Source organism: Pseudopodoces humilis, chromosome 2, assembly GCF_049639895.1.
Source record: "Pseudopodoces humilis isolate 2021_Gansu_Grassland_sample_001 chromosome 2, ASM4963989v1, whole genome shotgun sequence".
NCBI classification, from domain to species: domain Eukaryota; kingdom Metazoa; phylum Chordata; class Aves; order Passeriformes; family Paridae; genus Pseudopodoces; species Pseudopodoces humilis.
The window spans coordinates 12,902,837-12,963,784 of record NC_142201.1 but is presented as its reverse complement, the minus strand read 5'-3'; the positions used below and the strand labels follow the sequence as shown (position 1 = coordinate 12,963,784).

At 42.7% G+C, this 60,948-nt stretch overlaps 3 protein-coding genes across 4 annotated transcripts in view; all 3 read left to right on the top strand.

Moving 5' to 3' along the window:
• The first annotated feature begins 674 nt into the window (after positions 1-674).
• On the top strand, positions 675-24,452 carry ZFX (zinc finger protein X-linked). 2 transcript variants are annotated; one of them, XM_005516699.3, is made up of 8 exons: positions 675-765; positions 6,406-6,494; positions 6,940-7,506; positions 16,148-16,297; positions 16,491-16,634; positions 16,729-16,863; positions 19,076-19,216; positions 20,639-24,452. In XM_005516699.3, the coding sequence occupies exons 2-8, from the start codon at positions 6,434-6,436 to the stop codon at positions 21,823-21,825; spliced, it is 2,385 nt and encodes a 794-aa protein (XP_005516756.1). In that variant the 5' UTR covers positions 675-765; positions 6,406-6,433; the 3' UTR covers positions 21,826-24,452. The 2 variants fall into 2 exon arrangements, with proteins under 2 accessions (XP_005516756.1, XP_087907320.1); XM_088051194.1 differs by lacking the exon at positions 675-765 and adding an exon at positions 1,274-1,430.
• Positions 24,453-44,894: 20,442 nt separating this feature from the next.
• On the top strand, positions 44,895-56,488 carry LOC102114093 (organic solute transporter subunit alpha-like). Its single transcript, XM_005516850.3, has 8 exons — positions 44,895-45,044; positions 46,486-46,637; positions 46,760-46,833; positions 48,193-48,351; positions 51,062-51,173; positions 52,062-52,208; positions 53,568-53,673; positions 54,150-56,488. The coding sequence occupies exons 1-8, from the start codon at positions 44,966-44,968 to the stop codon at positions 54,335-54,337; spliced, it is 1,017 nt and encodes a 338-aa protein (XP_005516907.1). The 5' UTR covers positions 44,895-44,965; the 3' UTR covers positions 54,338-56,488.
• Positions 56,489-60,736: 4,248 nt separating this feature from the next.
• Positions 60,737-60,948, top strand: part of LOC148184789 (uncharacterized) — a 7,875-nt gene continuing 7,663 nt past the window's right edge. Inside the window, exon 1 of the mRNA XM_088068546.1 lies at positions 60,737-60,813. Within this exon, the coding sequence (XP_087924672.1) occupies positions 60,737-60,813 (77 nt within the window). The remainder of the gene's footprint in view (positions 60,814-60,948) is intronic.

Sequence of the window (60,948 nt, the reverse complement as noted above, 5' to 3'; positions counted from 1 at the left end):
GGTCCGGTACTGCACCCCGCTGCTTTCCGCTGTCCTTGTTCTCAGCAATTCCCGCCGGCAGCCGCGCCCCACGCCGAGGTGACCCAAGGCCGCCCAAGCCGCGGCCCGCGTCCGCCCCAGAGCAGAGTTCCCGGACCCTAAATCCCCGCACCCTAAAAATCGCTCCCCGCCGCACAGACCCGAGTCCAAGCCCGCGGCGGGGGCGCGGAGCCTCCGGCCCGCACCCCGGGCCCGGGCAGGGCCGCGGGCCCCGCAGGGGGGGGGGGGGGGGGGGGGGTTCGCCCGGCATGGAGGGGTCGGGCGGGGACGGGGTCCCGGGGTACCGCTGTGCTCCGCGGGCGCACACCGAGCCCCGGGCGGCGCGGCGCGGCCGGGCGGCGGCGGAGGCGGCGGCAGGAGGAGCCGCGGGACCGAGCGCCGCCGCGCCGCCCCCGCCACGCCGCCCCGACCGCCGCCTCGCCCGCCCCGCACAGGCCCCCGGCCCGCCCGGCCGCCCCGGCCCCCGCGGGCGGGCGGCCCGAGGCAGCGGTGGCGGCGCGCTCCCTTCCGCCTGCTCCTGGGCTCTCTCGGGCAGTGACGTGACGTGCTGACGGCGGGCCCGGCCCGGGGAGCTTGGCCGCTTCCACTCAGCTCCGAGCTCGGCCCCTCCCTCCCCTCCCGCCCGCCCGCCCGCCCCGCCGCAGCCGCCGCCGCCGCCGCCGCGCTCGGCCCAGTCGCGCTGAGAGAGGCCGCGTCGAGCGAGCGCCGCCGCCCGCCACCCACACGGTAAGAGCCGCGGGCCGGGCCCTGCCGCCCGCCCGGCCCGGGCCTCCCCCTGCCCGCACAGGCCGCGGCGCAGGCCGCGAGGAGGCCGCAGCTAGGCCGCGACAGGGCTCCGCCACAGGAGCGGGCCGCGGGCTCTGCGCCGGCAGGTCCCGCACGCCCGGCGCGGCCCGGGGTGGCGGGGGAGGTAGCGTGAGGAACGCGGAGCGGAGGTGGGTGGCCGCGGGCCCGGGGGGAGGCGAGTGGGGCCGGTGAGGGGCTGCGGGCCCGGCCGGGGGGGGCTCGGAGGTGTCTGGAGGAGGAGACAAAATGGCGGCGCGCGGGGGGGGCGGAGGGCGCCGGCGCCATCTTGAATTAATCGCTCGCACAGCCGGGGCCCCGCGCGGGCCGGGCCGGGCTGGGCCGGGCGGGGCGGGGGAGCCTCGGGGCTCCGGCAGGGACCGCCCGCAGCCTCCACACCCTCCCCGCCTCCCGTTGCCACACTACGAGGCGCAGCGGAGCGAGGCGCGTTCCGGCCCGCGGTGGCTCCCTGCGCGACCGCGCCGGGACTGCCGGCCGGGTCCTCTCCTGCCCCGCCATCTCCTTCCTCTCCTCCGGCCGGGGATTCGGGCGGCGCGGGCTCGGCAGCGCCGGGAGCTCTCCCGCAGCCGCCTTCGCCCACTCGCCCTGTAAGCAGCCCCCTAATCCCCTTGGGGCCCCCTTGGTGTTGGTTCAAAGGTGCGCCTGGGATCGGTCATTTTCCCAATTTAGGTTTCGTTAAGAATTAGCTTATTTCCTTTGTAATTACTGTCGTCTGGCGCACAACATCCCAGTGAAATCTGGAGAAAACCCTTTTCTTTAACCGGTTTCTGCAAATACCCCACCAGTGAACTACAACAAAGAGGGGAATGATTTGAGGGGTTTTTTTTGTAGAATTGGAATGAAAGCGGCAGCACTGATTCTCCTGCCAAAAGTGACGAAGATGCGTCAAGAAATTAGCAGCTGAATGATCACGTTGTTACATTTGTAACATCGTTTTTATTCTTCTGTTTCTGCACCTAGTAATAACGGGGGTTATTTTCAAGGCCGGAATTAAATCCTATAGGAGTGTAATTTTATTTTAATTTTTTTTTGCCTTTCGTGTGCGTGCGACCGAAAGCAGCGTGTGTGTGTATGTGCCTTGCGTTCCCCACAAGTGGGTCACGTCAGGCGAGTTGTGACACTGCAGCAGTGGCGTGGACTGAGCCCAGAGCTGCCTCAGGAGCACCGCGAAGCCTCGGTGGCTCGGGGCTCTGACCCAATTGGGACACGCCAGGCGTGCTGCAATTTTTAATGGGATGTAGCAAGGCACGACGGGAACATGGTTGTGGCTGTGCACTAAGTCATCCCAGCGTGGGTAGGGGCCAGACTTGCACATGGGGAATTTTGCCGTTTTACGCCTTGATTTGTAAGAGTTTCAATGCCTGAATACTTGGTTTATGGTCTTACTGCAAATTCCGAGTAGGCAAATGACTATGCCTATATATTTCTTTTTCACAGGGATGGATTTTCTGAGGTTTCCCCTTTTCTCTCCCTTTCCTTTTTCCCCATTTTCCTTTTTTTTAATTTTTTTTTTAATTTATTTTTTGGTGAGAGCAGAGAAACAGTTTCTGTGGAATATTAAACCTCTTTTAAGGAACTCTATTTTTAAAGTGTTTCTTTTTATTTCATCTTGATTGCCTTGCTAGGTCTGTTGAGTCAAGGACCTGTAATGTGGCAGGACTAGTGTACTGTCTGCATTATTTCTCTTGACTGATTGTTCGCATGATCATTTTCATTTTGGAAGGTTATTGCTAATATAGTAATTCCATTTCTTCCATTAGTATGTAATTTTCCATCTGTCCTTCCACTTGAAAATGTTACCTTGAGTAAGCTGGCATGGACCCAAGCCAAGTAAAAGGTTTTAGTTGTTTAGTTCTATTCAGAGGTTATAAAACGTGATTCTGGGTGCCTCAGTTTTTTTTATCACAGTGGTAGGAGTGTTATTAGAATTCCTGAGATTTGAACAAAGAGCCAGAAGAGAAGGACTAAGTGTAGGGACATGGCTGGGCACCTGCTTTTCTTTCAGACTTTGGGTTCCCAAGCTGGAACTGAATAATTGATTCTGTTGGCTTTGATGCCAGGTCCTGTGGTAAGTGTCAGCTAGAATGTTTTGGAAGGATGAGAGGAGTTTCAGTCCTTCTTGAAATCTTGTAGGATAGTGAACAGCTGGAATTGCTTCCTAGCCTTTATGGTACCACAGAGCTTGGGGTGCTTGCCAAGGAATTTAAGATGTTCTCTGTGGTGCTTGCAAGAAACAGCTCTGGTATTTCTTGTGTCACGGAGCTGCCGCTACAGGTAGAGAGCCCTGTGGTGTTCCTTTCTTTGTGTGGCTGTGTCTTGTGCCCCTGTGCTCACCCTCTGCTCAGAAAAGCAAGCAGGAAGAAACAGTGTTTTTTCATCTCCTTGTTAGAATGCTCAAACCCTGAAGTGATTTTGGGAATATTTTTGTATTTTTTTACCTCAGCCATAGACAAATTACTTTATGCCTCTTTAGACTGCAGATTCTGATTTGGACACTTTTATTATTTCAGATAGTTTCATTAATTCCAGTTTAAAGTGCCTGCATCCTCTTTTGGCCTTTTTCTTGCTGCAGATTTCTGTGGATGTGGGGCCTGTGCCCTTGTGGAGCACTTTTAAACTCTTTATGATCCTGCACAGGGGTAAGAATTGACGTGCACTGATGTGTTGCCTGGGTCTGTATGCTAAAGCACATTATAAGAAACATTATTTAACAAGAGATTCACTGACTGAAAGCATTGAGGTTTCTTTCTACCCTGGAACAAGCACCAAAGCAAATGTTGGATGCCTTTTTAAGACACAGACTTGAAAGCCCATGTGTGCAGAAAGTGTCTTTGGTTTGTTGGAGCCTGCGCCTTTGTTTTGAGCACATTTTGACAGTGTAGGTGAGAAGATCTGACCAGTGAAGAGGCCAGAGTTATACAGTGTGCAGGTGGAAGGTGTGCTGGGCTGTCACTGCTGTGAAACTGCACCTCTTAAACACCACAGGGACATTTTGGGTTTAGCATCTGTTCCCTGGAATCCAGGTAACAGCAAGAATAACAGGGAAGAGATGGTGTCAGCAGGCACTTACAGGAAGCTGGAAAGTAGTGATGGAGACCTCTGCATCTCATGGGTGAAGAGGATAGACAAAAGGACAGTGAAAGAGTGCCTCACTTAGTGAAATGAGGAATTTAGGGAGTGGATAGGATAGAGAAAGTACAGGCATGAATCATAAGAAGTGGGAATTTGTGGTGGAGTGATGGTCAGGTGGGTGGTGAAAGCAGGAAGCAGGGAAAAGCGAATGCCAGTTCTTCCAGTAGCTGGTGGTGAACTGATACTTCAGGCTGGTCAGGTCACAGCAGATCGCAGGCTGATGTGTATGATAATACAGCCCTCAAAAGCACAGGCACAAAGGGCATCTGAACTTTTCCCAGAGAGCTGGACAGAGAGTTCCATCTTTTTATGGGTGTGTTGTCTGAGGAGAGAAGCAGTTTTATTTCTGCCAACCTTTAGTACCCCTTTGCCTACCAAAAACCCCACTCCTAATTGCTGATACAATCTTTGCTACAAATTGATGAGTAGCTGAGGTTTGTGTGAATGATGGGAGTGTACTGTAGTTTGAAGCTGGAGGGATGAAATGAGCAGGTGAGGTAATGAACATAATATTGGTGTAGGCACACAAAAAACTGGAAAAGAAGCAACAGAAGACAAGAAACGAAACAGTGAAGACAACACAGAAAATATGACAAGATGAATAGGAAGGACATTGGTAGTGGACTGGTTGAACATATGGAAGGAAAGCATTTTGGGTATGAATAATTCTTGCTAGAATTACTGTATGGTATTTTGTCACTCTGTTCTTGTTTCTGTGGCATGGCAGAAATCGATTGCTATCAGTCAAGCTATTTCTTGCATCTGAGGCTGAGAAACACTTCTATTCTTGGTTCTGAAAAAAAGCATTGGGTGAAGGACTGTTTCTCTTAATAGTGGGCTCTTCTGGTGCAAGTGCATAGTGCATATCAAGCAAGTGCTTGATAGTCAGAATAATTGGGAGGTGATTTATGTCGAGTTAGATACCACAATGGCTTGTTAGTACAGCTGTCTTTAAAATACAGATGCCTTCCAGCTGAGCATCACACAAATACAGAACGCCTTGGACAATTATTAGTGTTCCACTGTTTTTCTTCCAGTTCAATGTCCGGCTGTATTTCTTCCTCAATTTCTATAAAAGACAAGGCCTGAGTGACTGCTCTGGAGGCTGGACAACACCCCAAGGGAGAGTTCCAGAGGTGAAGAGTTGAGAAATTTTAGGCTAAAAAGTGAGGCAGGTTTAGAAAATGCTTGTTCTAGATTATGGGTTTAGATTTGTGTTTTGGACTAGTTAATTTTTACTTTTGTATAGCAGTTTCCCTGATAAAGACTTAATGAATGTAAATGTTAGTTGATGTAATTTGGAAAGGTTATGATTCTTATGGAAACCTTGGGTAGAATCTTGATGTTTTGTCTGTCTTTTGTGAAAGTATCATGGAAATGGGGAGCTTTCTTCCTGTGACTGTGAGAAATGTTTGGAGGAAGAAAAATAACATCTTCCACTTCTACAGTAATACAAGCAGAAACATGAAGCAGCATTCTGTTGCCTCTTGCTCATTCTGCATGTAGGAAAGTAGTTGGACTTAAGGGAGTAGTACAAGTTTATGTTAGACTGCATTTTACCTAACTAGGTTTGCCTGATCCTAACTGTAATGCACATATGTAAGCAGCAGAATTCAGATTGCAGTTTCACATTTTTGCAAGTATTTTAACTTGGTGGTCTTGTTTGGTTCTTTCATTAAGAAGATCAAAATCCTAAGACATTATGCATTGAAATGTTGACATGCTGTTCAAAAATTTTGGTAGAACATGACATTTGGTGATTTTTGAGAACTAACTTGTGATACTTACGGTACTTTGTCTTAGGGCAAGAGTTTTGAAAATATTTACATATCTAGGTTTGCAAACATTTGATGTTATGCTCTGGAAGCAGTTTATGTTGATGATTAGAGTTCCTGAAGTGACATAAGAGTGAACTCTTCCTGACTGTCCAAGAATGAACATGAGGACATCAGAACTGGTGTGCATTTGAGATAACGAGCTCTCTAGGTTTAACTTATCATATTGAGCCTTAATAATTTGACAGTTCTATATTCCTCCCCATCAAATATGGACTTGTGTTCCTTGAGTAGGAATATGCCTAGGCTTTGTCTTAATTTCTTTTTTTTTTTTTTTAAGATGATAAGGAGGTCTTATTTTCACATTCCTTTAGGAGCTGCTTCTGTGTTTGTGAAGCCTTAGGGTTTTGAGAAATGGACCCAGAGTGTTGGACCTTGCACTCTAGTACAGACAGTGGATGTTTGGTCATCCAGAGTAGTATTGCTGGAATCCCAGACTGAGGGAACCCTGATTGAAATCTGATTAATCTTATAGTCATGAGGTGCTGTGTGTTAACTTCCATGCACCCAAAATTTCAACTTTTCTGTGCATAGAGAGAGGCAACTTTCTTCACCTAATACAAGTGAAATAACCTTTCTTCTTTATCTTCTACAGACACTGTGACTGATGAGAGTTAAAGGCCATGGATGAAGATGGGCTTGAATTGCAGCCACATGAGCCAAATGCATTTTTTGATCCAACAGGTCTGTAAGGAGATAATATGTAGATAAGTGTTCACATTAGATGCAATTGACTATTGTTTATTCTGCCTTTGCTTAGAAGTGCTGTGCTGCATCAATGCTTTTGTCTAGAGTAGTTGCTTTTGAGTTTGGGTTGTTTTTATTACTCAGAGCAATATGAATGAGCTACTGTTCTTTCAGTCAAGTAGTAGTTGTTTGGGTATTGGGGGAGAGTCTAAAAATTGCAAATCTTTCCTGAGAGAGAAAATCTTGTTCATCTTAGTTATGTTAGCATCTACTGAGGGCTTGCTTTATCTACCTATCTTAATAGTTCACATGCTGTTATGTCAGTTCTACTAAAGTGCAGCATAGTATAAAAGTTGAAGTGAAACAGAAGTAATTTCAATTATTAACCACCTCATGTGAGACAGTTTTGCAATTTAAGTGCTATTTTAATTGTGTTTTTCAGGAGCTGATGCAACACATATGGATGGAGATCAGATTGTTGTGGAAGTACAGGAAACAGTATTTGTTTCAGATGTAGTCGACTCAGATATAACTGTGCATAATTTTGTTCCTGATGATCCAGACTCAGTAGTAATCCAAGATGTCATTGAGGATGTTGTTATCGAGGATGTTCAGTGCCCAGATATCATGGATGAGCCAGATGTGTCTGAAACAGTCATTATTCCTGAACAAGTGCTGGACACAGATGTAGCCGAAGAGGTTTCTTTGGCTCATTGCACTGTCCCGGATGATGTTTTAGCTTCTGACATAACAGCAGAGACAATGTCCATACCAGAACATGTACTGACAACTGAGTCAATGCATGTACCTGAAGTTGGACACGTAGAACATGTAGTTCACGATAACATTGAAGAAGCAGATATTGTCACTGATACTCTGGGAACAGATGTTGTTTCTGAGGAAGTCTTGGTGGCAGACTGTGCATCAGAGGCAGTGATCGATGCCAATGGAATCCCTGTGGAACATCAAGATGAGAAGGGCAACTGTGATGATTACCTTATGATTTCCTGTAAGTGTTTGGATAAAGCCATCAAACTTCTTATGATACAGGCTTGAAATATATGAGGGAGGGATTAAGACAATACCCAAAGCAGAGTTTCTGTATTTTTTATTGAAATGCAGATCTCACAAATGTACTCACAAAGAGGGATTTTTAGGAGCTTGTACCAGCTAAAAGTTGTGGTGAAGCTAATGGAGAGAAATACAGGCAAATGCACATCTGATTATAAGTTATTTCTGTAGCAATTTATGGTGTATGAACAAGAGTAAGAATTCCAGTAAACCAAATGCCGTATACTTAATAAGAACTGAAAGAAAATTAATGTGACAATGTTTAAAAATGCTTTTATGTGCAGGTTACTAAAATGACTACCAACACATTAAAGAAACAAAAATATTTCATGGAAAAGAAAGAGTAAAAAACCATGGTTTCTGAAAATCCAATCCTTGTCTTGTTTTTTTGCTAAGCCCCCACCTCTTGCACTCCATTTATTGTTGGATATAGACAGCAGTATGGTTTTCTTTGCTGTTAGGATGTGTTTTCTTCTCTTGATTAAGCAAAGGACAGAGGTATGCAGCTAACAAAAACAGTAGCGATTGCTGCTCATAACTGAGAAGTGAATGTCTTAATCTCCCATAGGAACAGTGGTACAATCCATTTGAATCATATTTCAAAAGGCTTAAATAGAGGGTGGAGAAAAATAGAGCATATCATCAATCCTTTTTCTACTGAGGATATCAATTTGTGTGAACTAGAGTTTACTCTAAGTATGTTACGTATTATAATGATTACTCAGTGCAGCACCTAGGAACATCACAGTGTCATGCTGAACATTTATTTATTGTAGAAATAGAAAAGCCTTGTTAGGCTGTTTTGTTTAATTGCTATTTCAGGCACTTCAGTTTTGTGTGGTGTTAAATAATTCCATTGATGAGGTGTACTTCGTGCTGTGCTTCAGTTATCTTTTTTCTCTTTTTTTTTTTTTTTTTTTTTTTTTTCATTTTTCCCCCTTCTTTACTTTTGGACACATTTTTGAAATGTATAATAACTTGTTTTAATTTTATATTCTGTACTTACAAATTTTAATGTTGCTTCTCCTTACCTAGGATCACTGCATTTCTTAATTTATCATCTCTTGAGTTCCTTGAGTAACCTTGTTGCAGCCATGTTTTGAGTTTATATGAGGTACAGTTAATTCTCTATTATCTGGGAAAACAATGAAATGGGATAATGCAAAATATGGATCACACAAAATATTGTAAATTAAACTGCAGGATTGTACTGAGGTGAAATAGGTCAGGGGAGCTGTTCTGAAATTGTATTGATCCAAACTGGTAAATGCACTCTTGTCTGTCTAGTTTGGTACAGATAAAACTTTCTGATCCTGGACCCAAGTTAGATTAGATGGAAGCAGCTCAAATGCTTCTGAACCTGCCTCATAGTTAGACGGCAAACTGGATAATCTGTCCATGGATAATTGAGGCCTGATTCTGATGGTGATCCTTCCCTCTTCCATATCCCTGACTGTAGCTCTTCAAGGCACTGTTGCTCCTGTCTCTGCTAACCCCTCCTGTGCAGGTTTTCCTCCTGCAGTAGAGCAGGGCCTCTGGGGCTGCTGCCATGGAGCACCTTGCAAACCATGCCTTTTTAAGTGCACAGAGAGGGGTGGGTGGATGTGTGTCCTGTTCATCACTGGCAGTGACTGAACAAAGACAGAATGTCTTGGTAGAGGCCATTTTGGATGATCCCTATCTAGCTGGGGAAGGCTTCTTAGATTTATCAGTCAGTTGTCAACAGGTGGTGACTGGCAGGAAGCACAGAAATTTCATTGTTCGCTTGTGCTGGGATAGTCTCCATTTTCAGTTACATATTTCTGCAGTTTCATACTTTATTTATTATTAAATTTCTCTTGCAGTGTACTTTGTTTAGGTTCAGACCCTTAAGTAATCCAGCATTTAAAATAATGGTTACGCTACAAAATATGCGTTCTGTTTGTGTTTAATGTTCTACAGTTCATTTTAAAGGGAAGTCCCTATTACCACCTACTGTGTTTAAAGCCTGCATAACAAGTTCTTCTGGTTGTGAAGGCAGAGCCTGGTGCTTTTCCATCAAATATAGATTGTCTTGCTAAACAGTCTCTGTTGTATGAAAAATATGATTTGAATTAATTTTTCATTATTTTTTTTGTTTGCATCAGCAGTGTATGCCTGTCTCAGTTTTTCAGTTGAACTTAGTTTTCAAAAGGTAGTAACATTAAGCCAATCCAGTTTTGGGTTTTTCATCCCAACTTGTAAATTTGTGTTTGATTCTGGCAAACCTCCCTGAACTGCAGGGGCAGATATTGGAATGTAATCTTGTCTGCCATTACCGTAGCCAAATGTTGCTGCTTCCCAGACCTGGGAGCTAGACTGTGTTCTTCAGAATGCCTTTGCCTGTCTTCTTTTAGATAGGCACTTGAAAAACAGGGAATGACGCTTCGTGCTCTTTCTGTTGTAGGTTTCTCCATCTGTTTTCTCCACTGAAAGCTATTGGCAAAAATCTTTTTGCTTTTTCCTATGGCTCTCTTTGAGCATTTCCATCTTTGTTCCTAATAAGCTGAGTATACATATATTTTTTAAAGATAATTTTCTTGGCTTTTTCATGAAAATATGTGATTTGAAATGACTAATCTGTGTGTACATTTTTTTTAATGTTGTGTTTCAACCTTCTTTCTTGGTCTCAGGCTGATTTGTCTTTTCAAAGAGTACAGTTCCTGTGGGTTTCATTCTGTGACTTTGCTTCAACGAACTCAGTATTTTTAATATTTCTTTTCCCAGTTAGATTTAATTTAGCTTTGGCATTAATATGCTTTTTCTATATTCATTTTCAAGGTAATGTTTCCTGGCACAGCTTCATATCACTAGTTACTTTTTGATGTACTTAATTTCTTTTCTTGGATACTTTGTCTTTGCCCTCAAGATTCATTTTTGTTCCATGGTAGATTTGAGGCACTTTCAGCAGAGCAGAATCACATACTAATTCAACTAAGAATGCAAACCTACCAGTTAGTGGCTTGAAAAAGATGAAAGGAGGTTTGATTTTTATTTTTTAATTTTTTTTCCTTTTTTTTTTCCCCTTTCCCTTTTGCATGTTCCATAACAAGCTAGTTCATGAGTTAGGTCTGAAAAGTACTAATTGTTCTGTGACCAACACTGGTACTAATTATTTGGTAGCTTGGAAAACCATTTCTTCATAAGTGAAACAGTGGAGGTGAGATTAGCTGGTGTTTGTCAAAACAAAAAAAAAAACTATCATGCTTTTACTAACCAAGGAAAGCAGTGCCCTGCGCCTGGCATAAGATGGAAATTGAATGGGTTTTTGCCTGATTTCATTCTGTTTGGCAAAGATAGGCACATCCTCTGATGTGAACTGATTTTATGAGATGAAAAGTTGTATCCTGATACACTCTTACTGCAGTAAAAATAGAGAGGCAAAAAAGTTTGACAAGAGTCTGGAAAGAGTGAAGGGCAGCCTCACGAGGCTTAAACTGCAGCTTTAAGAATTTAAATATTTGCAAATATGGGAGCTGTGTTACATCCATCCATTCCTCCATCACCTTGCTTTTCTCCAAGTTAGACATGTCTCTGGTTTTTTTTAATCTGAATTAACACTTTTCATTACAACAGTCTGACCGCAGGGTAACTCACACAGAGAGAAAGGTTTCACCTAACCTATGAAAATCAATCTTTTTTCATCCTTGTTGGATGTTTAAGTTGAAAGCAATGGATCTGATGAACCAAACCATAGGGTTCATGCTTTTCTTTAGGGCCTTCCAGTAGACTTCAAGTCAAGAAAGCAAAATGCTTTCAATTGCTTTTTTAGCATAAATACCTCTCTCTTTTTCCCTGGAGGTTGCTAAAGATGCAGGAAATCACATTTTTCTTTCTCAGAGGTAGAACTTACCGTCATGCCTCTGTCTGACCACTGGAGTGGCATCAACAGTTGTTGCAGCTCTGGCTGTTCAGGAGGTTGCCCTGAGAGGTGGTGGAAATAAGAGTTACCTTGGGCTGAGTGATGTCTCAGAGTTTAGTTTGGTTTGTGTGCTAGGGGGAGAGGACAAGAAGGACAAGTGTTAGATCCCAGTTGGGAGCTCAGGAATTGCACCTCTACTAGATTACTGCCCTGGAGGGACCTTTAGATGCATAGGATATACTCATGTGTAAAGGCAAAGGATTAAAATGCAAATAGAGCAGATTTCTCTTCTCTCACAGGTTAGGAAACCTGCTTTGCCATTCAAGAAATAATTATGGTAAAAATAGCTTCTTCTGTGGACTAGGTCTGCTGTTGAGTGAAGTAGATGTTTCTGTCACAACTGATCAAAGCCAGGGGAAAACAGAATGCTTTTAATCTATTTTAGAGAGAATAGTTAGTAATGGCCTTTTTCATTAAGATTTTGTAAATAGGGTTGTTTCTTTTGTAAGCAGACAAGTGTCCCATGATACACAAGAGAACCATTTGGGAACGTGATGGCTGACAAAAAAGATGATTCTTGTCTAATTGCTCCATTGGCACACTTTTAAGATCTGTTTAACTGGTGTAGATAGACTTGTCCTTACCGTTGTTTTGGTGTGTTTTTTTAGCAATAAGCAGTGGGTACTTGAAAAAATGGAAGGTGTCTCTGTGCTTAAGTGAATTTTATTTTTTACAGTCGTTTAATTTTCCTCATCCCACATAGAGGTGAAATGGTAGGAAAGAATAAGTTTAAAAAGTTACGGAATCCATTAAAAATAAAGGCAGTTATATTTGAATTTTTAAATTACAAATAAACGACTGTAAGGGTACAAAGTCTTTATCTGCCTATCCCTCAAATATTGATATAAAAAACTAAAAGCAGCTTCTTGGGGAAAGTGTATGTATCATGGTTGAACAAGAGATGTTCTATTGAAGCAAATCAGGATCTTGGCCTGACATTTATCCTTCTCTGTGGGGAAAATGGCCTCAACAAGGTTTTAAATGTGGAGTTTATTATCCATGCATAGGAGCTTGTTTCTGTCACAAAAATGCCATTGGACATGCTTTAATAGAAGGGTAGAAATACTGGAGATAATTGTTCTTTGTTTGTTACTAGTTCATTACATTTTTAAAATTAAGTTTAGTATTTTCTAGGAAACTAATGCTGTCATTGTGATAGATCACATAGAATCTTTTGTTGTCTGTATCTTTTATTTCTTTATTCTTTATTTCTTGTTGCTTTTTTTACCTGTTGGACTCTTTTCGTTGATTTCCTTTTAAGTGCTAACTAGACAGGTTTTAAATATGCTGCGGCTTTCATACTGTGTGACACCTTTCTCATCTGTTTGTGCTTTTAATAACAATTCTAGCATTATCTTTATGTGGAAGCAATTATTGCAACATTGGAGAAGCACATACTTACTTGTTTCTTGCAGCTCATTGTATGCAGAGCAGGCTGCTCTAATCAATGAAGTCTGTGAAAAATTTTGGCAAACTAACCATAGACCACATTCTTGCAATTCATGTAAAATACTGTGTCTAGTAATTTTTTGGGTTTCTGGTGGTTTTTTTTGTTTTTTTTTTTTAACTCTTGAAATTTAGTCTGTATCCACTTGTTTACTGAATGAAAGCTAGTATAGGGGGGAAAAAATCAGACATTTAAAGTTTTTACTTTACTTTGTCCAGTTCATATCTGGTAAAATGGAGGCACAAGGTATGACACCACTGGAGTAATGCTAGCCTGAACTTTATTTTTAAGTACTTTCTTTTGTTTGGTTGGGGTTTTTTTTTTGTTTTTTTTTTCTTTTGTTAATGTCCAAGAGGAACAATATGAAAGAATATCAGCCATGGATGGTTATTTGTGGGACCCCTCGATGAGCTATGGATTCAAATGAAAAATTAATATCATCAGAGTTCCAACTTGAAATTGATCAGTCATGTATTTCTGAATATTGTTTTCTCTGATTGTAAGACACATACATGGAGAATGCAGAAACTTTGGGCAAATGTTAAACAGAAAGAAAATTTCATAAAATGCTGCCAGTGAATCAGTATAAATAAATGCTTATGTAGTCATAGGACAAATTACCTTGGAAATGGTACTTTCTGTAATAGATACCCATTCTCTTTCACCTTGTTTGTCTCTTCCTTTGATTTTTATCTTTTTTCCTATCTTTTTCTTTCCATCCTATTTTTCATCTTTTATCCATTTGTTACTATACTGCAAATATTACTGCTTTTCAAGCCCATGAAGGACTTCAGTTTTTAAAGTACTACCAGCTGTTAAGAGTGAATGTTTTTCCTTTTGGATGAGAAAAGTTGACTTCATACCTCCTACTCATCAATTTCCTTTCCTTACAATTTAATGAATCTGTTAAAAAGTATTTGAACCAGTTGTTATATTTTTAAAACATTGCTGAATATAAAGGGAATTCAGGGATAAGCAAACTCTAAATTGTATAACTATTTTTTTATTATGTTGGATAAAGTAATACTTAGAATCTTGGAGAACTTATTTCAAAGCATGAGTAGAGCATGTTTTTAAGACCTAGAAGTCATCTGCTGTGTGAAAGTTATCAATGGATACTTCCATGTATAAATGGAAGTAAGAAACTCTTGTTTGGTTAAAAGAAATGGGCCCGTTTCACATCATGCACATAGGTTTGTTTTCTCTCTGATTGATTCAACCATGATTTTCCTTCCTTCTGGGTATGTTCCAGCCATCAGTTGATCTTGGTGGCAGACTTCCCTTTTGGCTTCAGAGGTGTAAAGTCAGTCTACACTGATTTGAAAGCCTTCCAAGTACATGTGCCTGACACTGGAAACAGCCAAGTTAAGGGAGAACTGCTACATAAATGCAGTGTAGGAACAAAAGCAAGTTTTCTTTTTTGTCAGAGTTTCAGTGACATTTGGTATGTCATGGTTATGACAAAGTCACAAAAGTCTGTTGGTAACTGAATATACACACTGTGGAGCTACATTGTTAATATGATTCAAAAGAACAGCTTAAGCTTTTTACTTTTAAATACGCTGGGGTTCAGCTACATGATGTTATGTTGTCCCATGACACAAAGTAATTTTTTAAACATCCTACTGCTTGAAACAGTGGCCACTGATCATGATCATGGCATTCAAGTATTTAATGTTTTTTTTGCTGTTCTTTTGGTAAGGAGAGAGACAGACAAATTTGTTAGTGCTTTATAATTTAATTTTATTCATATTTTTTGTGAGTAATGATGCTTGATTGAGAAATTGTACTTAAATACAGTTGTGTTTGATACGTGAGACAGAACATGTGATAGTTTATCTAATTCAAAGGCTAATTTATTGACTTAATAGCAGGAAGATAATAGTAATAACATGTTGAACTTTTTTTTAAAGTATGTATTAAAATAAATTTAAGAATGCAGTTACTGAGTAGTAAAGCTATGATTTATTTATGAGGGTAGTTCAATGAGTGCTAGTAAAGTAAGCATACTTGGTGAAGTATTTGGTATGTGCTAGGCATGGTAGTTAAAAATTCTTCAACATTTATAGGACAGTTCTTAGACTTCTTAGTATAAATCCCGTGTCTTTCTGTCATGAACTGAAGTCATGTGTGACTCTTAGGGAGTGACAGTAAAGTCACAAATTACAAAAGTATTCTGTCACGTTAAGAATTCTTAAATAATCTCAACACCGAAGAAACATCCAGGGCTTCTGAAAATTGGAAGATTCTTCAAAGGTCTTGAGACACTGGATTTGATTTTTGTGAATGCATTCTTACTATTTTTTTCTTGAAAACCTGTTCTTAGTAAAGTAAGATGTGGGGGAGGTGCCTGTGTACAGTATGCCTCAAAAATCCAAGTGTGTTCCTTGTAAAGCTGGCTGTCAGCCATGTGCATGTGGGATTCTGGGCAAGTTTTGGCAGTTCAGGCTGGAGTGTGGTGTGGGTGCCCTTCTGGAGGTGGTAGAAGAAAGTTTGGGAGTGCAGTTTGGGGCAGCAGAAGGAATGCAGTGCAGGGCTCTGTCAAGAAGGGCACCAGGGACAGGTTCCCAGCACTGCAGTGGCAGGGGAGCATTGGGGTGCTGTGCTCCATCCCCCAGCTGTGGATGGCAGGAGGAAAGTGGAAGAGTTTCTTCCTGGAGTTGCTGTTCAGGTTTCCTCTCCTGGCAGCTGGAAAAGCATGACTACCAGCACTTTGCAGGGAACCAAGTCTGACAGCCAGCAGTAGTACCACTTGCATCAGACAGGGTTGAGCAACAGATAATGCTTTTGAAAAGAACAATTACTAGCTTATTAGTTGTGAAGGAGAAAGCAATTAAAACTGAGAATAAGTGAAATTATGCCACAGAGTGAAGTACTGATGTGTACTTTCTTCCTACCATCATCTTGCTGCAGATCAGTTTCCTTATTAGGGTTGCCTGGTGAGGTGCTCATGCTTCTAGTTCTGTCACTGCAGCATTCTTGCACTTCCACCTTAACTAGAAGATAACAGCTTGAATTTATTTTTGTGTTGTCATTGTTTTCAAGGATATGAAAAAAAATATTAAAGGGTAGGTTCTTTATCAAACTTTTTTAATTTTAAACTGCTTCCAAATTTGAGTCATAAATTAATAAAGTCTTTCATATATGTCTGTCTGCATATGACTGGGTAATTGTAATAACTTGTTTTTGTAGTGGATGATGCTGGTAAGATAGAACACGAAGGTTCTGCTGAAATTACCATGGAAGCAGAGTCAGAAAGTGGCTCTTGTAAAGTGGATGGCATTTGTCCAGAAGTCATCAAGGTCTATATATTCAAAGCAGATCCTGGAGAAGACGATTTAGGTAAAATACACTTGTTTGAGACTGCTCCAACCTGTCACTTGAAATTTTGCATGAGGCTGTGGTTTCTCTCAAGTGGTCTGTAAAGACCTGTGAGTCTGATACTAAAGAATTGACAAACTTGCAGTTTTTTGTGGTTTAGTGTAGATTTTGGTCACGTGTATATAAAATATTTTGCTCTGGTCTTCCTAATTAGGGGGAACAGTAGACATTGTGGAGAGTGAGCCAGAGAATGACCACGCAGTTGGATTGCTTGATCAAAATAGCAGTATTCGTATTCCAAGGGAGAAAATGGTTTACATGACTGTAAATGATTCTCAGCATGAAGATGAAGACTTAAGTAAGTAGGTGGCTTTCCTTTGGGAACAGGGATTTTCGCTTTCAGCAGTGCAGCATTCCTATTTTTTTTTCTTTTAAACTTCTTTTTCTCTTAGATGTTGCAGAAATAGCTGATGAGGTTTATATGGAAGTGATTGTAGGAGAGGAGGATGCCGCAGCCGCCCATGAACAGCAAATTGATGACACCGAAATTAAAACTTTCATGCCCATAGCTTGGGCAGCAGCTTATGGTAAGCAATATTCAGAATAATTATTCTTGGTAACACTGCAGCAAAGTGCCAGGGATTGGTTTTTGGAGGGTTGTCTAGACTATTTGTGCTTTTGTTTGTTTATAGAGTTTTAGCTTAACAATGGTTTCTTAGCATAATGAGCCTTAAAAAGAAAGGAAGAGGGAAGTTGTAAGGCAGGCTTCTTCTTGCTCCTATTTAACAGGCATTTTCTTTCATACTTTCATGATGCGAAAGGGAAAATACATGAGCTTCCAGCTAAAAAATTGAATCTCAAGTATATCTCAGAGTTTTAGGATACAGTGAGAGCTGGCTTGGGAGTAGAACTGAATATTTTTATTAGGGAGAGGGGCAAAAAAAGAAGGCAAATGGGTATAGGTAAGATTCAGTGTAGCAGTGAAAAGCAGCACTGAGCTCTAGCTCGATTTAAGTGCTTTCTAGAAAGATCATATAAATACGTGATTTCATTATAAAAATTATTGATTAATCAGTAATTAATTGATTAATGAAAAGAAGTTGGAGGGAGATTTTAAATACGTAGCAGAACCTTGAGAGTATTTCCAGCATGAAGAACTATTTTTCTTGATCATTGGTATGTGGACACCAACTGGTGCACAAACTGATTTCCCAAACTTTTGTAAGCTTAAGACCAGAATTTCATCTGAAGAAAATGTTTCTTTGTTGCCCCTTTCTCCTTGTAAACAAATCAAAGGAAATAGTAGAGTAGAGGACAAAACATAGATGTTTGCATGATATGAATTCTGGTGATGATGCCAGCAGACAGTTGTGCTGGGAATACAGTGGGGGCTGGAATCTTGGACATAAGCCAGGAAGGGCAAGTTTTCACCAAGCAGTGTGTGTTTAAAAGTTACTTAAGGGATGGCTGGTAGTGCACCCAAAGCCTTATCTTAGGCCATATACTGGTAAGCCCAGTTTGAGTGAGAAGGAAATGACATGTGCCAGTCTGGGCGGGCATTGAAACTGAAATCGAGTGAACTTGAAACAAGTTGAATACTAAACATTCAGTGATTTTGATGGAGGGGGAGAAAATTGAGAAGAATGTATTAAAACCAGTGAGATGGAATTGAAAGGAGAATTTAAGAATGTGGAAAACTGTGGAGTGGTTTAATTGTCAGCAGTAAGCAACCTAGCATGCAGAGTGAGAGATGGTGGGGACAGGGAGAAATTAAGCATGAAGGCCTGAAAATGGCAGAGGAACACTTGAGGTAGCATATAGATGAGAATCTTCAGGCTCTGCACATGTGCCTGGCTCTGAATCTCCTTACATTAATCACAAATATTAATTCTCAGCGCTCAACAAAAGGAACAGCTACTGAGCATCTTGCACTTTCTTCCACTTGAGTCTTCCTGTCTTATTTGTGTGCTTTGTTTTCACTAGGAAATGTTGGCTTTTATTGATTCAAGTAAATACTTGACCACAAAATTTATTACTGAAAGTTCACTTATGCTCTTAAAGCACCAATGTTAAATTGATTGCCTATAAATACCTTCTTGAATGTATTTGTAATTTTCATGTTTGCTTTACATACAGTGATACCATTTGTGTATTAAACACAAAGCTCTGTGAGGCAAAGACTCTTTCCTTCTTTCTGTTACACAACACTGAACATGCTCTTTGTTCCCAGTATAAAGAATTTGTAAGTGCTAAAGCATCAGGTGTATAAATAGTAAGTAGTGTACTTTGTTTGCCACCTTATGGGCTGTTCAGAAGGATTCTTCGATTGCAGCTGCAGTTCAGAAACTCGGTGTGTGACAAACTTGAGTCAGATGAATTCAGACATACAGAAGTGAATGAGAGCTCACACACAAATGTATTTCAGGACTGAGACAAAAATCAGGCCCAGTAAATACTGTTACATGGTATTATTTACTAATGTTAAACATTTTGGGTATAATTAGCAGCCAAAGAGATTCAAAAAATGCTGCATTTGAAGGAGAATTCTCTGTGTAATGAAAAGCGATTAATTCCTGTACATTATGTACTCCTGTAAAATTAGGTTAACAAAGCTAATGCTCATAATACCAAACATAATTCCTAAGTTAATGGTGAGACATTTTGCAGCTTATGCTGTACATGATTACATTTTGATTAAATGTCCAGATAATAGTTTATCATTTCTGTTGCTACCATTGTAGAATTTGTGCTCAAATTACCTGCAGTGTTGGTAGGTAACTTTTTAACTTACCTTGGTAGGTAATAATAACGATGGCATCGAAAGTCGGAATGGGACTGCAAGTGCTCTTTTGCACATAGATGAGTCATCTGGACTTGGGAGACTGGCCAAGCAAAAACCAAAGAAGAAGAGGAGACCTGAGTCCAGACAGTATCAGACAGGTGAGTATGTGGTGCCAGGCTCTCATTCATATAGGCATTTGCCCATAAACAGATGCATTTGGAGTGTCTTGTAAAAAGAGGGATTTGGGAAATTATTTGTTTGACAACACTTCTTCTTTATAAATGAGTGCATATTTTATTTTAAAAATTTTAAATACATGGGTGATTTGGATTGTGGCAGATGTTTTAAAGGAAGCCATCTCTGACATAGGTAAAAGTATCATAGCAAAAGGTTAAAAAGTTATATACTTAACTTGCCACACCTGTTCTAATGTTTAACTTTTTAAAAGGTGATGTTAGATAGATGGTGTTCTGTAATATTACCTTTAAAAAACCCTTTTTGTCTTTATTGGAAATATATAAAACAAAGCATTTCATTATATCAGCTCAGTAGCTACTGGAAAATCTGAACATTCTATATTAATGTTCAGTATTGTAATTTCTATACCCTTTCCTGTTTTAATGGTGAAATAAAATTGGCTTGACGTTTGTGCCTATCTTTTTCCTTTCACCTGTAAGAACAGAAGTGTTCTGTGGCATAATTTTGTTTCTGCTGTTACTGTGTTACAGTCAGAATATTTATTTGGTTTGATAAAGTTGAAAAAAAACTTTTTTCTTCAGTAGCCTTGCCTTAAATAATACTAAAAGTTCCTTTCCAAATTGTGACTTAATTGTAGGAGTTCTGTTCTGTTTTGTTTAGCTTGAGTTAGTAAACTGTGCAAATTGAAGTTGGCCTTTTCTATTTCCAGCTAGTCAGTTCTCCTTATAAAATGTTTTTGGACTAGACAGCTTTTTTAACATGCATAGGCAAATATAGGGTAAACAAATCAGGGTGATAGATGACTGCAAATTATTGCCAAAGCTTTGAGGTTTCTGTATGTGAAACATGTTCTTATTTATTCCTGCTTGGTAGCTCTTCAGATTGTAGCTGTGACAGATGGCGTAAGAAGGAGGTGTTAGTTTGGGGACATCTGAATTGTAGTCAGTGGTAGGTGATTAAATTGCCAGATAAAACTTTATCTACAGATTTGTAGAGTCAAGAGAAGGTTGTGTGCTTTGCTTACTAGATGATACTCAGTTTAACAAGTTGGCTGCTGTTCTTTGTACCAGCCATTGGTTTCTGCATGTATTTAATGTGTCAACTCAGTCAGAATTCTTCAAAATAAAATTATTTGAGGTGAAGAACATCTTTGGTTGTCTCCATCAAAAAACAGTGTTTCCTTTCTCTTAGTAATAAAAATGAGTGAAAGTAGTAATTCCCTCAGTTTCTTCTGCCTAACTAACTAACAAGCTTGTTTATTGTATGGTAAAATGTGTGTATCCCATCTTTCTCAGCAGTCCTCTTCTTGTTAACATCTGACATTTATTGAACTGTAGTATTGTTGTATAATATTGATAAAGGGTTTTTTGGTTGTTTTTCAGCAATAATCATTGGCCCTGATGGTCATCCATTGACAGTCTACCCCTGCATGATTTGTGGAAAGAAATTTAAGTCCAGAGGTTTCTTGAAAAGGCACATGAAAAACCACCCAGAGCACCTTCTTACTAAGAAGAAATACAGATGCACAGACTGTGATTACACTACGAATAAAAAAATAAGTTTACATAACCACTTGGAGAGTCATAAGCTGACCAACAAAACAGAAAAGCTTATTGAATGCGATGAGTGTGGGAAAACCTTCTCTCACGCAGGAACTTTATTTACTCACAAGATGGTGCACAGGGACAAAGGAGTTAATAAAATGCACAAGTGCAAATTCTGCGATTATGAGACAGCGGAACAAGGGTTACTGAGTCACCACCTTTTGGCTGTCCACAGCAAGAACTTCCCTCACATTTGCGTGGAGTGTGGCAAAGGGTTTCGCCATCCGTCGGAGCTCAAGAAGCACATGCGGATCCACACTGGTGAGAAGCCCTACCAGTGCCAATATTGTGAATACCGATCTGCCGACTCTTCCAACTTGAAAACCCACGTAAAGACTAAACACAGTAAGGAAACGCCGTTGAAGTGTGATATTTGTTTCCAGACTTTTTCAGATACCAAAGAGCTACAGCAGCATACACTTATGCATCAAGAAAGTAAAACACATCAGTGTTTGCATTGTGACCATAAGAGCTCAAACTCGAGTGATCTGAAACGACACATTATTTCAGTCCACACAAAAGACTATCCTCATAAGTGTGATATGTGTGATAAAGGCTTTCACAGACCTTCGGAACTGAAAAAACACGTGGCGGCTCACAAAGGTAAAAAATTGCACCAATGCAGACATTGTGACTTTAAAATTGCAGATCCGTTCATTCTGAGCCGCCACATACTCTCAGTTCACACAAAGGATCTTCCATTCAGGTGCAAGAGATGTAGAAAGGGCTTTAGGCAACAAAACGAGCTGAAAAAACACATGAAAACACACAGTGGCAGGAAAGTTTATCAGTGCGAGTACTGTGAGTATAGCACTACAGACGCCTCAGGCTTCAAACGGCACGTGATTTCCATTCACACAAAAGACTACCCTCACCGGTGTGAGTATTGCAAGAAAGGTTTCCGAAGGCCTTCAGAGAAGAACCAGCACATTATGCGACATCATAAAGATGTTGGGCTGCCTTAAAGTCTCTTTCACAGACTTATGGCTGGAATTATAAAGGAAATTTGCCTTTCAGGCAGTTAGCTTATTTTAAAGCCAATCACCTGCGATCACACACACACAAAAAAAAAAAATACAAAAAAAATACTGTGCATTTGATTTGTTGCTGTATAAAAATAGGATTATTGCTTGTAGTTGACTTTTATACCTTTTGTTCAATAGCGTGTTCGGAATTCTATTCAGTTTGTTTAATAAATGAAGAAAAGATGGCAACAATAAAGTTGCATTTAATAAAGTAAACCCTGTCTCTTACTGAATTTTTCAACCGTAATAGTTCATTTAAGTATATTTATCTTACTGACCTCGTTGATACTCACAGTGTCCATGTTAATGCAGTTTTGTCGTGAATTTTAAAAATAAGAAATTTCTCTTGATGAAATTGTCAGAGGTGTGTATAAAATGGGGAATTGTCATGTTGACATTAAAGTCACTAGGGCCCACCTGATTGTCCTGTTTTACCTATACAGTCTTCGTGGCAGGTTAACTGTTTTCTGGTTGAGGAGTTACAAGTCTCACTTCGTGTTTTCATTCTGGTTTCAGAGATAAAAATACTTTAAAAAATGGTTTGGAGCGGTTTTTATCTTTCCTGGGCAAATTTAAAAGTATGCGCAAATATTACATTTATTGTTCTGTGCTTCTTTGTCTTTGAAGGGTTTTGTGTGTTACAAAAGAGTTGGGTTTTTTCCGCTTTACTCCTGTCTTAAATGTTGGAAACGTAAAATACTCTTGTTCCATTTGCAGAGTTAACAATAGATCACAACTGTCTGTATGTGCTGGTAAACGTACCTCAAACTTTATGCTTTTATGTATGTTGGTATTTCTTTGAAAGAGTGGTTTGTGGTTCAAGTCACATTTTTATTGTTAGTTGTTTTAGAATAAAATTTAAGACCAAGAGGTGCCTCAAATTTGGAAACCAGATATTTACAGTGAGAGCTTAAGAAGGGAATGGAGCAGAGCAGATGAGTTCATAAGGAGTAGAGACATTGTAACGTAGATATCCTTAATAAGAGAAGTAACTTATGATAGATGCAATTCTGTTACTAAATGTTTTTCCTGAGCCATTAGTAGCAGTGTTCAGCTGCTGTTTATTAATTAGTACAGTATCCAGAATTAACCCAGTTCTTTTAATCTGTTTATAAGCAGCTGGGAGAATATTACAATTATTAGATGCAATTTTACCACCTGAAGACTATTATAAAGTAGCTCCATATCATTTGCTAATTGCAGTGTAAATGTACCAAGCACAAAGTCACGTACTTTAACAACAACCTTGGAGCAAAAAACCCAAACCACTTTAATTACAAGCCAGATTTTAGGACCTTTCCCTGCTTCCTTCGCTCAAATTCCCACCCCAGCCACTGTTTGATGGTGGATTGCAGAATTCAGTCCCTTCTGCCTGCCAGATTAGGATAGATTTATAACCAACAATTCACTAATGGAAAGGCTTCAGAGACTGGGCCAGTGTTAATTCCTGTTTCTAGGCAGGTGAACTTCCAATTGAAATCAAACAGGAATTTTAGTGTTGGTTTCAAGTCTGGGGTGATGGAAGGACAAAGGTTTCCTTTGTGGATGTGCATCTTCTAGGCCTTTTGTATTTTGTCTTGTTACCGAGCCCTGCCCCTGCTGCTTATCCCTCCTGTCTCACTGTAAGCTGGAATTCTTGTCTGTAGTGTGCGGTTCAGGAGAGTCCAATGCCATTGCCTGTGTTGTACGATGGTTTTTTCTTTCTTTGCCTGCTTGCAGTGCCCCCAGACTTGCGGGGTGTGCTCTTGTGTAATATTGCTACTAGCGGGCCATGACCCTTTAGTGCGTAATTCCTGGCTGTGCTGCATTGTGCCTTCCTTGAAATCCCCGCTGAAGCCAGTGGATTTCCTACATGGCCGTAGTGTCCGTTGCCTGCTGATGCCAAACCAGATGCAGTAAAACCCAGCAGAGATTCCCACTTGCTTCTTGCAAAATACCTGCCTGTGACTACTTTTGTTTCCTCTCTTATGTTCAAGCATTTTCTAACTGGAAACCTGGAAAGTGTACAAAATCTGCATAAATACCCATAGTAGTGCTGAGGATTTTAGCCATTTTGAACTTTATTTTTTTAAATAAGCTGAAAGACAAAGAACACAATTTTACGCATTTTCTTTCTCTTACGTAGCCTGGAATCATACACTTTTTTTTTTTTTAAAGCACAATGTTGAAACTTTTTTTTTTTAATAATTAAGGGTTTGGTCAAGTGGATTTTGTAAAATGTATTTGTCTGTATAAAGAGAAAAGGAAATTATAGTTATTGTTAATGTACTGACATTAGTTACAGGTTAGTTTTAATTCTTAAATAATTTGCTTAGCAAATGCTATGAAATGGATGTTTCAGTTTAATGTTTAAAAAGGTACAGATTTTTACAAGGACATAATATAAATTATTGTTCTGTAGAAAATACCCTGTTAAATATTGTATATGTCCTTCCCTCTGTACACTTTGTAAAAAAGACAAAAGAAAAAAACAAAATACATAGAACCATATAGGGATGTGTGACATTATTGTAATTGTGTACTTGATAATAACGTGAAAAATAAAATTCAAAATATTTTCCTTTTAATGAACGTTTAGTCTATTTGATGCCAGTTCTGAGATGAGCCTTGTTCTGAGGGACACAGTCATCTGCAGCTCTACTGCACTTTTAACTTCCCTTCTGCTCCCTGCTCTTTGGCTCATGGTGTGTAGTACTGGGACGGGGCGATTCGGTCCTTGCTGTGGCTGAAACAGTCCTTTTACCTGGAACTCTGCAAAAGTGAAAGGAATGCCAGGTCTTCAAAATCCATTTTCATGCCTGGTTTTATATTAAAGAATTCACATCTGATAAACTTCTGATGATGCCTTTGTGTTTTTCAGCAAGGTAACCAGTTACCTACAAAGTGCTACTACACTGTCCCAAAATGCCCCACCAGACCTTGAAACAAATGAGGGGCACTGCTGTTGTTGGGACTGAATGAATGTTTCCTGGTGCCTCTTTTGCTGTGTGTGCCTCAGCAGGAGCCCAGCTGCCCCCGTTCCCGCTGGGATGGGCGAGCACGATGCAGCTCTGCAGGGAGGATGTCTGAGCTGGGCCTCTGCCTGTCCTCCTGCTCTGCCCAGCTTCTCCACCCGCTGCTCCCAGTGCAGGGGCAGCTGGGGGTGCAGAGGGCTTGTGGCTGTTTTCCCCACTGCTCTCCAAATGCTTCAGCCCAGTTAAATCCAGCTGGGCAGTGGGAGCTCCTTTGGCAATGCTCTGTCTGGCACAGGCCATCCTGCGTTGACAGCCTGCTGGTCCCACGAGTGGCAGAGGTGCTGCTGGGTGTTGCTCCCCTCTATCCGCACCTGCCTTCCAAGGGAGGAGGCCCAGGTACCTTCAGGACATTTATACCAGTTAGTTCACTCTCACTGGTACCTTTAGGAAATGCTGACTTACTCCTCATCTCAGTGATTCAGCCCCACTGGCACTGGGCACCTCCTCACAGTAAGAATGTCCCAGTGCAGAGCCAGCAATCTCCCTTTGATTTAGTTTGTTTTTTTGTTTTCTCCATCAACCTGATGTTCCTCAACCACTCATCAGAGAATTGCACATTGAGTACCAGAGACATTCAGGGTACTGGAGAAGAAAGGCACCCAATTCCGGCTGTATCACTAATCTTTGAGGAAGGGCCAGGAGCAGCTACCAGCTCTAGGCTCCTGCACAGTAGCAAGTTCCCCCCTCCTCTAGGATGTCCCCTTCTTCCTCTTGGATTTCTGTAGCTGTTGAAGCCTCACTGCTCTGCTGAAGGATCCTGCCCAGGTACCTGCAGCCCACATGGGTGATTTCCCCCTCACTGGGACACAGTAGCCAGGACACACAGAGCCTGCATACCTGAGTGTTCTTTGACAGCCTTACTTGAAAGCCAAAGGATGTGTCACTAATTAGGAAAATAAGCAGCTAGATAGCTGCTCATTGCTGTTCCCTGGCTTGTTATAGTAGTAATTAAAATTAAATAGTATATCATTAATAGGAAATACAATTAATACCTAAACAATTAGGACAGGTAGAAAACTGACCAAGGAGGGGCTGCTGGCTGGAACCAATAAGGAAGTGAGTAGAAGGGCCAGGGGCAAAAAAGTTGTTGATACACACAAACAAAAACCTTTCCTTTGGTTTTTGAGAAGTTTTGAAGAGGGGACTGGTTGATTTGGTTTTCTGTAAGTGCTGATGCAGAAAAGGCAAGTGTTTTGATAGTTTATTCTTTTATAAAAGTAGCATAAGTATCAAATGAGGCTGGGGATGTTTTTTTTCCAGACCTGTGACAATCAAGAATGCTATAGGCCAAGAGCATTTAAAAACAACAAGCACAAGTGGTTCAGAGGCCATGTACCATGCAGACTTTTGTAATATTTACCGAAAATCCACAAATCTGGAAAAAATACTACTGTTCCATTGAAGACAAAAAATTGAGAATTGTCTCAGCATAAGCCCAGGCAAAGTCAGGATAAAGAATTACAGCTGCTGGGACCAAGTAAAGAAGGGAATATAAAAAGAGTGAAACACAACAAGCACATCTTATAGCTAGAGCACATATGCCCTAGCTTTGAACAAGCTCCTCCAGTGCTGTGGTAGTACAGGGTCATGTGCTGGGCTGTCCCTGGTGTGACAGCTCAACTCTCCAGAGCTAAGTACCATGTACCAGCACTTCTCACCCCTGCTCTGCCTCTCACATAGTTTTCTGCTGTGATTTAACCAGTATTGGAGGTTCACTTTAGCCAGCTCCACCGTGGAGCCAAGGGTGGGGTGTACACAGCTTCAGACGGGTGACTCCCATTGTGGTGTTTGTTGTCCTTGCCTCCTGGCTGGGGGATGTCTGTCAGGCCCACTGCCCTGAGGGGCCAATTCTCCTACACTGGTCATGGGCTGAGGAGCCTGAGTGAGTCTATTTTGAGGAGCCAAGTGCTTGAAATCAGGTTTTTGATGGAAAAACTTGTGCTCTGTAATCAAAGCCCAACACAAAGCACCAATCCTGATGAGAATGTTTCCAACAGGGACCACAGAAGTCCCACAGGGGCCACATTTTGAGATTTTTAAACTAAAGTCTAGCAGGTTGGCTAGAAGCTCAAATAACAAGCTATGAGCACAGTGTTAGGCAGGATCCAAAAGCCCTGCCTTGTCCTATTTAGATTTCTTGGTCTTTGTTCAGTTGCTCATATCCAGGCACAAAAGCCACCTGTGGTTGATTGTCTTGGGACTCCCAAGACTTGGGTGCTACACAGGTCCTGAGGGGAATCTATGCATGATGGTGTGCCCAGAAACAAGTACAGATAAAAAGACACTTCATGACAGACCAAAGGACATAACACAGACTTGATTTTTCTCTTGCACTGACATAAGAAATTTTTTTTTGTTAAGTCTGATACTGTAAAGTTAGCTCTAAGAAAACTAGGACATATTTTGTTTGACACAGCCCAGGATAACAAAGAATGCCAGGATTATATCCATTTAAAAGCATGAATCATAATTAACAAGCACTCACAGGTATAGAAGCTGGGATATTAGAGCCAGTTAAATTACTGGCAGAGGCAGAGAATGCTAAGAATAAAGAAGTGCTTGAAACCAGGAAAATTAATATATACTTTATATGTTTACTCTATTTTTAAATGTCATTATGGTATCATTAATACCATTTTGCCTATCATGGTCCTACTAAGAGAGCACTTCAGCTTCCTCACTTCTTAGGCTTTTAATGCAGCACTTTTGCTGAAAAGTTTCTGGCACGGAGCAATGTGAATTCTCTGTGGGTAGTCAGAAAAACGCCAGTGTTTGTCCAGACTCACTGAGCTCCTTTGCAGCAGTACCCAAAGCTGTCACTGCACTAGACAGTTGACCAGTATCACAATATATTTAACATGGATGCAGGAGAAAATACCCCACAGCCCTATATTGCCATGCAAAAGATCTTCCTGTAGTACAACAAACACCTTGCAAAAAGACCCCAATGAGCCAGGATAGTGATACCATCTCATGGTCACTGCAGAGCAAGAGGAGCCCCTGACCCTCCTCTTGTTAGAGCAGCTCAGGGCTCAGGGCTGCCACCACAAATTCAGATACTTCACATGTGCAGGCACAGAGCCTGGGAAGGATCAGAAGCTGACTGCTGCAGAAAGACAAACAGCCTGTGCTGCAAGTGTCTGTGCCAGGACTTCTGTGCAAGCCTGAGGAGAGTCCCGGCAAGAGTGCAGGATTGGCTCCTGCACGAGGCTGGGGGATGATGGATCCATGCCACTGAGGTCAGGTAGCTTTACCTGCAAATGCACACTAAAATCTTCCCCACAACTTGGACATTAAGCGCCTGCTCTGGCAAGGCTGACAAGCAGGATCCCAGTTTGGACTCTTTCCCAGGAGTTCCAGCTTGTCATGGGGCCACCTGACAACAGCACATAGAGATGGAACCAGCCCCCTCTCCTCCTCTGGCTTTGGCTGGAAGGAGGAATGGTTTCTGGGCCAGCAAGAGTGGTGGAGCAGTAACTCCTTTTCTTACTAGATATTCCTTTTCTTCATTGGGAGCTTTTGAAGTGAGCTGAAGACAATGAAATGAAACCCAAGTACCAGCCTGGTCACTTGCAGGAGATAAGGTACAGAAAGGACTGGATAAAAAGAGATTTCCTTCTTGCATCAGGGGGACAAGGAGGCTGGGAAGGGTGCACCAGCAGCTAAGCACCAGCTGTCCTGCATTTCCTGATGAAACCACTAAAGCAAAGAGATGTATATGCAGGACCATATATATGCAGGACCACCCCTGGCTTCTCAGGGAGGGGAAGGACTTGATTTACCATCTGCATTCAAATAAATACAAGTAGGACAAGTGATGTACCCTAGAGTACATATCCATCTGTGAAATACACCAGTGCTTGAAAGACAAAAAGATTTGGCATGTGGTGTCTCTTCAGAATGGCACAGCTTTTACTTAAAACTAAATTAATCTGATCTGGACTTTGAAAGTGATTCCAGATTACAGAGCAGCCTCTTAGAGGTGAGCTCCAAGTGTCTAAAAATAACATTTGTTCCCCTTCTTGTTTATTTATTTCTAATTTTTGGAAGAGCATACAACAAGCTGTAAAGCAAATGGCAGGCAACACTCAACTAGTCCTGATGGCTCTGCCTACAGTAATCAGGAGACTGGATGCTAGAAGAGCACCTCTGAAGGAGAGAATCAGTGCTGAGGGCACCATGTCCATCCTTTAGTCACCCTGGTAGCTTTTGCATGTTTGGATGTCCAGGGTCCCTCCTGGGGTACAAGATCACCCCAGCAGTGTTGGGGATACCATCTCAACCACTGAGCCCTGCTTCCCTGCAGGTGAGCTTTTTCTCCCCATTGCACGAGGGATCAAATTCTTTTATCCAAAGCCTTATCAGACCTGCTGGCGCTTAGCTTATTAATACTAAGAGGCTTGTGAGTCTTAAATCAGCGATCCTATTAGAGGGGCCAATATTAGGAACCAACACTAGGAGTCCTGCTCCCTCTTGGCGCTGCTAGGTTAAAGGAGCAGAAATCAGAGGGTTTCCTTTTGGTTTTTGGTTGGTCTGGCCAAGAACAAGTTAAGATCTGCTGACCGACCAAACGACGGCTGGTTCAGGAGTGCACCACAGAGGAGGCTCCATGAGCGTGCGGTGCTCCCGGCTGCAGAGAGAGGGTGTGAGCGCCAACCCGACACCTGAAGAGCTTTGGGGAGAGGCGGTGAGGGATGTCTCCAAACGAGAGGAAGGCTGGGCAGCTTTCCCAGCGGACGTGCGCTTAGAAAGCTTGAGGTGCTCCTGACCTGCGGCGCTCCTCTTTGAGGCCAGCAAGAGGCAGAAGGGGCGAGAGGAGGGAAGGGCTCCTGTGGAGCTGGCAGTCCCGCCTGCTGCACCTCTCCCAGAGTCACCGTCCCAGCTGCTGCACGGCAAGAGCCGCCTCTCCTCCCGCACCGGGGGCCCTGGGCTCTGCCGGTCCTGGCTGGCCGGGCAGCGGTCGGCAGGTGGCGGTGCCGGCTCGGGCCGGGCCCGCGGGCCGGGAGCGGCTCCGCCGAGGGGCCCTTCCCCGCCCCTCCCGGCCCCTCCCGGCCCCGCCCGGCCCCGCCCGGCCCCGCCCGGCCCCGCCCGGCCCCGCCCGCCCCCGCCCGGCCCTTCCCCGCCCCTCCCGGCCCCGCCCGGCCCCGCCCGGCCCCTGTCGGGCATCTCGAAGGGGCCCCCAGAGGGAGTCCCGCGGGCAGAGGGAGCGTCGGCACCTCCCGGCATCAGGCGCCTCAGCCCGGGACGAAGTTAAACAGGAGCATCTCCCCTGGCAGCCGGGGGAGGGGGACCTGCCCCAGACTCCTTGCTCAGACTCAGCGTGCCTGAGTGGGACCGGTGTCCTGCCAAACCCCCCGAGCAGGACAAAACCCCAAAACGCCCACCCTGTGGGCCAGGGCAGTGGGCGAGGAGAGCAGGACACCATCCCGCGGGAAAGCAAGCTCAAACCCGGGCAGCAGATCCCTCCGAGAGGGATGGTGCTTAAGGCAAAGCGAAGACTCGATCTTACATTGTCTCCCTCACACGGGCAAATTCGTTCGCCACAGCTACCGTTGTTACAGAGAATACCAAAGGAATTAATGATTCATCGCTTAATTTCCTCTTCCCCTCCTCCCTCCACCTTGATTTCGCTTTAATAAACTGGTCTGGAGCCAACTGCAGCATCAGGTTAATAATGACTTTAAGCACCATTTATGCTGCTATCGTGGCAATTTAAATTGTCACTTTCTATTAAAAGGTCTAACTCCAAATGGGTTTAGCTGAAAGCATTGGCACTGACAGTGCAATTAAATAACGAAACTCTTTTCTTGGGATGTCAGTGCAAACGTATTTTAAATAGGGGGTCAGAAGCACAGAACTAATTTAAACTACAGTATATCTTTCTTGTGAAGAATAATACCTGATGCAGGGAATTTTTTCCATGCTTTGTGGCAGTTTTCACTGTGATTGTAAGAGACTTACAGAAGTGATATGCCAAAGGGGTCCAGCAGCCTTTGAAAACCTCTTGTCTTCATGATAAACTTGGGCAGTGCTGCATAAGCAAAAGCCATAATTTCTTAGCAGCTATACATGAAAAGATATTGATCCTAAAGGACTCTGATTTACAATCTTGATTTCCTCCAGACAGTTTGTAATCTTTATTGGTCATCCATCTGATCCTTTGTCTCTAGCTTTACTGCTTATCTTTCAGAAACACCCTATGTATGGTGCACCTTGCATGTCTCACATTCTTTTTATCTGTGGCTCTGGAATAATTTATAAACTGTATTGTTCTGTGGGAAAATACACTCCTGTGTATAGGATTTTTACAGCTCACCTGTAAAAATTGCATCCAGCTCCTCAAATGGCTGCAAAACAAAAGCTCTTTATTTGCAAGCTCTCTGTAGCAGCTGCAGTGCCAGTGCCAGGCTTCCCAGGCAGCTCCTGCTTTGCTCCTGCTCTGCCTCCTCTCTGGGTCTGATCCTTTCCTCCTGCTCAGGGCACAGCCTGGTCCTCCTTTACCAAACACTTCCTGATCTTCAACTCTACCCACATTAAGCTGTTTATTTTTTTGGTATGAAATAAAAAATACTTTTGCTGCAAAAGGGAGACTGTGAGACTATTTCATGTACAGAAGGTGTTTAACATTCTAATCAAATTACCTGCCATGAATATTATAAATCACAGCATCACAAAAAGATGCCTGCCCAGCTTGTGTTGATTTTCCTTATTCCTACAGAAGAGGCAGCCTGAAAGCATGACCCTTTGCTAGACATCAGACGGAGTAACACAACTGTGATCCTCAGTTCTGGGCCTTAACCAGGAAGTTAAAAAATACCTGAACAGCTTTAATGGTTTGTATTTTAATTTTAATGGCTTTAAAGGTTCTCCAGTACATGACAGTGTCCCTTATGTTATGACCACTGTGGTTTTTCTGAAGTGCATTGCATGTGCTGGGAATAAATGAGTGATTGCTCATCACATTTAAGCTCCCCCATCCCATTCTCAGATGCTACAATTATTGTTCTGAAGGACACAGAGACACATCTCAAGATAAGTATTCCTAGGATTGCTAAGGATACAATATTTATGTCTACAAAACTGCATTTCTAGCTACAGAGAACTTCACTTTTTACCACTTCACTGAAAAGAAAAAATGCAGTGGCAGGTTGATTTATGGCTGGCCCTTACATAAAATAATATGCAAGAGAATAGGGTCAAAAGGCAATTTCTTTACAAAATTATGGATGTTATTCTGTTGTTTTGGTTCTATTTTTTAAGAAAAGGAGAACAAGAAGAAAAATATACTGGTATTCTGAGGAATGAAAGAAAGGAATGAAGAACTGTAGAAGTAAATCAAGAGTACATGCTATTAGAACTTTTTACTTAATAATTTTGTCATCATAAATGTCACATATTTGTTTAAATGAAAACTTTTCATGAAAACAACCTCGTCTTCCAGTTTCAGCAGAGCTTACATTCTGTGCAATGCCTGAACCCTGCCTTTCTCTAACATTTATCTTCTGGTTTTCTGTCTCCAACCTTGCTGGACACACCTGGAGCAACCTGCTCTCAGTGCCCCTGCCCTGAGCAGGGGAGCAGAACAGATTCTCTCTGAGGGTGCTGTCTGTCCTCAGAAGCCCTCAGCCAGTCTGTAATCCCGTGAAATCCCACATGAGAAGGAGGTGCTTCTTCAAGACAGCATCACTTGCTGTTCCCTGGGTGTCCTGCACATGGGTAGAGGGCTGGGTAGAGAAAAGGCACTAGCACATGAAAGCAGCGAGTTTCCTGGGCACAGGCTTGGTTTTGATCTCCTGAAGTGGTTACTGACTCTGTTTTCTCAGGAGAACACTCAGCTCCACACAGTTTTATACCGGGCAATAGAATTCCAGTAGGATAGAAACAGCTTCCACAAAGGCCACCAGTGGCACTGGGGACTGCAGGAAAAAGTGAGTGAAGGCAAGGGAGACACCCCTTCTTCCAGAGCTGCAAGGACCAGGAGTACATGTGTGTGTTTGGGAACCATGCTGAGGATGTAACCGTGCAGTGCTCTATGTCTGTTTTTAAACATAAGGCATTATACCTGACTTTTAAAGAGGAAACAGGTTTGTCAATTCTTGCAAAAATAGCCAAGAATTATTAAAAGTATGGTTTTGGTTTGAATACATTTTCTCCACTGTTTTAGTCTATTGGACTAAGCTGATAAAAGCCTACTTCAGACAACTGTAAGATTTAAATACATACACATATATGCATCTATACCCCTTTTACATTATTCTGTTAACTTTTTGGTTGTTTGTGTTTACTTGTTGTTTCTTTAAAGTATTGACTGCATTTTCAAAATCTTTTGGACAAAAACATCTTTTAAAATTGGACTTTTATTTTGAGTGAAAGCTGAGGTTTTTGCAGAAAATGAGACTTCAAGAAAAATTTGAATTATAAAAATAATTTAATACTTAAATACCAAGTATTTTGAGACTTCTGGTTTTTCTACAGAGATAACAGTATGACTTTTTGCAAGCATTTCACTGGATTAGCTTTACTGTCATGAATATTTTCAGTCATAGTAAACTCCAAGGAATTGTTGACAAATGTTTATACAAATTACTTTCTGGACATGCGAATGTTTGCACTGTATGAATTGGCCCCTAAGTATTACCTGTCAGTCAGACAAGGTAATAATTTTTTGTAGTGAGACTTGAACACCTCCCCCTAACCCCCAAATACACAGCTCAACATTCACACAGAACTTACTCAAATTCTTGCTTCCACTTACAAAGTCAGAATGAATTGGTGGGGAGTAAATATCAGAGAAACTGTAAACTGACTAGGTAGAATTCCAGAGAGAGAGAGAGAGAGAGAGAGAGAAAGGGGGAAAAGAAACAAAGGGCATCAGAGAAATTTTTCTCTGAAAATTATTGTGCAGGAATGACAGTTCTGAACCAGGACGGGTACCATATCATTCAGCTGTCAGCAAGGGCTGAAGGATGCTTGGGGAGATGTGATAGTTGCTATATGAAGGTGCTAGTCAACTTGTCAGATGTTAGAAAAGAGGAAATTGGTGGCAAGAGGAGATAATAGAAGAGGCAAGTAGAGATAAATCAGAGAGATGTTAGACTAAGGGGGAGATAACAGATGCTGCCATGGGAACTGCCAAGCAAGAGTAGAAAAGCTGGCTTGAGTCTCAGATAGACCACACACCCTGCAACTTAGACATTAACATGAACAATGTATCTTGTGAAACAGAAATATATTCTAAGATAATAACAAAGTGATGAGGGCATGAGAGAAACAGGAGGATACTTAAGGAATGCAAGAAGTATCTGGAAATATTTAATGAACTTGTCAAGACAAGAGGAGGATGTGCTGAAAAGGTCTCTCTATAGTCTAGCTCACAGAATGTTAAAATTGCTTCTGCCTTTTGAGCTGAGTTGCTGCCTAAGGTTACAGTGTGAGCCATGTCACTGACACACCGCTGCCTCTGATGGTTGTAACATCTGAAAGCTTTCCTGTTTTTTCCCAGTTTTCTCAAGGCAGGCTAATAAAATTATCACTTTTTACAATTTTGCCTCACTAGCATGCAAAACATCTGGTTTTCTTTCTCTTTCCTATTTTTTTAACAATCTCTGTATAATTATTTTTGTCCCCTCAAGAACTCTGGAATATATCTGTTCCATGTCCTGAGATGATGAAATGTAAGAGGAATAAGTAACAGCTGTTTTGAAAATGGTTCAAGAAACAAGGAGAAAGTGCCCAGCAGTGAGGTTCCTACTGGCTCTAGATCATCTCTTTCCCTCCTGAAAGAGATGCTGATGAAATTCACCTTGATCCAGTATGTGCATTTGCATTGGCAGAGTAGTGTCCTGAGAGAGGTGTGAAAAGAGCCTTTGCTAGTACTCAGACAGGGTGGGTATCTGGGATATGCCACTGCAGCTGTCCTCATTCTGGCAGAAATTCCATGGAAATCAGCTTGAGGAGATGGGCTGGTCTCCTACTAAATGTCAGCTCTGGCTGTGGGTGAGAGCCCAAAGCAAGTCCTGCATGCTCAAGGTGCCAGTCTTTGCTAGAAACATCCCACAGATCTCTCCTTCTTCAGCCCTAGCCTTCCTTACAGAGGGAGCAGAAGTGGGATGTGCAAGGTGGACCCAAGCCAAAGGTGAGTCACCTCAGTGTATCTTTGTTGCCCCAGTCTTCCACCACGTCGGTGTGGACATGCAGGAATGCCAAAAATCTGACATCTGGAGCTGGAATTTCTGTTTCAGCTTGAAAGACACAATTAGGACCTTCCAATCTGTCTACTGAAAGATACTGCTTTTGCTTCCTTATGGGAAGACTGGCTCTGAGTTTCACCTAATGAAAAGGGCATTGAGCCTTTGACAAAGGAACCCCTCCCGAGTTATGCCAGTTATGATATCCTGGAAGTCCTGCCCTGCAGACTTCTGCAAACTGGAGCCCGAATCCACAGTCACTCAGGAGCCTGTATCTCCATTCAGAATGGCTGTGGTGTGTGCCTACGTGTTTACTCCAGATGGAAGAGGATGACAAATGAACAGCTTGAAGTAAGCAAGATGAATGTGTGCCAGGAGTAGAAGAAAGCTGCACTCAGATAAAATCAAGATAGGTACATAGTAGATGACAATACTCATTAGAACCCTATTCCACTTCAAATTGCTCAAATTCGTCTCTGGCAGGTCTTTGCAAATTAGCTTAATTTGTGATCTACCATATCAATGGATCATGAGAACTAGCGCTGTCAGGAGCATGTCAGCGCTGCTTAGGCAGAGCTGCATTAGGAGAAGGTGGCATTTTTGCAGCATATTTTCTTGAAGCATAAGAAATGAAGCATGGCTATCAGATTCCATTCAAAGGTTTGAGGGGCAGAAGTGAAGAGAAAATGAAACTTCCAAGTACAAATACATGTTCACTATATAATGCTCTTTGTTTATTTTTTAAGGCTGATGTGTACTTATTCTTACAATTATTTGGTGATGACTTTTTATATTACTCCAGACTTCATTTTGCTCTTTGGACAGTCACAAATTTCTAGCTCTACCCCATGACAGCTGCTGAGATGATGTGACAGCTGCTGATAGGATGTGATTATTTTTAGTAATCTATGGCTTATTATGCTCAAGGAGTAAGCTGATCTGAACCAGTCTTTTGGCTAATAAAAATGCCAGATAATAGAGCAATCCAGACTCCCTCTGCAAAAAAGGCCTTTAACCTTATACTTTGGAATAAATCATAACAGTTCTTCCCAGCAAAGACAAACATTTTAATTTGGTTGCCACTTTTTAAACTGTTTTTAAAAAATGATACAATTCCAAAAAGGGCAAACATCAGAAGAATTCACTTGTCTATTTGTGTGATGATCAAGAAACGTTAATGTTTCTTGTCCTCCTGCATCCATCTCTGGAGGGACCCTTTCCTCCACATAGGTGCACTTCTGCCATTGCACAGATGAAAAAGCTCAAATTCAGGCTGCTTGGCTTCCAAAATAGTTCTTTCCAAAACTAAACAGCTACTACAGTTACTGTGAATCTCTATTTCACTGTTGTAATCAGAAGTCCCCTATTTCTGTCCAAATGAAGATACAATGGAAACAAAACATTTTAAGAGAACAGTATTATAAACCCCCAGAGTGAGAGAGGTTACTCATTATCAAGGCAACATCAGCACAATGTGAGTATTTATCTGTTTTATACTGGAAATCACAAAAATGTCCATTCCCTTGGGAAGGACCCAATTCCTTTCTTCAATGCCTTGTTTCCCTCTGGCAGGCTAACTTGTCCCTGCCTGTCTCTGTGAGCTGGGGGAGAGTCAGTGGAACCCTCGGGGGTGACAGTGCAGGTACAGCAGACACACCAATTCCAGAAGGGAAAGCCCCTCAGGGGTCACCACAGGTCATCAGAGGTTGCAAAAACATCCAGGGATGTGCAGACGAAGGCTTCAGGGTCTTTGGCAAGTTAGGGTTTCAGCGTGTTTTTTCCCTTTTCTGCAGAACCACAAACAATTTAGCAAGGTTTGTAAGTCCTCCAGCAGGGCCACCCCCACGTTCAGGACAAGAGCTGCCCCTGGATTTGCAGTTTTATGTCTGGGGCACATTTCCTAAACACATGGATTGGAGGCACAGACACCATTTACAAAAGACAGGGAGTTGCACTAGAGACAGCCATGCAGCCTTTCTCTTGCCAAAAAGTTTCATGATTTTCTGGTTTACTGTGACCTGTGTATTACTTCATAACACCCCAGACCATGCAGCTATCTCTGCACACTTCAGGTGTTTGTCTGAAGCCCAGCTTCCAGTTTTTACCTGCAGACAGAGCATCTTTGAGCTATTACAAATGTGTGCTTAATGTTTATTTGAAGCATAATCTTGTGTTTTCTTTCCAGCCAAACTCTGCTCCAGATGCTCTTGCTTCTCTACCAAACCTACCCACCTCTCCATTTGGCTCTGTTTGTGCATGGACAACAAGACCAAAATTCAAAACTGAATGTGGATGTTTGTGCTCTTCTTTCACCTTCACAGTTCACTACAAACTCAGATACTGCCTTTGGCTTTTCAGTGTTTTCTAAACCATGAATTCCCCATGCATGTAGCAAGAGCTAGAGCACTGAGGTAGTTTTAAAACAGCAACAAACTGAAAACATCCTTTTCTTCTGACTGTAACTTTCAAAATAAAATTTCTGTGAATTACTTAGAGGGGAAAAAAAGTAGTAGCTTCAGTTTTTTCACCGGCTGTCTTTATATAAAGGTAAAAAATATATTTTCAGGCTGTAGCACTGATTTTGTAGGTAGATAGTGCAGGATTTCACCTGTGCCCAGGCTGCTGGCACAGGCAGTCTCACTGCCATGGTGACTAAAGCCCACGCTGACAATATTTTGCATTCGTACATGTGTGCTCTTTTCCCCTTGCTTGCTGGTGGGTGCTCTGCTTGCTCCACAAAACAGTATATCCCTAATTTTGGAGCATGTTGTGTTTTGGGTTTTAAATTATACTACTATATTATAATATTATGTTACAGTTTTGCAGCTGTGCGTGCATGTTCTGGATTTGGGTTTGGATTTTTTTTCCTTCCCAGTAATAGCAGTACAGAGAGAGCAGAAAACATTTCTGTCATGTTATGACCTGTTGGAAGAAATGCGTGATGTGTCCTGCCCAGCACCTGACTGTTGTGAAAAAAGGAGTCTGAGTCATTAAGGGCAGAGTGCCTGAGATGCCCCAGCCAGATTAACATCAGTAATTTCTGGAGAGACCCCTGCTCTCCCCTCCAGGAAACTGCTCTAAACCATGATCTCCAACAGGGTTTTGGCTCTGCAAACCCTATTCCATAGGGAGGTCCTTAGCTTTTCCTAAGTTCTGGTGTCCTGAATCAAGATGAAAAGCAGAAACTTCCATTAAAAAAAGAAAAAAAAATAAATGAATTTGTGTGTCATTTCCTCACTTTGATGCATTGTGTTTTTATCTAAATTACTTTTTTATTTTAATGATTTTCAAAATGTTTCATATTTCAAAATTTGCTTTGAGCAGCAGATGCAGGACAATTCCTGTAGGAAATGTCAAACTGAAATGTTTTTACATAAACCAAAGTTACAAAATAGCTTCCTGACAATAAATCTTTTAAAAATCACCCCTCTTATCAGAAGCCTCCCTTCAGATGAGCTGGCATTTTTGACACAAAACCTCAGACTTCTTGACAGCCCTGCTCTAGAAGTTGGGGGTTATAAATCAGGACTGGAAAGGAAAAATCTACAGAAATTCACCCTAGAGACAGAACTTCTTAATCCTTATCTACTCCTTTTGATGCTCAAGATCTGTGAGATTTGTCTTTGCCCATCAGTGCTCTTGGACACATATGAGATGCTCTCAGAGTGGCATTTACTTGGTCCTTAAGGCATATTTATCTTACTGCTCATCAACACTCCTTTGAGGAAAAACTTCTTCCATTGCTGAAAAGCTCTGCAATCAAATATGTGTACTTTATCAGAGCAATGGCAGGGAAAATGTACTCCCTGTCTCTACTCTCCCTCAGGATGCTGATTGTCGGCTACCCCCCCTTACCGCCAGTTTGGGGTCCTAATTTTATAAGGTTCTTTCAGCTCTTTGTTCTACTATGAAGCACTGTGAATTTCCTTGCTGTTATTCTACTGACAGGCAATCGCTCTAAGTTACTTAAAAAGGATAAGACAGGGCAAATAATTACTTGTAACTGGAGAAAAGTATAACAATACATAAAAAAATTAATAGTTTGATTCTGTCTCTGTATTTCTGCCCTTTATTGACTGCCAGAGACTTATCTGCTACTTTGGAAGTAAGATAAAATCAAACCTGTTAGCTTCAGACTTAATGAAATCCTCTCTCTTTTCTCTTTTATTGCTTCTGTACTGATAAGAGTCTCTGTCTAAACTTTCCTCTTAAGAGCATGAAAGCTTCTGTCACACCTGATAGTCTTTTTAACGTAAAAATTTGTCCACCTGAATAAGCACTAAAATTACAATTCAGTTTTGTTGTTTTTATTTCATTGTTGTTACTGCATTTATTTATTTTTATAGTTGCTGTCGTGATCCAGGTAAGAGGGAAACCCCCTTATTAATTTCTTTTACAGTGACATAGATGTTCCTTTTCTTACATTAATGACCCATCTTTCCTGAAGTGGGTAGTTTATTACTGGTGGCTGGTCAAAACCCAAGAGATTTATAGTGGAAAAGGCTGACTTGCATGTAGGTCCAACTGTATATTATGCTATAGGTGAAAAAGAGGATTTGATTTAATTTAATTATTAAACATGTAGATTCCTTAGAAATATGAACAATTTTAGCTGACTCTTCTGGTTCTTATCTGTGTTTTCAAACTTGTGAGAAATGTGATGTACAGTCCTCTACAGCAGTGAAAATTGATAACTTATTTTTCTAACACAAATTTTTCCTGTTAGATTGAACTCTGCTGAACAGGACAAAAACTCAAAAAGTTTGTTTTCTTCCCTGTAATTTCATCAAGTTCCTCTGAATTTTTATCTAGTACTTCATGCTTGACTAAAGCATAGTTTTGTTTTGGCAGAGCACACAGAGGGAATCTAAATTTCTTCTAAAGGAAACTGGAGATACCTCTCCTCCTGAGTGAATGAATGAAATCTAGGTTTTGCCATTATTTTAAATCATCAGTTAGTATTATTTTTCCACTCATCTTTCATTTTTTCCTTCCTTTCTGTGAATGTTCTTTTTATTTATATTTGTTTCTTTTTGTTTTCCGTCCATTCACAATGAATGAGGAACCAGTTGCTTTCATTTGTATTGAAATATTAACCCAAGTTTAAAGACTCTTTTACACAAGTTTTTACTCACATTATGAGTAATTGTGAAATGAGTTTCTCACATCAGTATAGATCACATCCTTTCATACAAGCATAGTTGCAAGTACTTTTATAGTGTTCCCTGTGTCCACACTCTAGCAGAGGTACTGTTGAAGCTCTACCTCCTTTTTCATTAAATTAGTGTACAAATGCAGAAATTCAAATCCAGCAACAGCACTTAAAAGGGTAATTACCTCTCCCTTTAATGAGTGTTAGGCTCTTTCTGGATGATTCAGCTTACCACTCTGTATCAGTTAGCCTCCAAATTGTCTTAAGCAAATGCAGTGGGAGGAGGTTAAACAGTTCAAATCATTTGTCTCTGTCAAACTAGCTGATTTATCTGTATGATTGGAGGCCCATGACCAGAACTGTCAGCAGACGAGAATCAGGTAGGCGTAGTAACCTTTCCTTCTGGCACCTCTGGAGTATGTTCATCTACAACTCACATCCTTTACTTTCTGCAACTGAACTTCAAATACCTACCTTGTTTTTTAACCTCACTTAGGAAATGCAGCTGCTCCACATATTGGTATCTGTCCCTGGAGTTCACAGTTGTTGGGGCCCTTTCAGAATCAGGTGGAACCTTCTCCAGGTAATGTACATTTTCACTGATTAAAGTAGTGTAAGGGTCTTGAAGTTTATGTATCCTGCCAGGAGGTGAGTTAGCCTTGCCTCAGAACTGTTTGCAGTGTTAGGTTTGTGGTTGGATTTGATCATCTTAAATGTCTTTCCCAGACCGAATGATTCTATGAAAGTGACTACAAATCCCATCTTTGCTGTCTGCACTGATGATGCTGATGTCTGCTACACTTCCTACAACCAAAATGTAATAGCCTATCCTATGTATCCTGTGCAATGGACCTTTGAAGTTGTCCTGTGAGATAATCTGCAGGATCCTGCCTGTTCAGTTTCTGAGCCAGGGCTGACATCAGGTTTTTGTCTATAGGCTTGGCCCACCAACATGGGGTAGAGGGGCTATGTCACTTTCTGAAGGCCAGTATTCTTCCTTCAGGGATGTCATAATTATTCCGCAAACCCCTTCATTTCTGCCCCCTGTGGGAATGTGCTCTTCACAGAACACGGGCAGGAAGGAGTCTCAAAATATATATAACATGGACCTAGGTATTTTAGACACAGGAGGCTCAGACTTGTGAGACGTGGTCCCGGGTTTGTTGTATGTGGTTCGCCCTGGGGCAAGAAAGAGGCCGAGATGCCTCGGGTGCTATCTCTTAAACTAGGGGGAGGGGTGGTCAGGGGATACAGGGGGGTTACAGCCAATGAGATAGGGAAAAAGAAAGGGAGGCTAGGTAGGGACTAACCTTATACAAAACCAAGGGTGAGTTCTTCCATTGGGACATACCATAATTTTTTTAAATGCACTACAACACAGGGAGACACTAGAGATGGCATCAGCTCCTCTGCACCACACGCTGTGGGGCAATGATCACTACAGGCATCCTGTTCTACAGAGCTAAGAGGACTCAGTGAGGCAGGTAAAAATTAAAGCCATCATAAAAATGGCAGAAAGATAAGCATCTGCAGTGTTCTTCTAAAGATGAACACAAGTAGAAGCAAAGGGGCAAAGTAGAAGCAAAAGTTTCTTGAGAAGAAACAAGTCTGAGCTGTGCGGTTTCTGGAAGGGGGCTGAACCACAAAGCATTTGAAAGCCTGTGGTCAGTAGAGGCAGGGAACTGTGTTCAAAGGTGGTTTTTATTCTGAGGACCTGTGACAATCTCTTGATGCATCTAAATGGATAGGAGATCCATTTATAAATACTCTTCTAGTGCTGATGGTGGCTTGGGGGTTGGTTGGTTGGTTGGTTGGTTGGTTGGTTGGTTGGTTGGTTTTCCATAGAAAATATTGAACTAAAAGGTTAAATCAAAAAGTGAAACAGTGAAGCTGGGAGGAATACATACTCAGGCTTAAGAGAATTTGAAGGTTTCGTTGCTGATGTAGAGACACAGCATTTTGCTTAGAGGGCAGAGCAGAGAGGGCACCACTGAAGAATCTGGTCTAAGAAAGTGAGTACAGAGCAGCTGACCTCCAGCTGTGGTAACTGAGGGATCAGGGCATATTCTTCAGTTTGCTTTATTACACTTAAACACTGTCAGGAAAATATTGTTGCCAAGACACAGTACATAATGTGAGGAAGAGGTGGTGCACAATCCCTGCAGGACATATGACAGCTTTTAAGGAAGTGGGTCCAATGTTCAACCCAAAAATGGCAAATAGTGTTTCTAACAAAAAAGAAGGTCTGTGGCTTTCTTTTTAGACTCTATTTTGCATGAGACACTCCAGTAGAAGAAGAGAGTTGGATGGACCCCTTCAGCAGCAGGTGGGAATTAATCCTTAACCTCTAAACTTCAGCCTGTTAATTTTCTATAGGTTTGAGACAGGAAACTCTCTAATGCCATGTTCAGTGTCTGCTGCAGTATATGTTCCAAACTGGTATTTCTGAATGGCTTAAATATGAGTGTCAAATCCAAAGCTGCTACTGAGTTCAAGGAATTCTTGAGTCTCTTACACTTAGTGTATGAATGTCTTTAACACAAGCACTGCCAAATGTGCCTCATTCAGAAAAAGGAATTCACAGGTAAGAGGTTTTTACTTTTATCTTTCAGGGAATACAAGGAGCTGGCAACCAAAATAGCAACAGATGGGAATCCTGTTGTGTCTGCTCAGGAAGAACATTCAAAGGCCTTGGGCCATCTTTAAACCTCAGCAATCCTAATGAGCTTTTGGTCATATTTTGGAATATATATATATATATATATATATATATAAAACCACCTGAAAATAGTTGGTTAAAAAAATCAAGCAAACTGTGTAGAAAGTGAATGGTCTTTTAAAGTAATTTTCCTGTCTACTAGCAACTGTTTCTTCAGGATGAGAAAACAGACTTTCAAAAACAAAATAAGCTGGAACTGTGTTGCACGGATTTTGCCAGTATGCTTCTGCAGCTGGGCAGCAGCAGATGTGCTGGATGGAGAACGCTCTGGGCAGACTGTGAAAACTGGGCAGATACCACATTCCAACAGCCACTTACTGTGGTATCCCTTCTGGTGAAACCGGGAGGCTTTCATCCTCACCTCTCAATGCAGTGAAAACAATGTCAGCAATGCCAAGGAGGACTTGAAATAAATTACTTTTATCTGTAACCAAGCTCTCCTGACTGTAACAGAACAGGCTGGCAGTAGCCTCTCCTGTTTTACTCCCAAATCCTACCACTCTGGAAGGAGCCTGCCTTCTCTCAGTTGGGTACCTGCTGGTGTTAGACAGTAAGTAGCCCAGTTCTCCTCTGCATCCCTGTGTTCTTGCTGGCAGTGATTCAGTGTCTGATTTGTCCTTCCTGTAAAACCTTTGGAAATCCCGTGAAAACTGCAAGATGACAGCCCTTACCACAAGGGCCCTTGGTGCTTAAAAATGTCCCAAATTCTTCACCTCTCCACTTCAATTTGTTCAACTTTCTAGAACACCACCATGGTGAAGGGAGACCTCCATATGTATTTTAGCTGTTTTTTGTCTTCCTTTATTTAGCCAAAAAATTTTCACAGTACTTTGCATTTTGTCTCATCCTGATTCTTGCTGTCATTTTTGAGGACTGTCCATTGTGCCCCCAGGATCTTTTTCGTGAGGCAATCGCTTATCACAGCATAGGTAATTAGGACTGTCCTGCTCCCCCCGGACATCACTCTGTGCCCATTGTTACAGTGTGTCCTGTTGTTTTGTCACTCAGCGCTGTAACTATTAGGGTTAGCCAGCTTCCAGCCCGAGTATCCTGAGCAACTTGGTGGGTCACCAAATTCCATCGTTTCACTACTCATTCCCTTTTCCTGGAAACGGCCTGAAAATGCTCAGGCTGCAGAAACAATCCTTCCAGCAGAGGAAACTGTGGGAAAGTGGAGACGCTCTCGGTGTATTCCTACCCTGACTGTGCTTTCCTTCAGCGACTCACCTCGTTGCAGCCGAGATGATCGGGGAGCCTTTGGTGAAGGGCTCCATGAAAAGTCTCGCAAACACCTGTCCCATTGACCGAGCAGCTTTCCGCCCGTGCCCCGGGGCTGGAGGGAAGGCGGACACCGCCCTGGGGATCCCGCCCGCCCCTCGGCAGGTTCCAGTCCCCGCCTCGGCTGCCGGGACCCGGCTCCAGGTGCCCCGACACCCTGGGACTGTCAATATGGGCCCGGGGATGGCCGGCTGGGTTCTGCAAGCAGCTCCGGGCCGGTCAGAAACACGGGGAACGGCCGAGAAGAGCCGTGAACATCCGGGAACAGCCGGGAGCAGCCGTGGCCCGTGACAGGCGGAGTGGGAGCGGGGTGGGCGCGCTGTCCCGGCTCGGCGCTGCCCCGGGCCCGGCGCTGTCCCGGGCTCGGCGCTGTCCCGGGCTCGGCGCTGTCCCGGGCCCGGCGCTGCCCCAGTTCGGCGCTGTCCCGGGCTCAGCACTGTCCCGGGCCCGGCGCTGTCCCGGCTCGGCGCTGTCCCGGGCTCAGCGCTGTCCCGGCTCGGCGCTGTCCCGGGCCCGGCGCTGCCCGTGCCGCCGTGCCGGGGCGCCAGGAGGCAGCGCGGGGTCGGTCCCCGCCCGCCCCGGCTCGGGGTAATCATTAACCGGGCCCGGCCCCGGCACCGCGCCGCGCATCGCCGGCCGCACTCGCCAGGGACCGGCGCCCGGGCACGCAGCGACCCCGCCGCCCGTCCCCAGCCCCCGGCACCGCCAGGGGGCCGGCGGCCGCGCAGCCATGGAGGGCGAGGCGAACGGGACTCTGAACCCGTCCTGCGGCGCCAGCGAGCCGCCCTACTCGGAGGAGCTTCTCCGGAGTAAGTGGTGAGCGGGAGGAGAGGGGGCTGCCCGCTGCCGGGTGGCGCCTGCACCCGCCGGGCACCCGGGAGCTGCCCCTGCCCGGCAGCGCCCTCGGCACCTGCCCGCGGCGGGATGGCAGGGGCTGGCCCTGGCCCTGCCCATGCTGCTGCTTCTACCTGTGCCCCTCTCCCTGTCCGTGCCCCTGGCCCTGCCCGTCCCCCTGTCCCTGTCCATACCCCTGTCCCTGCCCGTCCCCCTGGCCCTGTCCCTGCGTTCCCCTTTGCCGTTCTTCCCCGGCGAGGAAATCCCCGAGCGGAGGCCGGCACCCGCCTGTCCCGGCAGATCCTCCTCCTCCTCCTTTCTGGGGCCCGAGCAGGCTTCGGGGCAGGGCGAGAGCACAGCGTGGCCCCAGCCCGGAGCCGTGGGTTGGGGATGTCACAGAACAGGGCGGGGGGGGCGCCGGGGCCGCCCGGGACCCGCGGAACCGAGCGCTGAACCGGCCCCTGGAGCTGCGCCGGGTCTCGGGCGCCGTCCGGTGAGATTTGAGGAGTGGAGACGTCGACTGAGAAGTGTACTGCCCCGCCTGCAGCCAAGTCTGGAAGTGCCGGGGTTTTTTAAAGCAGGTTAGGTTAAAGAGGCTGGGGCAGATGCTCTGCTTTGCTTTCAGGTCGGCTGCGGGTCCGGCAGGAGTTAGTACTGAACTTCTCCTAAATTAAGCATGACTCCACTGCAGTGCCTTTTTCTGTCTCTGGAAACACATCCCTTGGGACAAAATGCACTTCAACTGTCAGTTGTGGGTCAAAGTTGATATCCATATCCAATGTCAATGGAGATATAAAACCTATCACCTATGGGGATAGGGAAATGTTGATACCCATATGCAACTTTAAGGGAGAAGCAAAACAGATTTTGGTGAAGACACCAAGTTTTATATCAGGCTAGGTATATCAGGGGCTTTTCCTTACATTGTTCGTGTGTCCTACAAAATTCCATGAAGCTTCTAGTAAGTTTGCCTGCCTAAGGAAGTTTCATGTAGCATGCCTATGAACATATAATGGAAGCAGAGAAGTAATACTGAGTGAATATATGTTTGCTTGTAACCTGCCTGGAAAAGTTCCCAGGTTATGAATTTATTTCTGCTGCATATTTACATTCACGGAAGGATATTTGTCCCAGAATTCCCCCTTTCTGAAAGGGACTATTGCATAATGCTTTGAGAAGATGAAGGCATATTCTTCCCACCTGCTGTTTGTGGATCCTGGAAAGATTTAGTCATGAACTTCAGTATTGGAATGGTTCTGTGGAGTCAATCACTGGTCTGCCTGTGTAACTAGGGATGAGCGTAAGTATTTGCAGGAATTGACCAAAGAAGCTCCTCAGAGATGGTGTTGTTACATTAATATTTAGAAAACTTATGAAATAAATCAGGACTTCCTGTTTTCTTTTCTCTCTCTGCAGGCCTTGACCTACCAGGGAGATTTCTCTTCGCAACCTTGACTTTGATGACGCTCATTGCCATTCTGGTGTTTATAGAGGAAGCAGTCTACATCTACAGGAAAATCCCCTCCTCCAAAAGATCAATCATAATTTGGATTAATGCTGCAGCTCCAGTAAGTTAACACAGAAATGAGATAAAATTCAGTGTTGAAAATAGGGCTTCTCTGAAAATCCACAGGGGCCACATGAGATTTATCTCTGCCCTTCAGACAACCTTCCTCCCTTTTCTCTGTAGGTCATCTCTACTACTTCATGCATTGGCATGTGGGTTCCTCGCTCAACAATGTTTACAGATTTCACAGCAGGAATGTGAGTATTCTGCTTGTTTCTAGGTGTTGCTCCAAACACTGAATTTCTTCCTTTTTAACATCTGCTGCTCTTGGTAACACTGTCATTCAGTAAATTTAACAATTCAGTAATTTTTTTGTTTGAGTTGAAATCTCTTGGCAGCTCTTTCCTTGGAGGTGGAAATTGCTGAAACAGTTCCCAGTGCTGCAGTCCCCTAGTGTGGGAACATCAGTATGAAGGATCTGTGACTCGCACGTAATTGATTCCTTAGATTGACAGTCTCTTTGGAGCAGTAGTCTGTCTTTCCTCTCTCTGCATGCCATGTGGAATGAGAGTCTGGCCTGTGACTTCTTCCCTGCACTTTTACTAATGATGAGCCCTGGAGGTCTATTATTAATGGTGCCAAGTGAGCCCCCGATGAGTATATCAATGTAAAAATATTCCACAGTTGTCCTGATGAAAGCACTTTATGTGTGAGCATGACAGCTCCGGCATGCACAGAGAAGGGAGAAATGTGGTTCCTGCTTCCTGGAGGTGGTGGTACAGCCCTGGTGGGCAGGACCGAGTAGGGCTATGCCATGGCCCTGAGCACTCCAAACCTGGGGATGACTAAAAGAGGAGGGACCTCACAGTAGCAGGGAACACTGCTGGAATGTAGCAGCGTGTGCAGGTAATGCAGATCACCACAAAATTCCAACAATACAGTCTTGTGGCACTTCAAGTATTTAAATTTATTTAAATTAAAGGGAATTCAAATTCCCTTTTCTCCCTTGCCCAAGCTGCAGGCAGTGCAGCAGAGGACCTCTTTTATTGATTGGATTCCCATGTTTGGTGGCATAATCTGCAGTTCCTGGGTAGGGTTGTGAATGTGCAGCTGGGAAAGGAGGGAGAGGTGGGGTTGCAGGAGTCGGTGCTTTGTCTGCAGAGGAACCACACCCTGCCTGGGCCAGCACATTTGGTGATAGCTATTTATGTGAACCTAGCCATGTTTGCTGGTTGAAAGCCATGTTTGAGGAGAAAGAGGACTTGTTCTAAAAAGCTCAGACTAGTCAGAACCGGATAACTTATGGAAAAATACAGCCAGAATGACTGGGGCCAGGAAAGCCTGTGCTTTAATACCGACTCTGCAACCAGACGCCAAATCAGCTTTGTGAAATTCCACACATGCTCTGTGTCTCAGTTTATTCCTCTTTCAGTGAGGTTAGGGCTGTTCTGCTCCTCCAAGGTGATGGAAAGCAGAAGGTGTCTCAAAGATAGAGCTAGAATTTTCATTGATTGCCAAGCACAAGCTGTAAAAACCCTGTACGGAGGTGGCACTGGCCTGCACAGGCATATGAGACACACAGGCAAGTTTAAGCTGGAATACTCTTCCTCTCCTAGATTTTTTGCCATAGTTATCCACAAGTTCCTGATGATGATGATTAAAGAGTGTGGAGGCCAGAAGATGCTCCTCAGGAGGTTTGAAAATGGTCGCTTCACCATCAGCACCGGCCCCTGCTGCTGCTGCTGCCCTTGTCTGCCTCGTGTGCCCATCACCAGGTGAGTCGTCCCTTTATGATTTCCCAGCTTGAAAACGGCTGCTGGAATTCAGCCTGCTTGGCAGGGCCAGGCTAGCAGCAAAGCTTCCCAAAAGTCAGTCTCAGGCCATCTCAAGATGTCTCTTTTAAACAGCATCATCACTTTGGGGCTGTACACTACCATTAATTCATTTCGTTCCTATAATGGAGAGGTGTGTGGGAAGAGAAATTTCTGCTCTAGAAAACCTAATAATTGACATTTCAGTTTCTTTTCATTCCAGAAGGGAAAAATACCCAATCTTGAGACTGGGTATTTTTCACAAACAGAATTGTCAAATGGAGGCTCTCTTGATAGAAAATTTCTCTCACTTTGATAAAATTGAAATGTTTCATTCTGACATGAACTTTAAAACTACTTGAGATTAATATAATTTTTAGAACAAAAAGTAGATGTAATTCTTGCAAAGCTTTGTTCTCAATGAAATGGCATTGTCTGGTGAGGCAAAAGAAGATGTTTTCTTCTTCTAAACTTAGCATTAAAGCATCTTTGAGAAGTGGGGTAAGGATGGAGAGCTACAGGAGCCAATATACTGTAACATAAACCTGTCCTCCTTTGAGCACTGCCTGGTGGTGCTCCTGCTCTGGTTAACATCACCCCGTCACTTACACACCACTCCACAGCCTGGACACCTCGTGTATTTCCCTGAGCTTTCCTACTGGCATGGAGCATGAAGCTGTTTCTCTCATTATAAGCAAAATCTAAGAGATTGAGCTTACAAAAGAGACTTTTCTATGAGGGTGTGGGCTTTAGTGTCAGAGGGTCCTAGAGGACTGTATGATCTGTTTGAAGAAAAGCATCAAACAGAACACAGCACAATGGTTTCTGATGCATTTTCAAAAATTCTAATTTTTATTACAATCATTTTTCCTTAAGCTGTCTCATTTGGTATTAGAATTTAAACTTTCATTTCCATAATTTTATTTTAATAGAGTAACATTAATTATTTACAAGGGGACGGTATGACGAAGAAGAGGTAGTAAACCAACCCAAAGATGCATTTTGTTTTTCTTCCCATGTCTGTCACCCTCTGTATAGGTTGTGGTAGCTGGGAGATTGGGAGAGGATCCCCCACTCTGCCCTGTTGTTGTTCAGCCCAGTGGCAGCTTATGCAGGATGATGTCAGCTACTACGGACTCATTTCAGGAGCCAGACAGCGCCTACTACTACTGGCAGGAAGGACAGCTGTCTGTTTAAAATTAAAAAAGGCTTTTTGCTCTGCAGAGGGCTTAGGCCTCCTTCTCCAGTGTCTGCACCACAGGGAAACCCATCTGCTCTCTGCTTCTAATCTCTAGCCTTTTTCCATTGCAGGGTACCTTTTTAAAAAAAATGTGTTGGCAAGCTATACATGAGAAAAGTAATGTTTCTCATGTTCCTTCCATAGGTATCTTATGGGGAAACAGGGAGCTACCCCAAGGGAAGGATCCATTTTTAAAAAAAAAATTCATATCTGCAGTGCTGGGGAGAATAACAAAATACAGATGAGGCAATGTAACAATCCATGCAATAGGGAGAGATGTGGCAGAAGAGATCTGGTGATCAGTAAAGATGGGCCCTTATTAACAAGGGAAACAATTCGTGCCATTGCAGTGACTGCACTGTTTGTCCTATCTATTATTATTTAAAGCCCTTTGGGACTAATAAATCTTTGAAAAGGCACACACTGAGAGGCTGGCCCATTGCAGGTCTTTCCACATGTGTTTGTACTGTTGATAATCCTGTGGTTATTAGCTATATTCATTGAGGAATTCCTATAATTCCTGGTTCGTGGCTATATCCTTTAGCACACTAAATGGCAGCCTGTTGTCTGTGCAGCATCTCTGATGGCAGTGTCAAGAGCCCAAGGAACTCCAGTGAAAACAACACTGAAAATGTGGGAAATAATGCACAGTAACAGACTAAAACATGAGACAGCTGTAGTAGCTGCAGCTTCTCCTGTGAAAGCCGAAGGAGAGTTCAGTCAGTCTGCTTTTATGCCCTCTGTCAGAAAGTTCATCTGCCCCTTTCCTGGTGGACTTTAGTGCTGACTGGCCAAGTTACATGTGTGTTCTGGACCCACGTTATACTGACAGAAGTGAAGGAATCCTGAGCTGTCCTGCTGTCCTTGTGCAATTTACCAAGTGAGAGGCTGTTCCTTTCTTCTGTTAGACTATAGAAGAGCAAACCCAGATTCTTACATGGTATTCTTCATGATGCACTGAAAAACTACCAGTCCTTTCAACTAGGTCTGTGTGATTCCCTTTCTTGATCTACCACAGGACTAGGAAGTGGCTGAACAGGCTGGTTTGTCCAATTTCATGGGAGAATTGAAATAATAAGGCAACAAGGCAAGAGCAAATGGCATCATTGTTCAGAAACCGGTTATGCAGCTACTGTCTCCCTGGTTGGCTTCAGGGCAGAGAAAGACATCATGTTTTACCCAGCTTTGGTTAGTACATACTTGCTGCAGAGCAAGAAAAGTACTATTTTTGTAGAGGCTTTATTAAATAAACATTGGGAAATTCTTGGAAATATTTTCTAATCTTGAAGCTGTTCCTCACCAAATTTTAGTAACATGCTACAGGATTGCAAAAGTTTTGCAGTTGACAGTATCCAGAAAATGTTATTAAGGTTGCTAATAAGATCTGGGCCTAGCTAATTGATTTAATTTTACTTTATGTTTTATTTTGGCCAGGCAAACCCTCTTTTGGCTGAAGATGGGCACCTTTCAGTTTGCTGTCTTTCGGCCTGTGCTCATATTTTTATCAATAGTGCTTTGGACTAATGGCAATTATGTCCTTTACAATGTAAGTAACTATTTTAATCAGAGATGGTCCTCAAAATCCATAGGTTTTAGGGCTGATGTAACTATCTTAGCCTACAACTAATCTGAGACCACTTCCATGTGAGTCCTTACTGTAGTCTTTTGAGATCCTGATATAATTTCTGCCTTCCTCGACTCTCTTGGAAAGGAATTGGGCATCAGGGGGTGGCAGGGAGGGGCTGGGCATCAGATTATGTTCAAATGCATTTCCCAGCTTGTATGGTTAGAATAGCAGGACTGCAAATTGCCCTGTGTATCTGCCCTGTGTTTTGTAAGGTACAGCCTTAAGAAAAAAGTGTATGTACTGGCACAATAACAGGAAGCCTAATTCTATGTTTTTCAGCAAGTCATGGTGATTTTTATCTGTGCAAAATAAAAAGATAGTACAGTACTTCTGCTTTGTGCCATGTAACCTGCAAAATTATGGAGGAATCTGTATCTGATAATGATTTGGCACCTTATGGGTAACTCAGACTTAAAGTAATATTTTTGTCGTTTCATGTTATAAAATGAACAGCCCACCTGAGATGTCAGGCTGAACACACTCTCATGAGCTGTTGAGCATTGCCAGCTGCTGCTGGGGTCTCTGAAAAGGCATACACTCCATGGCTGGCAATTGCAACATTGAGGGCTTGTGTCACCTGGCACCTCCCCAGGCTGAACACATCTCCGTGCTGGTGCCTGCAGGAGGAGAGCCTGTGCCAACACTTCAGTTTGGTACTGGGTGCTTTCCCCATGTAAAACCCAGCAACTGCTGCTGCCACCAGCTTTCATGGAGATAGAAAAAAGCATTTTAACATCATCCAGTTCACAGCTTCTTCCTGAAAACGCTAAAGTAAGTTTGTATAAGGTTGTGTGATTTGCTTCTCAGTTGTCTCCCAAAGGACCTGCACTGTGGATCAGCTGCTTCATTGGTGCCCTCACCCTTTTTGCTCTGTGGGCAGTGGGAATCATGTTTCGAAAAGTTAGGATTCTCCTTAAGTGTAAGAACATTATCCCAAAGTTTGCTCTTTATCAGGTAAGAACTTTAATATTTCTGGTAAGAATTTCTCTTAACTACTGATAATACTCTGCCTCTCTAGTTCTTGCTCCTTTGTTGAAAATTTATGGTATTTTTTCCCATTAAATACACTGTGCAAAGCCATCATTTTACCTGATTAAAGCTGCATCCCTTTGAAGCACTCTCCTTGGCTGCCGTTCAGTTTCACTTTGAGCCACTTTAGTCTCTCAGGAGTGCTGGAGATGTGAAAGCCATGTAAATCTATTTATCTTTAGACTGCTAAAATCACAACAGCACTTTCTGCGGGACTTGAAGGAAGCTTTGTAGATGTGGTGTCCTGAAATGCAATGTTAAAATGCTGGTGTGTACCTCAGAGAGGATATGTTGCATTATGTGGGCGGCTGTTGTTTGAACTGTTTCAGCATTCCACAATATGTTGCTTTAACAGTGTTTTTCTTGGCCATTCTGCACTTCAGAATTAGATAATAGTGAAAATACTGGCTGCAAATCATTAAATAATAAGGAAGAGAACCACAGAGGTTAGATTGAAAAAGCACAGGGACAAGGCCACCCTTTTCCACATCACTCTGAATAGAGTCCAGCAGAATCCTTGGATATGGGTCCTTGAACAGGACATACATGAAGGCTGGGGCACTGAGGTGAGGCAAGCACTTGTAAAGGCAGTAACAGGATGATCACACCTGCAAAGCTCTGTTAGGGTGAATTCAGGTTTGGGATGGCAAACTCTGTTGATGTGAGGGTTTAGACTCAGGCAGTTCCAGCAGCAGCTACAGAGGCACTTGGATGACTCCATGGCAGCTGAGGTTTGGCTCAGTGCAATGTGATGGGCAAGTGGTGGTTGCTGAACTCAAGCTGTGAAGAGTCCCTCCTACCTTCTGGCAAAGAAGCCAGTCTCATATCATTTGGGGACCACGACTTCAACCTGCTGTGGCAAAAAGAGGAGACAACAGGAAAAATATTCTTTGAGTCTTTCTTCCATTAAAGAAGAACATAAGCTCATGGGTCAAATTAACTGGCATTTTTTAAACACTATTACCTATTATTCAGAACTCAGTATTATTTGAAATCCCTGCTGGGAGGTCTGTGTATAATGTACCTCCCAGCTGAGGTTGAATGGGCTGAGAAGAAATACTTTTCAAGTCCAGGATTAATTTAACTCTCCTATTCAGAGCAATATCCTCCTGACCTTAAGATGAATTCTGCAGAATGGCAGGCACCCTGCTGGTAGAGAGGGGAAAGGGAGGACAAGCAAGGAGGAATGAGGCAAAAGAAGTTCTGTTATCAAAGCAGAATTGTTATGTGAACTATAAACCCCTTTCTAGTAGCTAAGACATTTGTTTTCCCTTTCTGGTGCAGTTTATTGTCATTCTGAACCACCTGCAGACCACTATTATCAACATATTCGCTACACAAAAAATAATTCCCTGTGCTCCACCACTCTCCTCTACAGCAAGAGGATCATGTAAGTTTTTTGGGGAAAGAATGTTCTTCATTTACTTATAAAAGTACCAGTTCAGTGTGGCTAATGCAATCTCTGGTGTTTTCCCAAAATACAAATTTCACGGTATCACTAGCTTTTGGAGAATCTCATTTTTTAGTTTAAAAACAAGAACAAAAGTTTTATAGCTGTCATGGCTGTAGAGAACAACTTGATAATGAGAAGAGCTGGAATCAGAAATGAGAGGAAAAGAAATCAACCTGCATAACTGCTGTTGAATCTCTTGTGTTTTTGGATGCATAATTTATTGCACACTTATTGATGGGCAATGCTGGAATTCTGTAACTGATGTCATTGCTGAGTGTGAGAGACATGGGGACAGGATGATAGAGTTTGTTAGAGAAGTGAAAATTAATAAGCCAATTACTCATTTTTTGTATGATAGTAATTTCCCCTTTTGGGGGCTTTTCTTTGTCTCCCTTTTTCGCTTTTCTTGGCAGATATAGCCCAGCAGCTGCTCATCATGGAAATGTTTCTGATAACTGTAATCTCCAGAGTGGTCTATCGGAGAAAATACCATGACCTAGAGCCTCCGGAGTGTGCAGCTGAAGAACCCGGGGACAAGAAGCAGACTCCTAAGATTATCCTGAATGGTGCAGTTATTGAAGATGGATTGGCAAAGGTTTAGAAGCTTCCTGTGCTCCTGTTGTGCAGGAGCTGTAAGATCAGCTTCAGGAACCTGTATATTCTTGCACCAAAAATAGCCACTGTCCATGTCGAAACAACTTCTGGCAGAAATGCCTGTGAGCTGCAGTACTGAAGGAGCAGTAAAGACAACTCTTGATTCTCCAGCCATGTATGCATGGTGTAAGTGTTTTTACACCATGTGATTTACTAAGATTTTATACCATTTTATACTGTTACTGAGCACTTGATGGTGCCAAACTGTCTTACAATATGATTTTCTTTTATTTTTATTTTTTAGCTATTAGAATGACCATGATTTAGAGTTAATTCAGGGTAATTATTTTTCATCTTTTTTGACTTTTAGAAATCTTATTTCACCCTGGACTGCTGTCATATGTCCAACACAGCATTTTTCCGTGTTTCCTCCATTATCATAGATCATCTCTCACTCTATGACGTGAGCTCACCATAGCTAATTCTGATCAGTATATATAGTCTCAGATGCTTGTTCTGAAATCCCCAAACCCATGTGGGCTGTCCACCTAGAGAAAAAATGATCTCTCTCTAGGGCAAGATTTTTACATTCCTTGGCAATTCACCTCCTAAATTGGTAAATACACAGTTACTGTTTGTAAATATGTCAGGTGTTCTTCCTGTGGACAGCAGGTTCTCTGTCACTGGCCTAGAAAAGGAAGGTAGGATTTGGAGTCTGGGATGTCTTCTGCCACTAGTCTGTGGTGTTACATGGTGCTGTGGTTCTCTGCTTGGTAAATGGGGATAATGATGCTCAGGATCCTTGCACTAACAGGGTCCATGAGGATGGGAGCGATTGGAAGGACTATTGGGGTGCTGGTCATCAGCCAGCTGACCATGTGCCCAGGTGGTCAAGAAGACCAATGGTACCTGGCCTGTATCAGTAATAGTGTGGCCAGCAGGACCAGGGCAGGATTGTCCCACTGGGGAGGGCACACCTTGAATCTTTTGTTCAGGTTTGGACCCCTCATGACAAAAAGAGCATGGAGGTGCTGCAGTGTATCCAGAGAAGGGCAAGAGAACAAAGCTAGGCAGAAGGAGTCACAGTATATTTTGGGTTGGAAGAGACCTTTAAAGGTCATCTAGTCCAAGCCCCTGCAGTGAGCAGGACATTTTCACCTAGATCAGGTTGCTCAGAGCCCCATCCAATCTGACCTTGAATGTTTCCAGGGATAGACCACCTGCCACCTCTCTGGGCCACACATTCCATTATCTTGGACCTCTCACTTAACAGATTTCTTCCTTATATCTAGTCTAAATATTCCCTCTTTTAGTTCAAAACCTTTATCCTTTGTCCTGTTGCAACAGGCCCTGCTGAAAAGGGTGTCCCCATCTTTCTTGTAGTCCCCTTTAGGTACTGGAAGGCCACAATAAGGTGGCCTCCTCCCAGAGCCTTCTCTTCTCCAGGCTGAACAGTCCCATCTCCCTCAGGCTGTCTTCAGAGGCTGAAGTGCTCCAGCCCTCTCAGCATTTCTGTGGCCCTTCCCTGGACCCACTCCAACACACACTGGGGCTTTATTTATAGCTTACACTGAATTAAAATATTGCGTTCAGTTTGGGAATTGGTGGGAAATTAAATATTCTGAAAACAACTAGTGAACCACCTGAAGCAGAAATTGGGGCTGAATTAAAATGTTTTCTTCTTTCTGATTGAGGTCAGAAACAATATTTTCTTTAACAACTGAAGGATTCCATTATAGTAGGAAACTTGAATTGTTTTTGTTTTGAAATGTTTGACACAATTTTTATATTTAATCTCTTTTTCTAAGTAGACATTCTGGAAAATTAATACAGACTCTTGAACTGCATTAATTTGAGAGAATCTGCACTTTATCCTTGAAAAATAATTTATGTGAAATTTTTTACTCTGCATTAGAGTGAGTGCATTAGAATTAACTGGGATCAGCTAATTTTTCTTAACATGAGAAATCTTCTTAATATATTTTAACATTATGACTATCAGCATATTCCTAAAGTTGCTTTATATCAGTGTAATTTAGGCCACAGGTACATATATAGGTGTGAAGAGTAATACTGAATTTCATTAAAGCATTGGGGATGGTTTGCTGTGAGTTCAATAAGCTTCAAAACTGGAAAATAAAATATTTTGAGTTGGTAAGGCATCTTTGTGTTTTCTGTAGTGGTTCTGCAAGGGAATGCTTTGATGGGTGGGATCTGTGGCATGGAAAAGCAGATCCATGTGCTGTAGCATGGAGAGTGCATTTGAAAACTGATGGAGTGTGTAAGAAGTTGTGTCTGTGGGTCCAGAGGAGGCTGCTGGAGCACAGCACAAGTCTTCACTCATCACTGTTGGGCTGGTATCTGGCATGTCTCTGCAGTGCCTGTCAAATACATCTTGTAAATATCAGTGTGGGCCTCATTTATCCACAGGTATCACTAGCTGCTGTGTTTTTGGATAGTTATTTAATACTTGTGACCTTCGTCTGACATACTTCAGCAATAAGGTGTGCTGTGGTGATTGTCAAGCAGACTTTGGGTTTGGCAGCAAATCTGTTTACTATGTACAGTCACGGAGATCTTATTACAAACATCACTTACTTACACAGAAGCCTTTTCAGGGCAAGATTGGACATACATTTTCTTAAATACATGACTAAGAGCTTTCCTGAGTTATATCTTATGTGACTGCAGCAGAATGTGTGGGCCTTATTGTTACAAATTTTGTTTTCCTTTTTTTATTTTAATTAAGACTTTCTTGCCCTCCTTTGGCTCAGACTAATAGCTGTGTCCTGCCTAATGGAGGTGCCTGGAAACAGGTGGCCTCATTGCAGGGCCTACATTCAGGTAATGAATAAGGTATATTTATTCTTAAAATGAAAACATTGCAAATCACCACCTCCAAGTTGGACCTTAATCAGTCTGGGGATGGAAAAACAAAACAAAGAGCCGGAAATTCCTCCAGTCTCAATTCTGATAACCATCCCTTTCAGGTCACTTTCAACCGTGTGTTTGTGATTGAAGTATTTGAAAACAGTTGACAAGAACTAGAAAATAAATTTCACAACTTGTTTTATATAGCTGTAGTAAAGTAATAAATGTTAGGGTGAGTGCATAACCTTTATGCCATGTTTGCCTGGGATTATTGTGTGAGGAAGGGTAAAGGTAATATTATCAGTGTTTTCTGTGATTAACAACATTAAACAGAGATAAGTGTACACAGAGGCGTGTGATTGAGGGCTAAGAGGCTTCAGGCACGTGGAAGAAATTTATTAGAACATGGGAAAAGATGAGTCATATGCTTTGGGTGTCCATGTGCTGAAGATGCAAGCAGGAGAGTGAACACTGGCCATGAAATCTCCTGGTGTCACGTAGGGGAATCCAGCCCACACACAAGGGGGAGGAAATCTCTAACACCTTGTAATGCTGCAGGAGTGGGTTGGAAAACAGAAGCTGCTCCCTGATCTTCCTTTCCACCTGTCCTTCAAGCTATTAATTTTAAAGCAACACTAGTTGAATTCCTCCTTTTTCAGAAGACTGTGGTCTGGGCTCCTGCTGGCTGCAGCATGGGCAGTGCTGGAACCTTGAAGAGGTTCCCTCAGCAGAGCTCTTTGAAAGGCAAACTTTGCCATGCCTTTGTGTTTCTCATGTCTCAGACCTCATGACTCAACACCCAAAGGATGTGTTTCAGGAGTTAAGAGGGTGCTGTGCTGGCTATAGATTTTCTTATCCCTACATCCCACCTTCCAATTGTCCTGTCTGCTCCTGCAGCCTCACACTTGGCTCTGCCTTGTTCTCCCTTGCTTGAGAAAAAATCACGTGTGTACCCATCAGGGAGGATGTGGGGAGGATGTGCAAGGGTGTAGGCTCATGCCTGCAGACTCAGGACAGCTAGAGCCTACTTTCTGTGCAATGTCTGTTTCCAAAGAAAAGCCAAGAAAAAATACCCACAGCAACAGCTGTTGAGCTGGAGTAGGGGGAAGAATTTGGGTTATGCTATTAATCTGTTAGAGAGTGTCCAAAGGAGGCCACGAGGGTGGTGAAGGGCTTTGAGGAGAAGCTGAGGTCACTTGGTCTGTTCAGCCTGAAGGAGACTGAGGGGAGACCTCACTGCAGTTACAACTCCCTGTGAGGCGAAGAAGGGCAGACACTGATGTCTTCTTTGTTGTGAGCAGTGAGAGGACACAAGGGAACAGCCTGAAGATGTGTCAGGGGAGGTTTAGGTTGGATATCAGGAAAAGGCTCTTCACTCAGAGGGTGGCTGAGCACTGGAACAGGCTCCCCAGGGAAGTTCTTACAGCACCAAGTCTGACAGAAGAAGTGATTAGGACAGTGCTTTGTGATTTGGGCACATTTGAAGAAGTGTTTGGACAACACTCTCAGGTACAGGGTGTGACTCTTGGGGATGTCCTGTCCAGAGCCAGGAGCTGGACTTGATGATCCTGATGGGTCCCTTCCACCTCAGCATATTCTGTGATTCTGTAGGAATACAATCAGTGGTAAATCGGACAAGTTAGGGCATGGGTAGATTTAGTATAAGCAGTAGAGAAGCCCTGAAGACTCATGGATAACAGAGAAAACAGCAATCATTTGCTGCACACCTAATGCAAATGCTAGAATAGGTCTGTGGCAACAACCCCACCTATTCAATAATTTGAATAATTTGAGGCATTTGGCTTCCTTACCCTTGCAAAAAAAGTCTGACTGCTGCTTTTGCTGACAGCCATTCATGTGTTCCTTCAGGACAGCTCATGAATGTACTTGCACCTGCTTAACTCCCAGGTGAAATGGATGACTATTTTTAGGACACAGTTTCTGGGGGAAGAGGGTTAGATAGACTGCTGATCTCTTAACTGCTATAGATCCCACAAAGTGTTAGCTAGGTGATTCTAACAGTTGTCTGAATCAGCATGATCATCTTTGTTTTAGCAGAAGTGAGCCAAAGCAGGGAAATCTAGAGGACGATGTCTCTACATTGTACTGGTTGACAATATAAAAACAATCAAAGCAACATATTGAAAAAGCTCAAAGACCTATTCTTGCAGAATATTCTTTTTCTTTCTTCCCCCCCCCACCATTTCAATATTTGCTGCCATTTCTTTGCATGCAAAAGAATTTTGTTACATCTATACTGATGCCACTTACTGAGAAAAAATTAAGCAGTGGGTGTGCTGCTTAAGTCTCAGAATAGCCTTTATTGTTCTTAAAGCAAGGAAAAGAAATCCCTACTGTGGAAAGTGCACTGAAAACCAGGAAGAAGATTTTTTACATTTTTGTGTGAGAAATCAGACAAATTTTGACAATATTTGGGACCATTTTGGTCAGCTCTAAGGAGAGAGAATTATCCAAAGGCAATTTCCTTTTAATTTGCAGGTGTCTTTTCCTTTCACAACTACACCTAGGCCCCATTCTCTAAGACCTAACTACCCAACATCCCTTATGCAGGTAGGATCACAGCATATGTAGAGAACTAATGGTAGGATAAAATCACTCCTGTTTCCTCCGTGCAATTTAGCAGCTGAAGAGTGTCAGTCTCCCCTGTAGAGATTCAGGCATCAGATCACAGATGTCACCTGGGAACTAAGGAACAGTTTCCACACAAGCTGAAATTGGTGCAGACATCTTGGAGAACTGCTAAGCTGTGAGAAAGTCCTGCCAGACATTCTGCAGAGCAGAGCCATAGGGAGAAAGGGAAGATTGCTACCAAGGGGTAGAATATTGATACAGAGACACTTAGCAGCTATGGGGTTCTCAGTGAGGAAAAAACAACAAAAAAGCATTTAAAACTGTAAAAGTACAACCAAGTAGCCCAACAATAGCAGCTGAGAAATGTCAAGGCTCAGCCCTCTCCAAGCAGCCACAGAAACCAACCCTTCCACTCTTGGCTGAAGCAGGCCAGCCAGCCCTGGCTGCTCCAGTGCCTTATCAAGGGTGGTGAGCACCTTAGCTTGTTAGCTCTACCCACATGGTGTGCATATTGACCGATAAATCAGAAGTTTAACACTTTTAAACTGTGAAATCCATTTTGCTGATACTTGATACCTAGCAAAAGTGAGAGCTGTTTAGTACAAGCAATAACTCTTCATCTATCACCCTTGGCAAATCCCTGCCTTAAAAGCCGAAGCAGGAACTAGAAACAGCATGGCAACAATTTTTGAATTTATATTAATCCTTTATTGCCAATTACTGAAAAAGGTGAGTTTTGAGTTTTGGTGTCTCCCTGTAGCCTTGTCATACCCAGCCAGCAAAGGGTGTAAGCTAATTGTTAAATTCAGTTCAACAAGTTCCTCATTAGGGTGAAATTACCTGAGTTTGAAATCTGCTAATTTTCCAATCAGGGTGAGTGTTTGCACTTGTGATTTGGAAATAATTAACACATGGTATAACATCAAAACCTATGTAAAGGCTAATGGTAAAAAGACTAATTTCCTTAGCAAGAAAGTGGTGTGCTTGGTTTCCCCAGAGTTTTATTACTCTTCTTTCAGTGTTAGTATCTGCTGTGTAAGGTGTTTTTATATTTACTTAGACTGTTTTTCCATACAGCTATACTTTTTAATGATAATTTTGAAAAATTAAAAATTATGTTCTAGGATGGTGAGGTTTTTTTTAGTTTGAAATGTG

What these genes read in the sequence shown, in the direction of transcription:
- LOC102114093 (XM_005516850.3), top strand. Translation starts at nt 44,966, where the DNA reads ATGGAGGGCGAGGCGAACGGGACTCTGAACCCGTCCTGCGGCGCCAGC. An exon ending in CTCGGAGGAGCTTCTCCGGA is followed by an intron (nt 45,045 to 46,485) that starts GTAAGTGGTGAG and finishes CTCTCTCTGCAG; the next exon opens with GCCTTGACCTACCAGGGAGA. An exon ending in ACAGATTTCACAGCAGGAAT is followed by an intron (nt 46,834 to 48,192) that starts GTGAGTATTCTG and finishes TTCCTCTCCTAG; the next exon opens with ATTTTTTGCCATAGTTATCC.
- ZFX (XM_005516699.3), top strand. Translation starts at nt 6,434, where the DNA reads ATGGATGAAGATGGGCTTGAATTGCAGCCACATGAGCCAAATGCATTT. An exon ending in TGATTACCTTATGATTTCCT is followed by an intron (nt 7,507 to 16,147) that starts GTAAGTGTTTGG and finishes TTGTTTTTGTAG; the next exon opens with TGGATGATGCTGGTAAGATA. An exon ending in GTCCAGACAGTATCAGACAG is followed by an intron (nt 19,217 to 20,638) that starts GTGAGTATGTGG and finishes GTTGTTTTTCAG; the next exon opens with CAATAATCATTGGCCCTGAT.